A 72,089-nucleotide genomic window follows, 5' to 3' on the forward strand; every position below is an offset into this window, starting at 1 on the left:
GGCGTTTGGCGGCTCAAACCTTAGGCCACTCCAACGATTCAGAGTTCCCACTTATTTGGCGCGCACGAATTTCTTTACTTTTCCGAATTTCCCGGGTCACTATTTACAAATTTCCAAGTCTGTATATAATGTAAAAAAAAAAAAAGAAAAAACACGTTCTTGCCGACCAAGAAGCCCTTCGTTTATTATACATGTGCACGAAAATAGCGTGCATTTAGTTATCCAGACGTTCTGCGAGTAAGCTGAATTCCCTGCCTTTTCCAGATCTTTCAAGTTTGTGATAACCCTGCTTAGGTTATGATCACATTAATTTTACCTGGAGAGAAAAAACCTAAGTAGCAATTACAATCCAATACTTACAAATGGGGTAAAACTTGATGAAAAGGGGTTAACTTTGTTCAACTGATATGCGCAGCAACCAGTTTTCTGTTTAAACATGGTGCTTCGCAATATATCGCAATGAAATAAAACTAAACTTTATTTCTAGGATTGTAATGGAGGAGGTTTTGTTGACCTTTAAATACACAAGATTATTAAGACAATACTAACGGAGAACTTGTGCAGGCGAATTCCAGCGGAATGAAAAAATGAACTGTTGGACTTTTACGTCTAACGCTTATAACCGTAAGGCTAAAGGAGACGATGATTATGAGAAATGAATGAAATGGTAGAACGAAGAATGTGGAACGGGAGAAGCCCGAGAAAACCCTCGAGCACGGTGTTTGTCCACCACAAAGTCCACACGGCGTGAGCTGGGATCGAACCAGGGAACCCAAACAACGGAGGTGAACGCTCTATCACTCAGCCACCGCGCCCCCACCAGCGGAATGAAGATAGCCGATGAAAGCATTTCAAGAATTTAGTTTATTTAGACAAGATAATATGTTTAATTTGAAGATTGAGGTGCATATATTTTCTATAAGCCTACTCCCCTCCTCCCGTGCTGGGAACGGACACTTCGGCTAGTCAATTCTTAATTTTAACTTGCGTTGTCGAAAGATATAAGGTTACTTTCGTAATTCAACATTTACACTATTGTTAACAAAACTTACCAAATATTTGATAAATTTACACAAGCAAATACATGAGCATAATAAGAAGAATTTTAAGAAAAATGAAACTCACCGTAAGCTACCTGATGATTTAGGGTTGATGCAACCGTATGGCTTAAAAATTGGGCTGCTGTGCTGACTTTCATAGCCTTAAACCCAGCGGGATCTAAGTGCTTCGCACTCAGCTTATGCAGCGATATAAACATCAATTACGTCGAATCAACCTCATGGCTCTTTCGTATGTGTTCCCAACTCCCAATTTTCACCATAAGTTTTTCCCCAATTTTTACAGGCACACGAAAGTCATGACGATACATCATGTTCCTTGTACATTTGAGGAGATGGGGAGGGTCATACAAGGTGAATATCTTCTGCTGTTCACCATCACCTGAAGAAAACAAGAACCATGTGTCTTCTTTTGTTGAACCTAGAAGCTTCAACGCCTTCACATTATTGGCCCCCATATCGCACACAGTGACAGCAACGTGAATACCAGCACTCATGCACGCAGCCAGTGCATCCTTCACGATCTGAGTCAGAACTTCGGAATCTACTACACCATGTGAAGTAGGAAGCAATCGGCTGTCTTCATCCAGTTCTCAGCCCCTTAATCATGAATACAAGAGCATGAATGGCTATACGGTTTGTACGACCTAAGCCACCCAAGTCATCATATCCGATGATTCTATCTGAAGATGAATCATATTGAATATGTTGTCTAATGGACATTTTGTCAAACATTAGAATACACATTCGATCTAATTCACTCTTCTCTTTAAGAGGATGAGAAAGTGCATTGAAAACAAACTTGTTAATACCGGGATGGAAGGGGAAGGAGTTCAGTAGTTTAGTTAGAGTTCTTCTACGTGGAAGGGCAAACATGGAACTTAGGATGGTATAGCATTTGGGTAATCTTTTATACTAGGAAAGGACTAACAATTTTCATCAAAAGTCCATCTTCGACTCTTTGCCCGCAACTTAGAACAACGAAAGTGTCCTACTAGAAAAGTTGCAGAAGTCAAGGACATCGATTATGCAAGAGTTTGCACCACCTCCAGTGATCCATTATCTGCATCCTGCAACTCTTCCAAAATTGATGTCCTTTTCCTGTACTTCTTTTTCATATGAGATAAAGATCTCTTACTTTTTCTAATAATTTCGTAGAGCTTTTTTTGTTTTGGAGTTAAATGAGACTTCCTTGTCCAACCAATAGTAACCAAAATTGATTTTCTTTTACTAGCAGGCATGTATGAATAGGGTGGTCCTTATTTCTCAAGTTGTGTATATCTGAGACCGCACCCCTTAATATTTTTCCTTTTAATGAGAAAAGTGTTATCTGTAAATTTGAGTTCGTTATGACAACGATAAATGGTGCCGCAAAGACATTTTAATCTTTATAGGAATAAGATTAGAAAACAGTAGTTTCCTATGTTGCTCAATAGGTGGCAATACATTCACAGATTTAGATTATTCTATTTAATCCTATTTCTTAAGTAATTTGGAGTAGACTTATGAACAAAATTAAATTGGAAATAATAAATAAATGTCAAACAATTATTTTTTATGACCGTTTACAACTAAATCGTTCTCCCCTTTGTTCTTAATTACAACTGTTATTGCAAATAAAATAATTTGAGACTACTTGTAACATGTATTTGAATTCTTCTGTTTTGCGTTTATGATCTTTTGATATGATTGTTATTTTTAGCAAATTGATGTTTCATTGTGGGTCTTGTATCATCATATGTGATTAAATGAACAAAGTGAACATTATGTTCGGTGTCTAGTGAAATCAGTTATTGTAGTGGTATTTACCTCGTTGGTAATGTGAGTGAACAGATATTGGGTTGTAAGATACTGTCCAACAGACAAGTACTTGGTACATTCTTTTATAAGATACGAATGTGAAATTACCTTTAAGAGAGAATGCTCGGTTAGTAATTCGTGAAACAGAAGTGTTTTGGTCTAAAGCAAGAATACCGTTCAAGGATATTCACCACAGCACAGAAAATACAATTCCAATGGAAGGAGTACCTAGGTAGATTCTGATGAGATAGTAACAGGATCTTCGAGAAGAGGAAAAGTACGTTTAATTACTCCATGACTCGTTGCGGCTTTTGATCACTATAAATTGATTGATAGAGCTCCATGTGCATATTAATCGCAACAGCAGAGGCATTGGGACATAACTTCTTCTAATACTGGACGTATCAATGGGGATTGTATTCTTCTTGAACAAAAATTGGAAAAAGATCTTTTATACCTTCTGTGTAGGCATCACATTTTTGAATTGATATTAAAGTGTGTATTTGAAGAATGTGTTTCAGTTTCTTCCGGTCCAGACGTGACAATTTTTAAAAGTTTCCAGAAAGAGTGGCCGAGATTTCAACCCAACAATTTTGTTACATGAATTTCTAATCGAAGTGTTAATTCAGTTCTTTGCAATATGAAGAAAGATAAGCTAGTTTTTACTGTTCAAAATTTGGAAATGCAGAGAAGATTACAGAGAACTTTTGGAGCTTACAGTAATTTTTCTAAGAAGTAAGCCTCCTGGATGTATTTCTTTCCATTTCCCTGGAGCTGTACATCAGGCAAGGTGGATGGGAAAAACCTTATGATGTTTAAAAATATTTCTTTAGTAATCAGTTTAAATTAAATGAGCGGGAAGAAGGACTGCGTCAAATGTGCACTTTTCCTGTTCTAAAAAGCTTGGTTTACTTGGTTTTCTTGTCCCAGTGCATCTCGTTCACCACATCAAGATTTACAATTTTTGAAGAGCCTTCAAACGTACAAACTCATAAACTCTGATGTCTCGAGAGTGGCTTTATTGAAGTTTTCCTAACATCTTTGGTACCTCTCAGAGAAGTGTGAGCACATTCATTTTTTGACGAGAATGTCAATAATGAACAAAAAAAATAGCAGAAAAATTTTAAAATAGTGACAGTTCATATGAAACGATGAAGCGATTTGAACTGCGCGCTAATGAATAGATGATATTGAAGAAAAAGAAATTGCTGATTTTGTGATAGGAAACACCAAGAAGTTCTTCGAAAGGTTTCGGATTTCTACAGGTTTTCTAGATCTTGATCCGGTTTGTTGGTCGACAAATGAATGATGAATTTCTTTTCGGGAAAAAAGTAGTTGACAAGCTGCATGTTACAAATCACACTGCGGAAAGAGCGTAAAGTTAATGGAAAATCACAATGAAGTTCTAACTAAAAATGAAGAAGAGAAACAATTCCTTTTGTAAGTGGTGAAAGACTATAGAAACTTGTTTCCAGGATGTGAAAAATCTACCTTGCGTAAAAACTAAATTATCATTAAGTCGATCTACAATTCAAATATATATATTTTTTTCCATTTTTATTTTTGGAATATCAGCCATTATCAATTAATTTTTTACTTGTATTTATTAGCTGATTGATTTCTCTCATGTAAATTTTACTAACGAAGCAAGTGACATGAGAAACAGATCTAAATATCTTTTCCACAGTGGTTCATAACACTGTGCATTACCATCCGTAAGTACTATATATATGGACGATGATCATGATGCTTGTAGCTTGTTGCCTGATAACCAACCGACTGTATTTGAAACTCAGTCAATTCTGAATTACAGAGGAAAGCTTTATATTGTCCTATTTACATTTGTGATAATTATTATACGTTTATTGACAAATAGTAAATCAAGTGCCATTGAAATTCAAATGGATTTCTTTTTACAGAAAACAACTGCTTTGCGGCACGGGTTAACGTTGCTGGATTTTTGTGAAATTTTGTGTATGATGTTTCTATTACCAAAGGAAAAGAAATAGGGGGTGCGGCGGAAGAAATTCGAAAATTTATTTTTTCCCATATACCTAAGGACCACCCTAATGTATGAAGCATTACAATAGTTAACAAAGGTTTTGTTACATAAAGGGAAATACCTGTTCTTAAAGGAACTTTTTGCACTGAATTCGAATATGCACTCGGTTTTTCTCCATCACGTACGGTTTTCCCGTAACAGAGGGATTTTCGAGAAAATCCCTAAATAATTTCCCTTTTCGTTTATTTTACACCCCAAGATCTTGTCCCCTTGCATATAATAACATAGAAATTATACCTAAGTATACTTTGATTCATATTTAACAAATCCTCCAAGTTTCGTAATAATCGCTTTATTCTTTCTAGAGAAATAAATATGTTTGTATGTATACTGTGTGTACTGTTTATTGCACCTTATAGTAATGCTTTCAGATCTCTTAAGTTGAGGTAAAACGTTTTGCTTTATTACCACAAACACATATACAAAATATAATACAATATAATTAACAAGTGTGACAATTTACAATAAACAATAATACAAATGTACCAAAAGGTCATGAAAAGACAATCAAAACTATCACAATATATGAAACTTCCATTGGGTTACAAAAACGTACACTACTTCCTTCTTTTGTAAGAAATGTTGCATTCTCTAACAAGACCCCAACAATAGTCCCCCATCATTGAAGGATCCCATCGTCCCTGGTACCTTCTCTCCATTGCCATTATATCTTGGTGGAATCTTTCCCCCTGTTCGTCGCTGAGAGCACCTAGGTTAGCAGGAAAGAAGCTGAGGTGGGAGTGCAAAGAGTGGATTTTTAAAGACATTCTACAACCCAACTCTTTGTATTTCTGTATCATGTCCTGTAAGATTTCTGTGTAACTCTCAGCTTTGTGTTTGCCCAGAAAGTTGCGCACAACACACTTAAATGCTGTCCAGGCAGCTAGCTCAGCACTGTTTAACTTGCTGTCAAAGCTATCATCAAGCATTAATTTCCTAATTTGGGGACCAATAAACACTCCCGCTGAAATCTTAGCATCACTCAGGTTAGGGAACTTATCTCGCAAATACTTGAAACCTTCACCAGATGTGTCCATGGCTTTGACAAAGTTTTTCATAAGTCCTAACTTGATATGAAGTGGCGGTAGTAATATCTTATTAGGATCTACCAAAGGAGCGTATTTGACGTTGCATTCTCCAGGTACGTAATTCACTCTAGGTTCCCATTCCTTCACTTCATAATGTTTGTCATCAGCTCGGCTATCCAATAAACATAAAAAATATTGGTACTTCGTGTAACCGCACTGCAGTCCTAATAAAATACCAACTACCTTGAGATCACAACACATTTGCCAACAATGGCCCTTGTAATTTATAAGATTTAGCAAAGTTGACATGGTGTCATAGGATTCCTTAATCTTCACTGAGTGCGCAAGTGGTATAGAAGGTTTTTTATTTCCATTATGTAAAAGGACAGCTTTAAGGCTGACCTTTGACGCGTCGATAAATAACCTCCATTCTTCTGGAACGTAAGGAATTCCTAGCTCCGCCATCAACCCTTTTATATCCGTACATACGCACACATTATCTTGCATTGAGTCTGTATTCCATTCTATCTTTCTTTTGCATTCTGTTACATTTGATAAAAAATATTGATAACCATTTCATGAACAAAACGAAAAAACTTGGAGAATTGTATATATATATATATATATATATATATATATATATATATATATATATATATGTATGTATGTATGTATGTATTAAGATATACATATACTGTACGTTTAAAAAAATATATACGTTGGAAGTACATTCTATTTTTATACACGTTTCTAATTTACAGAGAGCAATACAAGTGTGTTGTTGACTATTGTAAATATTCATTTTTATGTCTGTGTTTGTAGTAATAAAGCAAATCGTTTTTACCCCAACTCAGGAGATCTGAAAGCATTACTATTAGGTGCAATAAACAGTGCACACAGTATACATACAAATATATTTATTTCTCTAGAAAGAACAAAGCGATTTTTACGAAACTTTTAGAGTTTATTAAATATAAATCAAGGTATACTTAGGTATAATTTCTATGTTACTATATGTAAGGGGACAGGAGCTAGGGGAATAAAATATCTGAAAAAGGGAAATTTTTGAGGGAATTTCCCGAAAATCCCTCTGTTACGGGAAAACTGTACGTGATGGAGAGAAACCGAGTTCATATTCGAATTCAGCGCAGAAGTTAACACTTGACGTTCTTCATAACGCTCATCTAAAGTCGAAGGCAAAAGTTGAAAATTGGCATCTGAAGAAGTGGTAGGATCAGAAGGAAAAAGTTCAATGGAACATTTGGGTCGTTGCTGGGCAGAGAACTCTTGGACTGTGAGGTAACATGAGCACTAGACTGGAGTAAGGAAGGAACACAGTAGTTGTGATCAAGGAAAACAACAGAAAAGTCTGCTTCAGAAGAACAACTTGACTGCTTTTCTACTTCCTCACTTGATGGATGGCTGTACTCACTGGAGCATGCAGAGCTGGTCGGTTCTGCAACATAATCACTTCGGCATACAGTATCTACCATCGGTAGAACACTACTAATGAGACAGTGCCTACTTGGAAACTTAAACTGAGTGTAATCGAAGTGATTTGCATGCATGTATGCGTTTTTGACAGCCTTTCCTATCCAGCGAGGATTCTTCGCTGCCTCTATCCATTTTTGACACCTGTCAAAATAAAGAGACAACAAAATATGGTAAGTGGTTAAAACGTCACGGTAAATGGTACAAAAGATGAACAAATTTAAAATGACTAACCAAATTTTGCTAATTGTCCTGTGAATACGACTAATCTTATCTAACCGAGTTCATCTTTATCAGTAGAGTATCAGTGAAGCATGGGACATCGAGTGGTACCGACCAGGTGTCCGTGAGAAATTTCCCTAATCTAGGAAATTTCGTAGGCAAATTTTGCAAAATGGGAAAAAGGGCACTTTTACATTAAAACATGAAAATCCATGCAACTTGTCACTAAAACTAATTGACAAATATAAATGGTTTAACTTTTCTTTATTCTACTTAAGTAAAACAATACAATAACAATGGTGTGCGTGCTCAAAGTAGGATAATTTCAATCCATTTTGGCTAGACTTGATGTGTTTGTTGTAGAAGAAAGTGAAGGGAAAAAATAAAGCAAAAGCAAATTAAATAAAACAATGTTGCTAAATTTGAAACAGTAGAAGCTGTCTTTTTTGATCTCGCCCAAACGTGCTCTTTCTCTCTGTGTAAGAACACAAAATGAATATTTCGAGAATGAACATTTAATGCTTTATTTCTATTGAAACACAACATTTACGAGTTTGGTGTGTGTCGTAGGACTGTGGTAGTGGAAGTGAATAATCCTGTGACGTAAATGGTTGATGATGTAAAAGATACCTATAAAGATATGCCTATATTAAACACCAGAGCATAATGTGGAGTATGTTTAGTACAAGGAGTCCAGAAGCACGTAAAAAATACAAAATTTACAGTAGAAATGAATGATGCAAAGACGTAACCAAACCTAACCTAACATAAACTAACCTAAGCTAACCTAATATTAGTAGAAATAAGCGAAATTTTATCATTTTTCGGAAAATTATAAGGAACCCCTACACTAATTTAACATAAGCTAAACTAAACTAAACTATCCTAACCTAAACTAACCTATCCTACCGTAAACTAACCGAATGTGAACAGAAATTACCAAAATTGTAACATTTTTTTAGAGAAAAGAGCTGGACCCATTTTGCTAAACATAGGCTCATAATACAAATTAAAATTAAAGCATTTAATTGGGGAAGGGGACAGCAATACAAACTTCGATATCTTTGTGAATTTCATTTGTTTTATTAAGTGTATTAAGCGTGTACCAGTAAATCGATGTTACTTAAAAGGAGACGAATGTTGGTTCCAGTGCATCTTAGAACAATTGGAAACGGGAAAAAAGCCTCGCAATGCCACAAGAGATAAGAAAGAATATAGAACTGCCACAAAAACATTATAGAAAGAAATTTTATGAAATATAGTTCATAATAGTGGTTGGATTATGAAAGTTTCAAAGCTTGACTTTAGCCAGTGGAGGATAATAGTGAAAACTATAGATGGCTTTCATGTAGCATGAAGTTACGTTACAGAATAAAGCGAATTAGGAAACATTCTCAAGGCAGAAAAGCATGTGTAAAATCTTAAAGCAATGTAAAATTCACTTTCTATGATCTTTTCCTTTCTTGAAAACGAATAAGAAGAAACTCATAAGACAAGAGAAAAGAACCAGAAATTTTCTTATGGGCATTTATGAGAGAGCATGATATTCCTTGTGTACAATCGCATTAGTATGTAAATTGTGTAAAATGAATGTTTGAAATGAGACCATCGAAACAGAAGACTTAATTATTTCTATTTTTGCATTTGAATTTCTCATTACCCTTTCACAAATCAACAGCGGAGATCGGAAGAAAATTAGGAAAGTATTTTCGTTTTATTTTTAAGTGCATTACAAATTGTCTGGTATAAACTTGTTGAAGCATAATTATCATTTTTTTACTGTTTTGGTTGGCACTTCCTTTAATATAGTTAAATTAATCATATCCCATGAATTTTATCACAGGAACTGCTAAATCAACAAACTAGGGAAATTTCGATTAGAAACGGGAAACTTCTATGTCAAGCGAAGGAAATTTTCTCAAGGAAATCTACGAACACTGGCCAGCAGTATTCAGTATTAGTGATGGGTAAATTCCCAGGAAGATATTATTCCGGAATATTCCCGGGAAGATTCCCAAAATGGGAATTTTTCCGGGAATTTATGTACAATCACCAAGAAAATAGCATTCTATTACTATATTATGATTCCAAAGTTAAATTCGTTTCTTTTTATCACAGTATATTATTATAGTTGTCTCCAGAGGATTCTTTAAAATGTATATTCTGAACGGTATTTTTATTTTATAATTATTTTATTATATTTAAAGAGTACACATAAATGTATATTTAATTATAATATGTTCTATGAATGTAAATATGTGGAAAAATGGCATAGTAAGTTCACATATTTTTACTCCGCTAAACAGTTTAAATTTATAAGTAAGTGGATTCTGTAAACTTCTCTCTACTACTGATATTATAAACACATACCGCCCTATGCAGAGTCGCTTTGACGAATGATTAGCGTCATATTAAAAACCTGACTACTGCAGGAAACATTTAATCGAACTCTAGTATGGGACTAATCGCGTCAGAACAACTCTGCATAAGGTCCATTAAATTTTTAATTGTTATAAACAAATTAGATTGGGTAATTGTCAGAAGATACATGTCTCACCAAATTATCAACATTTGCGCATAAATATTTATGTTCACAATATTTGCAAGATACTTACTTATCTTTATAATGAGAGCTCCTTCGTGGCTAAGCGGTTAGATACGCGTCTATGGTGTGGGTTCGATTCCCGGCGGGAGCTCATGCGGTTCGGATTCCACGTTAATCAGTAGGTCCACGTCTCATATAGCTTCGCTGCTGACCGGGACGTTAAACTCAAAATCAACTCAATTCAACTTATCTTTATAATTTAGCACGTAACATTGCCACACACGAACTTTCTTCCTACCTATTTCTCGAAATTTCATGCGTTAATTCGCATATAAGAGAAGTCTATTACTAATCTATTACTAACGATGGTTCGAGGTGTATTAATTGTACTTCATATCTATTTCTACATAATTCCTACATTACTTTACAAACTGGTTCATTTTCATCATTTGCAAATTAGTGCTTTGCTACTTTTTAATGCAAATGGAAATGGAACTAATAAACCATATGTTCAGTTATATAAAGTACCGTCAACGAGTTTTATTTTTTTTTAACCTCCAAATTATTTAAAACCTAGAAGTAAATCATAATAAATGAAAATAAAGTAGTTAGTCAGACGATCCTGATTATTTGGAAGATAAAATAAAGAAATGGAAATAAATTCCTTCTCGGGAATTTATATGCCAGGGAAAAAAACAGGAATATTCCCATTTTTTTATTTTCCTTACCACTGTGGAATATTCCCACTGCCCATCAGTAGTCAATATGCGCGAACTATACATGAACACCAACGCAACTAACTATCGTTCCAAATTGGAACTTCCAATGGAATTTTCATCAATCTTTTCTTCTTTACTCTGCAAGTTTTCGCTATCAAGATTTTGCTTTCCCTATTTCCAATATTATTATCATGTGCGAGTTTAATAATTCCCAGAAGTTTATGAGCGGAATTTCTGATAAGCCTACGAAATTGAAATACATGAATTGCGTTGGTTTCTCTTAAATTTTCAAAATATAAACCTACTGGGAGAACTATACAGTTTTGGTTTTTATTATGTTTATTATATAAGCATAAGCATGAAGCGCTGTCTTGTTTGACATTTTAATATTTCATTATACTTTTATTGTAGATTATATTTTTTCTTTTCATTTGGCTCATGCATTTTGACAAACATGTTCAAAACCTTCATCTAGGCATTTTCTTAATTCCCTTTCTACCAATTTTCAGATTAAACCTTCCTCTATTTGCACTTGCTCTTTTACAAACCTCCAAGTACAAGGTAATGACCTACAACAGAAAATAGTTCTGAGATTAATTGTAGACTGACGTGCTAAGAGCCAAAATGAAAATGTTGAGGAAAACGACATATTTTACTTTAGTGGTGGTGCCGCATAGGCCCACGCAGTTTCTTTTGGGGATTATTTCAACTACTTCGGCGGTGAAAAGGAGATATTCCGATTTTAGCTGAGTAGTATTAGACAAATAGCTTACAATTTGACATTAATCCGAAAATTTTCCATTTCTGGTACTTTTCAATAATTGTTTACGGTGAATGGTTGGTGCATGCTTCGCGAACATGCAGTTTCATTTAGTTGCATATACTTCTCAATTTGCTTTTATTGTAATGATATATATATGTACGTTAATATATCACTTACATGTTCAGTGCATATAAATATCTTGACTGAATATTCTTCCATTTTCGTGTAATATAATTCTACCAGTAAATTTTCCAATGTTTGCATGCATATTTTTAATTTATATAATGGCTTCTGTTATATTATTCGTACGTTCTACTATAATTCTGGGTTAAGTTTAGAGTTACCCCTCCGCTTTTTATAAAAATCAGGAAAATTTACAGGAGAAATGAAGTAAGAAATGATAATTTGAAGTTTTTATTTGATGTTTAGGAATGTAAGTTCGGCAGGAAAGTTATGTTTAATACGAGAAAAGATAAGTGGAAGTTAGTACTATTTACCAGCTGCGGAAGGTTTCAGCAGCATGGTAGTTGTAAAATATGGCGAAGAGGCGTAACGGATGAGGAAAAATAATGAAGAACACCTCTTAAATTTTTGTGAAGCACACAGAGTACTGAAGTTAAGTGAAATGTAACAATTTTTAATACTTTAAGCACTGTTTTTTGTATGTTGCAAAGTCCAAGGGCACCTTCAGACTGGAGGGGCAACTCTAAACTTATGCCATAATTTTTGCTAATTTTTTTTTCTATAATGTAAATAATATTCTTTACAAGGAAAAAGCCAATTATAGAATCGGCATTATCAGGTGTGGATGCCAATTACGGAAGTTGGATGTACAATTTCTGTTAACAATAGTAAACTACGTCTGTTAATTTATAAATTATGGCTAGAATAACAACAAGTTATGGTATTTCTCAACAGTTTCAAAAGTAGGCCGAAAGTTTGATAATGTAATGCCAGTCTCCATAATGTGAAATATATATATATATATATATATATATATATATATATATATATATATATATATATATATATTGTTTGTGTCATTGTGCAGTGAAGTGTCACTAAGGTGGAATTGTACATCATGCAGACCTCAATCAGTAGGAATTGAAGCGCAATAGAACTTTGGGACACTTGGAATGCCATCAGATGTGTCTCGCTTTATTCTGAAATAATCTCGTACTACCTTTAAAACATATTCTTACACTGATTCTATATTTCCGCTAGGTATATTTCTATAAGAAATTTTGTAAGAGAGTAAAAAAAAAAGAAAGAAAAAACACCAGGAAAGTATAGTAGACAAAATACAAGCGATTAGCACAGTAAAACTATAATTCTCGTCTGATATGGCAAAAGTTGATATGTCCATTTCTGTACTCTTTCAGAAAACGCGTTTCAGTATTTTCGTGCCCTCTAAAAAATCGATTTTTTCATGCACTTTTGTAAAATACCTTCAGTTACTTCCTTTAAATGTCGTCTGTTACGGCGCATCTTAATTAGAGTCGTAGGTTGCTATAATCGTTTCAAAATGGCGGTTAAAGGACATATCAAGTTGTGTCATATTACGATTGTTCACAACGTAAAGCTGATTTGGGTGCTAATCAAAAAGCACTTAGTTTCAAATGCTATAATATAATGAATTAAATACAACTTAATATAATTAAATATAAATCAATATATGCAAATAAGTTATGAACAAGGAGGAATAGTTTTTTTTTTTTTCGAACAAGTGAGTAATGCATACGTGCATGAATGCTCAACTGCACTGTAAAAAATTACTGTCACATCTTGAACGAATTCCTTCAAATTTGATTGCCACACGATCATCCTAAAGTTCACGGTATTTCCGTAATATTCATAGTAATACATGCACGAAAGGCCGTATTTAAGTCCTATTACCGTAAATATTACGGCAATGCCATAAATTTTAGCGTGATTGGTTGACAACCTGATTTAACGTAATCGGTCAGTAAGTGTGACCATAATTTTTTACAGTGACTATAATATTGTAGTATTTTTATGTCTAACAATGAAACACCAAAATATGTTTAAGTAAAGAAAAGAAAATTCAGCGAAAAAGCCAATGAACGCTGAACACGTGATCAGACATGTTGAGTATGCAAACTTAGGCCGTGTCCAAAAGTGCATAGTGCACACTTCGAGGATGCACACTCGAAGTCTACAAATGAAGTACACACTAAATAGTGTACACTTCGTCAAACTAGCTTTTGAACTGCACTTGATTCCATCGCCTCATCGTGGTGGAACATGTAACATTGATAACAAAAGAAGGGAGAATTTCGCGTACTAGAAAAAAAAATAAACATGCTTTTTTTAAATAGATGAATGACTCTCAAGTTATATTAAAGATAAATATATCGTACAGATTGACAATATGGGGTAACCATAAAATGACTTAAGAGTTTCTTTCATGTATGCCAACAACTTCAGCTTTGCCGTAGCTGCAAATATTTGTCATTTCAGATCTTTCACGCGCAGATTAACAAGAGCGGAGCGTAAATGCAATATTATATCTCTATCTATCTATCTATCTATATATATATATATATATATATATATATATATGTGTGTGTGTGTGTGTGTGTGTGTGTTTGTTGAGTTTGGGTTTAACGTCCCGTTCAGCAGCGAGGCTATATGAGACGTGGACCTACTGATTAACGTGGAATCCGAACCACATGAGCTCCCACCGGGAATCGAACCCGGATCTCCCACGCCAAAGGCGCGTACGCTAACCGCTTAGCCACGGAGGAGCTCATGTGTGTGTTTGTGTTGTCTTATGTGCACAATAAACTCGTAACAGCAAAAAACCCACTAAACTATTGGCGGTTCTATTTATTAATCCCCCGGAAAAACAGTAGCACTGGTGGTTAAGGAGCTAACAACACTGTTGCGAAGTAGCTTAGGAATTTTATTGCAAGCGAAAGTAGGCAACTTGCAAGAGCGTTAGGACATAGAAGGTACTGCGGGGAGCGCTATTTACAATTATATGGCTTAAATCTACTTTGGGAGAGAGTTTATATTGGGTATAAATGCTTTATGTACATAAATGACACTATAGTTGTCCTAGTTCTACTGTATTGCTTCAGTTACAGGCATACTGATTGGACTATTTCTACCGTATAGCGCTAGTAATGAACTTCCTTAGATGTTACTCTTTCTTTGTGAATCTATAGATTTTACTCGTAAATCTTCGAAATAGTGTCTCCATATTCTTAATCTACACCAAAGGTTAATACTTGCAAGGATGACAAGGAAAGAAGTGCTGGAGTTGAACAACATGGGACCTAAATTTACAGGAAAAAACTATTGTCACTATGAAATACCAATTTATAAGGATCTCATATACTCAAGGTGGATAACCCTAATTAAAGTAATATGGTAAAAATAACAAAACATTCAAGATTACTATCTTATCTTATATGCCCGCTTAAATGCAGTCCTGTACATTGTATGCACTTCAACATTTGCTTGCACTTCACTACGCTTTCGGTGCCCTAAATCTCTCTATTGTCATACACCGCTGCCTTTCCTACATGTTTCCCACTGCGAAAATGATTGCGCAGTTACGAAACTAATCCCTTCGTCCAAGTATAACCATTAAAAATAAACTCTCATTATTCAACTATTTATTTGTTCATAATCGTTTCATAGTGGGTACAGTAATGGGATTATATGAATTGCGAGGAAGGCAAGTATTTACTTTGGCAATTACACTCAATGAATCGTTCAACGAACCAATTCGTAACGAAGACAGAAAACAACGTATCCTGCTGTTCTCTAACCCGCCTTCACTCGCTGACACTCGCTCGGCAATACTATGTGAATTAAATATTAAACTTTCGTACAGAAAGGAACCAACCTAGCTACTAACCTATATATATGGGCTAACAAGCAAGTTATTTGTCTTTTACGTGCAACTAGCTGCATTAACGATAGTCTAATTATCTCAATTAAGCTATATAAACAATGTAATATTTAAACGCACATCTCTTTAAAGCATTATTAAAGAAACTGTTTGGTATCTTTCCCTTTGCATGCTGAGTACAAAGTAAATAGGTTTGTTATTTGTGTAACTTTTTTATATTTCACTTGTAATATCACTAATTTGCATATTTATCAAGTAAATTATTATTAGATCACCTCATAAATAAATTCACCTCAACAAAAATATTAATAATATGCCTTTAAAATTTTATTAGGTTATTTTACTAGAAATCGCCATGTTAAGTACACAAGTATACTAACGTAGTGTACATCCTCACACACTACGCACTATGCACTCGCAGACTTGTGAACTTGGGCCTTTTGACGCACACTAGGTGACGTCAGTTCCGGAAATAAGCGTACTTCAAATGTGCACTTGTATCTTTTGGACACGGCCTCAGTGTGCTTCCTCCTCGGATGTAGAATTGTCATCAAAAACAAGAAGAGCGTGTGTGTCCGTGCGTAACTATTTCTAGAAACTGTGTAGCAAGCATCCATGAAAGGTAATAAGTCCAAAAGATCGGACTTCTTGCGCGGATTTATTGGCAGGGATTCACTATAGCATGCTGAAAGCTCAGGGAAAGTTGGTGGGCGATCACGTCGATTTTTGCGAAAGTCAAGAACACGAAATGGCGTACCTTCGACTGATATGTCCTTAAATTTGGTAACACCAAACTCTTGTGTACTGCATCCACCTGATCGCAAGCCAATTATTGGGGTTAACTTAAGTATCTTTCCCACGACGCACTGAAACGCCTGACATCAAGGACTTCGGATCAAGAAAATCACGGGCAATTATTTCCTTAATGATGAATTTATTTATTTATTTCATTTTCCGCCGTAAAAACTTAGCGTTTATGGCTTCATCAAGAGGTACAGTTACCATTACAATTAATAATAATAATAATTACACGAGAAACGCTACAATTAATAATACAATTATTTAAAAAATAATATATAATAATACAATATATATAATAATAATACAAAATATATATGTAAGAATAAAACAAACTAAAAGTGTATTTTTAGAGAAAATATAAATTGTACCTTATTTTATATATTTCAAAATTCAAATAAATTTTAATATTTACATTACAAAGAGAAATCACACTGAAGATATTCATCTAAACGATAGAAACGATGTTTAAGTAACAGTAACTTGAGGTGTCTTTTAAACTGCAAGTTTGGCATTCGTTTGACACGATCTGGTAATTTATTATAAAGTTTTATTCCTATGTGGTGTAACGAATTTTGAGTTCTTGTTAGACGGAAATTTTGAATATGAATGATTGGTTGTTCTTGTGTTGTATTGGTGTAGGTCCGAATTGAGTTGGAAGTTTCTTTTATTCATATGTATGAAAGATGTTGTTTCGAGAATGTATATACACGGCAATGGTAATATTTTAAGTTTCTGAAACAGTGGTCTACTTGGTGTATGAAATGGAACATAACATTTTCGTAACATTTTCTTCTGCATTGTAAATACTTTCTTCGCATAACAGGTATTACCCCAGAAAATGATTCCATATGATAGAATTGACTGGAACAATCCGAAATAAATTGTCTTCAATGTTTCTGTAGTTAGAATCTTACTAATTTTTCGTATAAGATATATTTTCGCGCTTAGTTTCCTCAACAAATCATTCACGTGATCATACCATGTTAACTTAGAGTCTAATTTTAACCCTAAAAATTTTCAAGTGTCGTGTACCTGCATGAGTTCCCCGTCTATACGTATTTGATGTATATTTAGAGAGTTCAGTTTTCCTTCATTGAAACTCATTATAATTATTTTCGCTGTATTTAAGTTTAGTTGGTCTGCTTTTATCCATTCTGCAATTTTATCTGTCGTGTTCTTAAATATGAATTCCTTGGAGCAAATGTTATTTGGAATTTCAATTAAAATGTTTGTATTATCCGCAAAAAGTGCACTTTTGTTTGGAACTACATAATCGGGAAGATCGTTAATGTATATAAGGAAAAGTATAGGACCTAATATTGATCCTTGTTGAACTCCGTGCCTAATGTGTCTTACCTCTGACTTGGTTGGACCTATTTCTACATATTGCATGCGGTTAGGATTGGAACCATAAATTAGCATGACCTCTAATACCATAACTATGCAATTTATTCAATAAAATTTTGTGATTAACAAGGTCAAAGGCTTTTGTGAGATCCAGAAAAATTTCATATATTTTATTTCTTCTCTCTCTCGCTTTCTTTCCACGAACAGTATGAATCAATAAGTGCCATTCCTGAATGTAGACTTCTTAGTCTTTTCTATTTTAGTATGATCCGTATCACATTCAAGATGAGAATGTCCTGGCACCGTAAATTTTTGGTTGAGAGCAGATAACGTTTGTTTCTTTTGAAACAAATACATAATCATGCAAGTCATATTTATGTCCCGTTTTTGTCCCTCACAGGAATCAGCATAGAGAGTAGCTGAACTAATGTTGTCACCTATTTCTTCCATGAAGAACTTAAAAATGCAAGATGATTTCCACTGATCATTGCCGTGCAATACCTTCATGTAACATAAACCACCAGCACTAATCACTTGGTCGGTCATGAACTATAAGATTGTATGTCCACAACTGTCGCTTATAGAATACAATAGTTGTTGACATGTACGGCGTTGGGAGACATTCCTGTAAATCGACACAGTACGCACCAAAGTTGTTACTTGCTTTGCTTTTCTCTTTGTCCTTTGACTTGCTGCTGTACGCATTTTGAGCACTTTATTCGTGTACCTAAAGCTCATTTTCACGACCATTTCTCTGATCCGAACCCGCATTACACAACAAACACTGTAACTTGTCACATGTTTTGCATGTATGAGCACGAGGCTTTATGAAACTTATGTTCATACTTTTGAATAAATTTTTATAGACGGTGTACGATGTAAGCTGCATTTTCTCACTAGCACACTTTTCCACATAAAGTTCATACATTTCACTAATATTCAAGGAGCTTGGTAAATATTGTTTTGAGCTTCGTTTTCGAGTATAGTGGCTTTCGTATAGGGTAAAATATTGAATGTGATCTTTGATGTAATTCAGGACAGTGTCACCAAATTTATTCCCAAGCACGTGATGACCTCCACGATCAGGCTGAATAATTCCGGATTCATTTGCTCGTTTCTTCTTGCTTACTATAATATCAACTTTCCCTCTTGTAATCCCCAGTGTTGTAATAAAACAAGCTTTACAGACGTAAGTTCTCCTAGTGGTATCAGCAAGAACATACTTGACGGAAATTTCCCATTCCTTCGGGATACCTGGTTTCCCACGTCCCTTTTTCTCTTGTTTTCTGATTGACAGCTCTAAATGATCAGTTATATATTTATCCTGAAGTTTTTGTTCTTCATAGACCAGAAGGTCTTAAATATCAATTCTCTATTTTCAGTAGATTGCGTACAGTTATTACGACAGCATTTACTTATATCAACAAAACTTTTCTTTGGACGTTTCACTCCCTTTCTATTGGAATATTCTTGTCCAAAATCTTTGAGTTTGGAAATGCACTTGGACTTGCAAAGTCATTGTCATTCAGGTTTTTTTTTTTTCAGTTGCATACACCGGTCGTTCGCCATGCTCCTCAAATCCCCGTCTCCCTACTGTGGCTATCTGTAGATACTTCATTCCTCTCAAGAATCTACTCAGGATCATCTACGTCAGAAGAATGCAGTTCAAGGGCTTGCCTAGTACTCGTTTCATCCATATTAACTATCATCTTTCGTCAGACTTCCCTTTACTTAATGTACTTTCTTCTTGTGAAAAACAGTTACATTACGGCCAGTTTATTAATACATGACAAGGAAATCTTCCGTGGAACCTGATAGTTAACTACTGTATATTACAACACATAAACCAATATTCGAACAGCAAAGCAACGCTCACACCCAAATTACTTCCTTAGTTATCCTTTGTCTTCGGCAGAGAGGAACTCAAGTTCGTTCAAATTACATTTATTATAATACTAACATAATTATTCAGTACCATCTATTGACAACAACTTAGCAATAATCACGATGACCAGAATTGTCATGTCCTCTAACAATTAATTTCCTCAGGTGGCAAAACATGATATGTCAAACATATGAAGTTCTTCCAACTCAGTATTGTCTACATTTTGACTTATCAAGTTTTGACAACAGAGAGCTGAAGCAGTCTTTCACCACACCTGCATCAACCGTTGCCATATCGTAGATCTGCACAAAAGCAATACTTTACGCCATATACCTCATAAACGGAAAAAATGAACATATCAATTTTTGCCATACAAATCTAGAATTCCTCTCATTTAAAACGGGTTAATAAAATTTTATATAGAGTCTTTGATGGCTAGTCTTTGTTAATGATCGATAACATGGCAGTTTGCATTACTTGGGTTTACTATGCGGTTTCTTTAGATTGGGTCTATCACCTTCATAAGAAACATTACTAAATTTAACCTTTGTAAAGCAAAGGAGCTTATTCACTATTTCTCCAACTTTTTGCTTTACTATTCTGCTTCCTACATTAGACATCAACTAAAAATTCAGAGTTCCTAAAAGGAAAAATAAACAAATAAATCTCACGCCAAGTGGACTTTGTAGAGAACAAACACCGTGTGCGTGATTGGAGGTTTCCCGTTTCTTTCCACTTTATTCATCATCACCGTCTCTTTTAATCTATCCGGTTTAACCATGGGACGTAAAACTGAAAGATTTCATTTCACTTCATAAATATAAAAGATTTGTATATTTTAAAATAAAGATCCGTTTGTTATGTTTGTTTTAAATGTTGAAAATTATTTAAACCTTCTCTTTCTCTGGCGTAGAATTTCTTTTTCTGATTTTAATGCGTCCAAAATACTTCTTCTCTATTTTCTTAATATACGTTTCAATCAATGTAATTAAACTTTTGTTTTATTATTATCCTAAGACGAAATATACTAACTGTCGATAATAGTCGATATTAATTGTATTTTTTTTCGAACAAAACAAAATGTAAGAGTGAAAACTCAAATGATTATAATTATTAAAACAATGATGATAAATTTATACAGTAGAAAATTCATACGGGGAATAAAATTTGTGAAAAATAGTAAAGAATTATAGGAAAGAAAAATAGTAAAATTAGTAAAGAATAGATTTAAATAGTCTTTCTTTAAAGGTGTGGTTTTATTAGAATGAAATAAGTATTGGATTCAATAATCTCGCAGGAGCAAATCATCTGTGTCAACCATCATGTCCCTCACGGAAAACAAATTTTAATGTAGATTATTTTCACCTGTTGTTACCCGAATATACTTTTGAGTTAGAATTGTTTCGTGTGACTAGTTTCGTGCGATGGCATATATCTGTATTTAATTTTTAAGGTTTTATACATTATAGAGTTAATTTATATTCACCCTTTTTTCATCTTATTAAGTACAACGTTTTCACCTTTGATTCCAATACATATGATGGGTTATGTAGTAGATAAACATGAGAATGTCTTAAAAACAAGAGAGAATTACGATTATATTTTATCAGTATTTATATGTCTGATGTTACGATAGTTGGTAGTCATGCAACTTTGGCTTTCCCCTATTTCATATACCAAAGTTCACGGAGACCCTTATTCCTTGGAAAAAAAATATAACAAATCCTATTTTTAACTTATCGTTCTAGCGGTTTCATTTAAGTTCCAAAAGGCGTCGCTTTGAGCTTAGTATTCAATTTCGATTTTTATAAGTTTCTCCAGGTGACATCTGCCCATGCTTATCATATATTATTACGGATATTAGATTATCTGCCGTCGACAGAAGAAAATTAAAGTAAAGACTACCACAAAGTTCAGCCGCACTTGCTGTCACTCCCCAACATACTTATTCAAGAGCTAATGAGAATTTTACACCCCTATGTCATTCTATATGAAGGAAGCACAATTGTGTAATGTAGAAATCACCAAATTTTATTTCTACGTAGCTATATAATATAAATATTCTTAAATGGTGTGAACACTAATTTAAATGTACTAAAATACAAACAAGTTAAATATTTTCATACCTTAAAGTATAAACTTAAACTAACATATTATATTATGTAATTATATCATTTTGAAAGAAAATGTGAAATTTGATTTTATAATTTTATTTCACAACACCAACACTTCACTCTTTAGATAACAACTTTGAATATGTATACTTTTGAATATGCATTGGATTTGAGTATGATTGGAAGACTAATGAAATATATTTCTAGGCCTAAAAATTACTTATCCTCAATCATTCGCAGAAGACGCGGTTTGCGATTTATATTCACCGTTCTATTAGTGCTGATTATTTCTTCTCCACGAATAATATTTAGGTGAGCATTCTGGGTATCTTCGCATTTTAGTTGAAGTATTGTCTTTTTCGGAAAGAGACAACATTTTATGTACCATTTTGCGTTATAATATTTATGTCTGTCGCTGAGCATTCTGGGTTTCTTGGTATTTTAGTCCAAATGTTGTCTTTTTCGCAAAGAGACAACTTTTTAATGTACCACTTTGCGTTATAATATTTATGTCTGTCGCTTTTATTCTTTTCGCGATCAAAAGAGCTAAGTCATTTGGAAATGAAGCCTTTCGTAGTATACTTACTTCCAGAATACAATAATTAACAACAGCTAATTTTTGTACATTGTTTTTATTTCTGTGCCTAATTGATGGACATAGATTTCATAAGATATAATGCACTGACTGTTCGTCACATCGGCGCTAGAAGTCCGCAGACATTACTTCTTAAGCCTGTCCTCTTGTGCTCCAATCTAAAGGATATTCCCGACGTTTCTAACAATACGAAATGAATAACTATCTCATTGATGTAATTGTTAAATTTAGCTATAATTTCACTTGTTGAGAGGCGTTGTTAAGGTTCCTTTTTTCTTTACAACTCAACAAGAAGAACTGAAAGAGACCAAGACAATCTTGGACAAACTGCTCTCACTTTGAAACGTACATATATATACATATATACATATATGTACATTTGAAAAGATGAAATTTCTCAGAATTTTTTGATACGAGGGTTACTTGAAATCTTAAGTTTCCATTAATATCTTATGGGGCTGCCAGAGTGTCATAACGATAGCAAGTTTACTTTTATATAATCCCGAATTATTTCTTAATATTAAGTATTATGTGGCCCTTAGAGTACTCAGTAGCACAAATTACAGTACATTTATTGTATACAATTACTCTTTTAAGTTTTTTTTTTTGTTTTTCTTTTTTTATCTTATATATTCGGCCTTGATAGGTCATTTTCACACTGAATCTTGTCGTTAGTAAACAAACTGTTAAAAGTGTATTACCTACAATACAAAAGATTGGTAGGTTTATATCAGAGCGATTTAGCAACGGTATTATTGACCTCCGTTGTTATGCCACTAAGTTTGTTGATATTGGGATATCACGCTACTGCAAATAAAATACCACTGAAAATAAACAGTTATTATAACAGTAAATCATAAATCATTTATCATCTATGCGATAACAGCTTAGAATACTGAAAAAGGAACGGGGTTCATTCTGAAACATTTTCTAAGAAGTTTCCAGTAAAGTTACCATTGAGGGCGTCGCCTGTGGTGTCCGTACAATTTGAAACCAGGAACATGCAATCCCAATTGTGGCATTAAATCCAACTTCAACTACTGTTAAGCACCCTTTTAGTTGCTCTCTTGGTTTCGGTGGGTACATAAAGTCTTGAGTTGACAATCTTCCCTGTAACGTTTGTGGGTGTAGAATAGACTACCAAAAACATTTCTATGAAAGGGGGCCAAATAGGAGATGCCAAATCCAATAAATCCTTCATTATCATTGACCGTAATAGTACGACTCAAGCAATAAGGCAACATGACCCCTCTGATAAAGAATAGTCGCTTGCGAACTTTTAGGAATTCATTGTTATCGTAATCTATCAGTGAATTATTGGTACAAGGAGCCACCAGAAGCAAGTAAATACGTTAAATTATACCGCCATATGGTCCTTTCAATTTTGTTATGCAGAGCAGAAAACAGGAATCTCTTTTTTTTCCTTCATTTACTTCGCTTCCAAATGTATAACTTTTGCAAGAATAACCTATGTTAGTGTGCATCAAAATCTTTTAGATAACTAATATAAAGTGAATCCAATAGTGTTTCAAAGAGAGAACTGATTATGATTTACTTAGCCCACAGTTACTTTAAATCTTTTTGATAATGGCATATTTTTAAATATAAATTTTGCTCCCTTAAAGCATTATCGATACATGAGCTCTCAATAATCTATTATTCTAAGTTCCTAAGGGTATTTTTGAACAGTTTTGTAGGGTTCCACTTATTTTTTTGTTTGCTTCGTTAAAAATGTTATTTACTAATGAATAATATAAAAATCTGTTTTCAATGCTTTCAGAATCATTGCTATCTCTTAATGCTATATCTCAAACTCCGACTGTTGATTAAAACAAGTTTCCAATAAGCATGGACCTTAGTTGTTCCAGCATTGCTTCAATTAAAGTTGAAGCAAAAACAGAAAATGTGACTGTTGAAAACTACAAGTATCAACTATGTAATAGCAATTCCAACGAATTGGAAGTGAAGGATCCTCTTTCAACATATTTGGAATCTAAGGAACATGGAAAATATGGAGTGGAGGAAGATAATAATATTAAACTGTCCGAGAACATAAATGAAAATGACTGTCGGGAATTACATAGTGACTCTTTGGATCCCAGGTATTGTGTTTACATTCATTTCTTCAGAGTTATCCTAAACGTAAATATTTGAATGTTATCTTTTTTAAAAAACTATTTATTTCTTTACTTGCCTAATACTTGACTGTTCATATAGATAATGTTATTGTTGGAGGATTATTCATATTTCGTTTATAACAGGTGAAATTTAGTTGGGTATTACTTAAGAAAATATTAAACGCAATATAGTTACATTATACAGGACGGTGGCAAGTGGTCATTAGAAGATATGCAACTTTAGAGTAAGGCGAGAAAAACTATATACAGTTATATAGAGGCTTCTGTAACGACATGATTCGGTCCGAAATATCATATTTAATGTTTGAAAGCCTGCTTGGTTAATTTAAATGTTAATGTAACACGTCCATTCTGAAACAGCGTATTTCATTACCGCGATTGAAATGGCTAAGATATTGCAATAATATTGCAATCAATTTACAAATACTCTAGTAATCTATAAATATACGGATGATTTTAAACTTTATCACTTATTATAGTTTAGCTCTTATAGTAATGAACCCCCGTGTATAGAAAGAAGAGTATTAATCCGAAATGGTTTCTTCGACCCTGCAAAAATTTTGCAGTGTTCTTGTTTTCTTTTAATAAAGTTGACCTATCTATTCACGCTCTTATGTTTTAGTAGGGGCGAAAACACTATAGGTGTTCTAGCCTTGTAAGTAGAGAGGTGTGTTTAGGACTGTATTCGAATTTCTAGACGATGATTGTAGCTTACCTCTCAAATTTACCAAAACTAATTATGTTGTTTTACCTTGTACCATTCACTTTTACTCTAATTTCGCGTCAACTATAGTCTTCACGACATCCTTTCGGCTTTAAATTCGCAAGGGAATTTTGTAGATGTACACTTTAATGATAACGGAAGTGGATTTTTTTTTGCTAGATGTGTAATATGTGTGGACATACGAGCTATATCCTAGATTTGGAACATAACTGTAGTGCGCTGAGCTTTGTTTGCCCCCCGAATAACATTCTTCGGTGGTTAGTTTCGGGTGAAATTATTAGATATTTAACTGAAACATGAGCATCATTGAGTAATATATTTCCCCAGCAACAAATATTCTGTTTTCGACATTGATGTGTTAGTTACCCGTTACGTCCCGTCCTTTGTGACTATTTCAACTTAACAGCTTATTGCCTATCTAAAATTTCAAATAATTTTTTTGATAAAGCGGACACTTTCAAATATCTGGGATCAATATTAATAGACGAAAACCATATTCACGAAGAAATTAAATGTGGACTTAAAGCAGGGTATTTGTATTATTATTCAATTCAAAATCTCTTATCGTCGCGAATTCTGTCGATGAATTTGAAGTTTAAAATACATATAAAACGATATTCGTGCTTGCTCTGTATGGTTGCAATACTTGTTCGCTTACACTGAGCGAAGAACGGAGACTGAAAATATTTGAGAACAAGATCCTGAGACAAATATTCGCGAAAGGAGAACGGGAATGGGGAACTTCATAACGCGGAACTACATAGTTTATACGATTTACCGAACACATTTAGGATCATCAAATTTAGGACGCTCAGGTGAGAAAATCATATAGCCAGAATGGGAAAAGTAAAAACGCTTTCAAAGTCTTAGCTGTAAGACTAATCGTAAAACGGTCACCTGGAACACCTAGGCTCAGATGTGAGGAAAATATTAAGATCTATCTCCAGAAATAGGAATACAAAATAGGAACTGGATCCAGTTGGATAAAGATAGAAGTCAGGGGAGCTTTTTTGAACGCGGTATTGAATCTCTGGGTTCCATAGGCCATAGACTTAACTAGTTACTTAGTTATGGCCCATTTTTATTTTGATCTATCTCCGTTTATCTTTAAATTCGTGGGGTGACTTGTGTTGGTCCAGGATTACCTATATTCTGTCAGGACTGTCTTGGTTTTTTTCACCAATGGTGACAGCTATGAACGTCATCTGTATGTTACACGTCTCGAAATACTTTAACAACGAATGGATTGACAAAAACTCTGTCTTGTTTAGCAATTACATCACATACTTTGTTATTTTGAGTTGTAACATTTTGCTTAGGGCTATGTTGTGACATCGTCAGATGGTTAGATACATTTACGCCATAGACAAATTCGGCCTTTTTTCGGTCTGTTTCTTGTTGTCATGTTATTTCTTACAGATAGCAGTCTTATAGAGCAATATTATTACTTAAAATGCATATGGGTCATATAATAAAGTCTGTTATTTCTTATGTCCCTCTAATAGTGTCAAACTCTTTGTATTAAGTTTTACCACATTAATTGATTTTCATCCGTTGAAAATAATTAGACCTTCAATGGATTGCTAAACCAGATGTATCAAGCATTTGATAACTTACAGCGGATCATTAGAATGTCAACACCCCGAAGTGGAACAATCAGAAGCCAATAGCTCACCAACTCTGTTTTAAATGCTTCCAATTCGATCATCCAATTAGCACACAATCGATGATAATGCCAAAAATTGGTAGTAATTCTGCGATGTAAATAAACAACGAAGATGCTGAAAGCCAAAAAATATTAACTATTGCGCTAAGTACCACAGGACAGAGTACCTTATTGCCATTTAAAGCCTGCTCTCAACATAACTTCTAAACTAGAATAAATAAAGATTAAAACTAACAATTCTAGAAAAAATATAGAACAAAATATTATATTGACAACCTAGAACATCGGGAGGGTCTTTTGAACCACAGAAAAATTAGAAATTATGTGGACAACAAACTCAGGCACTAGTATGATAACTGGGATTATCTGGCACAAACAAATTTTTCTCGGTCATGTAGCAGCTGTTTTCAATTCCTATTTGGCTCAAGTCTGTCCACCTAAACAGCGAAGTGCTGCTTCCTCGGCATTTAAAGAAATACGAGGATATTTTTTCAGTTAAGAATGTCGAATATGATTTTCAGCATCCTGAATTTCATGAGTAGATTTCTTAGGCTATGACTTCCTATGAAACTTGTCTACTTTGTGGAAGCTCATCTGCTTTGGAAGTAAATCGGGTGTAGAGGTACACGCTATAAATATATGTACCAGTCACACATATGCTAACTACCAGACCAATCACTGTACTTCAGCTATTTCTTTACAAACGGTTAGTAGAACCAAAACTGCACTGGAACAAAGCATATCTGGAAAAAAGTTTTAGTTTTACAGTTTCAGTTTGTTGCGTTTAGTCGAAAAATAAAAATATGTAGAATGTTTTTTTAATAAAATCTCCGTTTTAAAATGGCAATAGGTTCGTGAAATACTCGTAACCGGGTGACCTTGGCAATACCTCTGGTGGAAGTGCGCGAGCTTTCCGCTGTGTGTCACTAGTTGTCGTTGCAGCCAGCTGCTTGCTGCTCAGCCAGCGGACGGCGTATTTTCACCTAGGTACTGAAGGAGTAGAGTTCGAAACATGATAATGGGAATTGTGAAATGGAGGTGATGCTTTTTAAATTACGAAGACAGGAAACTATTGGATTATGGCTGTAAGGAGACTGAAGCAGAAATCTGACAACTAAATTGCTCTGGAAGAAAACAGGTTTGGAGACAAGAAAAAAAATTAAGAAGTGAAAGAAAATGAATAAAATAGCTTATGGTATGTATGTATGGTGACAACCACGCGATGATGATGATGGGCTCTACCACCACAACTCCTAACCCTTAACAATAATGAAGATTTTCCTGCAGGAAAAAACAGAATAAAACAAACACAACAAGAATTCCAACAAGATATACAACAATAAATGTTATTACAATTCTCAATTAACTTAAGTATTTTTTAAAGGTATCTTAATTATTATTATTATTACCCTGAGCATTAGGAGGAACATTAAAGATTTTACAAAAGGATACATGGCGTTTCAACCTAATATTATACATGGATTTTCTACACTTCTTAACCACACAGTGTTCTGTGTAGGATTACTCAAAACTTAAAAAGGACCATCCCAAGGAGGAGCAATTTTTGGGTTAAAGTGTTTTTCCACTGACAATTTCAACATTCTTTTAACTAAGACCAAATCTCCTACATGTATATTAACAGGAATATGTTTCTGAGAGTAAATTTTTTTCGAGGAATTCTGAATATTATTACAGATAATGGCAAATTTCTTATCTTTATTTAGGTCATCGTCCAAAATTTCTAGATCTTATAACCATTTAATATCAAGAGGATGATAAAATTTTCTTCCCATATAAATCTCACTAGGTGAATAACCAGTAACCTCATTCATGCTAATGTTGATAGTAGCTCGTGCAGATGTGCGTTTTTGGTTAACATTTCTGCCCATTTCCTTTGTGACTTATCAACGTATGCACGAATTAAATTCTTCACCGACCTTATGGTTCTTTCCGTCTTATTCGCTGACGGGTTATAAGGAGATAATCTTACATCCTGAATACCATAAGTGTACAAAAATTGAGAAAAGTACTCTGATACGAAGTACGAAGCGCCGTCCTGTAAAACAGAACCTAGAAATCCGTATCTCAGACAAAGATCTAATAATTTATTACAAATAGTCTTAGAATTTAATTGTCTCAAAGGTTCTAAAAACACAAATCTACTGAAAGAATCTGTTACAATCAAAATAAACTCATATCCTGAACTGTTGGGAAGACACCCAGCTACGTCAATGGGCCAAATGTAATTCGGATGTTTATCATTTCCAGTATAATAATTTCCCTTAGGTTTCTTAGTTTTATCTTTACATTTCTGACATATCTCACAAATATTCACATAGTTCTTGAGATCTAAATACATTGTTGACCATGTAAAGCGAGAAGCAACCTTTTGTATTGTTTTCTTAATTCCCATATGACCTCCGGGTACTAAAGAATTATGAGCATATTCTAGTATGCTTTTTACTAAAGAAGAAGGTACGACAGCTCTAGAACCTTGACCAGATTTACCTTTTGTTTGTTTTATTAAGATGTTATTTTGTAACTTATAACCTCTTACGTCCTGTTTACTTTCGAGCTTGGCTATAATCTCTTGTAGCTCTGGGTCTTTCCTTTGATGTTCTTTCAAGGATATACTGAGATCAGGATACTTCCAAAAAATTACAAAAGACACTTTTACCATGATCTTTGACAACTTCAGCAGTATCAGCGTCTTTCGTATAAAATTCTAAATGATTGCCAACACGGCTCAGAAAATCAGCTATACAGTTTACCTTAGTGCGGACATGGACTATTCTAAATCTAAAACGAGCAAGTTTCTCCAGAAGAGTTCCATACCATCGTTGTTTCTTATGATATGTAAGAATCCAAGAGAGGCTTTTACTATCGCCGTATACAACAAATGCATTGAATAAATAATATTCAAATCGTTCTAAACAAAGAGTGAGGGCTTTATGTTCCAACACATAGACATTTTTACTCCAATCTGTAGGGGGAATTGCTTTAGAGAACATAGCAACAGGTCTCAAATTACCATGTTCATCATATTGACTCAAAACTCCTGAATAATGACGCAAACTACTATCCGAATGGACAATAAAGCTTGAGTTCATATCAGGAAGTTTCAAAATTACATGAGTACAAAATTCATCCTTCAATCTTTGAAGTGCAATATCATGATCTTTTGTCCACTTAAATATTCGTTTAGGAGATCGTAATTCGTGTAGTGGGGCTATCAATTCCGAATAGTTTCTTACAAATTTAGAGTAAAATGCAAAAAATGAGCATATTTTATTAACTCCCTTACGATTTTTAGGCTTCGGAATATCCTGAATTCCCTTAATTCTGTCAGAGTCAATACACATAGTTCCCTTTTCAAAACGAAACCCTAAGTACTTTATAGATTGTTCAAACAAAAATGTTTTCTTAGGGGAAATAGTTATACCCCATTTTCTTAAACGGCAGCGAACATCCTCTAACAATTTTTTATGTTCTTCGACATTAGAGCTAAACAGGAGAATATCATCATAGAATATTTGCAAATTCTTTCCAATTGACCCATCAAGTACCTTATTCTCTAAATTACTTAATACAAATGGACTATTTAAAAACCCCATCGGACAAACCTTAAATTGATAAATTTTATTTTTTTGTGACAAAGGCAGTATAAGGACGACTGTATTTAGTCAATGTCAACTGGAAAAATGAGGATCGAAGATCTAATTTACTAAATATAGAGTGATTAGAAATACTTGATATAATAGGAGATGGAAACTTATTACAAATCACACGTTTGTTCATTTCTCCATACGCTACGACCAAAGGTTTACTATTATCGGAGTTTTTTTATAAGAAAGCAGGGGGAAGTAAACGGTGAAAAGTCTACCCTCTCTACTATATCTTCTTTCTCAAGTTCAATATATTGTTCCAATTCCTTTTGTTTAAAGGTAGGGAGATGATAAGGTTGTTGTCTAATTGGTGTATTATCTGTTACTTCTATTTTATATCCAAAGTCCTTAACTCTACCAATTTTATCAGAGATCACATCTTGATAATTATCCAAAATTTTATCCACATACTTCTGTAAACTAGGATCTATTTGTAAAAGTTCAGGCGAAGCCTTATAATTACCTTGCAAATTTTCCCCAGTTATTCCCTCGCGATGAAGAACAGAATGATCATAAAACTCCAACTCTGGGGCTGGCTCTTTTGGAACAGCTCCATGTGACGTGGATGCAGTAGCTTCCGGTAATCCATGCTGTTGAAAACTCAAAGAAGTACTAGGAGAAGATGATGTTTCCAGTGAACCTAAGTTGCATGTTGGTTGCCTTCCACGATCCTCTCCTTTAGAAGTATAAAGGGAAGAGCGCACAGTTTCGGCCGACAACTGGGAGGCATCTTGTATATGTACGCTAAGTCTTCGATTTTTTACTCTACATACGTTATTTGGTAAGTCTATAGCAGCACTGTACTTTGAATGAAAGCAGTTACCCAAAAGAATATCAAAGTCTTGCGACTCGATGATATAAAACAGTTCACAAAACTGCTGACGTCCCATGCGGAAGTAAATACGAACTCTCTGTTTTACGAGTATCCGAGTATTCCCACAACCCGTAGTTTGTAAGTTCACTTTCTCACTTTTTAGACGACACATACTACTTAAACGTTCAAAATAGCGCTTACTGATAAAATTCTTACTACTACCAGTATCGATTACACAAGAAACAGCTTCGCCTTTTATATTAATTAACACCGAAATCAAATTCATTAACCTTTTATCAGGCGTATGAGATATACTTTATTCAGTAGATTCCCCAAATTCATTTATTTTCACATTAAACAGTGGTTGAGATTGAACACCCCGTACTCTATTGAATTTATCTAAATCTGAATGAAGACGTTTAAATTTTTGTGTATTATTACCTAAAGATCTATTTACTTTTGTAGCCTGACAGTTCTCCCTCATTTGCATTCCACTAATTAAGTCTTCTTCATAGCCTGACTGATGAACACTGGGTTGATTAATGTAACATTTTTGTTTCGGTACCTGAACCACTGAGCTACGCATGCCACGTGCCTTCACCATATTAGGTGATTTTTGTGTTGTGACCTTATTTTATTTTTCACCTAAGGTTCGTTTACTTAACTTATAATAATCCCTTTTAATCGGAGCAAGGCACCATACCTAGCAGCTAAAGTTAACAAGTTTTCAAAAGTGGTAGGAAATCCGTGCTCAACTAAAATTAATGCGTTCGAGGAATAACCATATTTACAATTAGACTGCAAATAGTATGTTCATCAAAATTCATATCCAAAACCTTAATTATAGATAATTTAGAATCAATAAAGTCATAGAGTGTTTCCTCTTCACTCATAGTAGTGTAAAAATATAACTTCATATATTGAGTTCTAGCAATAGTAGATATGAAACGCAACATTATTCGCCTACAAACAGTCTCCCATGAGAGGGAACTTGCAATTAGAGATTGTACCATCTCCTGAATTTCCCCTTTGGTTCGAGAAAGACAAGCGATTAGCACCAAATTCAATGGGAAATCCCGTCCGCTGAGAAAACTATCTAAACGAAGCAAAAACTTGAAGGTCAAATCTGTATTTGCTTCATCAATTACCGGTAAACTATTAATTTCCTCCATTAAGACTTTATACAAGCTATCCGACACATGCCTTGAAAAATTGAATTGAAATTAACGGGTTAGTGGAGGTACCATTTCGGTCCGACCACCCCCTCTCATATTTGACGCTCCCCTTTCCGTATTAGGAGAAGCACAATCATAATTAGGAATTTGTCTTCCGCTCAGGTCATTTTCAAATAAAGGATTTTCATATTGATACCACAAAAACTCATCGCCACTAGACCTAGATTGATCATTATCGTGTACAAAACCAGCCCTCATATCATTAAACTGTTCCATATTACAGTTAAATACAAAACCATATAGCGGGGAGAGAGGAATTACAACTATACATATAAACAGTACAAAATAAATTGGGAATTTTATATCTAATATTTTCCTATAATATACTTCCATCAAGTTTCCTCCCACATTAGCATGCGACTTCCATAACTATCAGTTTTACATATTTAGCAACCTGCCATAAACAACGCAAGAGGTACGAACACATTAACGTCTATATACAAACAGTACCAATTGCAATAAACAAAATGCCAATAAAGCATTAAGCAGGAAATCCTTCCGCACAACTCTGCTATACAGAAACTTTCAGAGAAATAAAGCTTATTCATGAAAAACCCTTCAATTATTTTGTCACTAGTCTTTTCACCTAGATACTTTATTTAAATTATATATGTGTTGCGTAATGAAATACACATATATAATTCCATGTATCCGTCAATTCTCAGTTCTAGCCGTTCTACCCACTAGGAATGTAAATAGCATTAAATTCCTTTAGTGCAAAATAATTCCCGAAAATAAAACAACCAGTACTGACAATTAGCATCCACACATCGAGTGAGCGCAATAGTTACCATAGAAGGGTTGAATAGGTTTGTATCTATTCCAAATCACTGCAAATCCCAATTTCAACTAACAAACTTTATTTTGTGTAATTCAGTAACAAATAACATGTACGAAATTTAATAACGAAAGTCATCCTTTGAAGTAAATCAATTCTCAAATATAACATCCAATGTGAAAAGTAACACACATTAACCTTTTTTTCAAGGATTTGTTTAACACTCGAATATTTAGATATAAAATTCCCACTTTAAACGCAATAAAGTATTCTTATCGAAACTTTAAATAATATAGAAATTATCTACCCAATATTAACGACCAAGGTTAGCTACTGTAATTTAAATTTATACTTAAAAGCAAACAACATCAAAAGGGTTTCATTCAGATAGTCCAACCAAGGCATTTAATGGTTACGTAAGATGACCAATTCAAAGTTTCTTTTCTTTATTTCTTTTTTTTTTCTCATACGAGACAATAAGAAAAGTGAAATGGAAGTAACTTAATTCTAATATAGCAAATTACCATACATACCAAAAGCTATTTCATTCATTTTCTTTCACTTCTTATTTTTTTTTTTTTCTTTTCTCCAAACCTGTTTTCTTCCAGAGCAATTTAGTTGTCAGATTTCTGCTTCAGTCTCCTTACAGCCATAGTCCAATGGTTTCCTGTCTTCGTAATTTAAAAAGCATCACCTCCATTTCACAATTCCCATTATCATGTTTCGTACTCTACTCCTTCAGTACCTAGGTGAAAATACGCCGTCCGCTGGCTGAGCAGCAAGCAGCTGGCTGCAACGACAACTAGTGACACAAGCGGAAAGCTCGCGCAATTCCACTGGAGGTATTGCCAAGTTCACCCGGTTACGAGTATCTCACGAACCTATTGCCATTTTAAAACAGAGATTTTATTAACAAACATTTTACATATTTTTATTTTTCGACTGAACGCAACAAGTTCATCAAGACCAAGATATGTACCAAGTTTTATCTCCTTTGAGAATTTAGACCGCCGAATTTGGCATTAGTACATCTGTTAACTCGAGCACTGAGCAAGATATTGCAAATTAATCTCAAAATTAACCATTAGAAGGCAAATCTAAGATACTTATTTGTAGGAAGTTTCAAACTCATACGTTAACTTTGAGCTCTATTCGTTCGTTAATAGAATAACAACCTAACATATCTCAGAACATGTTTCTAAATTTGGAATCGTGGCACTTAGCAAAAACTTAAACTGATCAAAATAGCAAAATGTATCAAGTTTCAAAACTGTACGACTATTTTGATTCACCAATAATTTGGCACTGGAAGAGAAAACCGCTCTGCAAAATGTATCGAGAAAAGTAGCCGCGAAATGTCTTTTCGTAGAGGGAGGTATCTCATCAAGATATATATGTATGTATATAGGGTAAGTCAATGCTCCCTTACCACTCCTTACAAAATGGAAGCAGTATTATGTGGTGCATGTCAGGTGAACGGCCGCGACCTCGCTGTTCAATATTTTTAATCTCGCTCAAAAAGTGTAAATGGGAAGGAGGTTATGTGATACGTGAAACAGAGCTAGAATATTAGAGAAATTCAGTGTTGTCAGTAAATTTAACACAACTACTTACTATACAATCACATTCAAATCAGGTATCTTCCTACAAAATATATTTAATCTGCTGTTCGTGTTGCGCTATGCATGTTTGCAGACGTGCCTTCTAAGCTGCATGAACACAGAGCAATGTCTCAGTATAATTTATAAATATGCATCCTCTGTTGCTCCATATGATCCAGATCACAAATCGTTCTTCCATAAGCGATTGCCTGTGGCTGACTGGCAATTGGCCACAGGTCAAAGTCCAATAGTTATAAATCAAGTGATCAGGCAGGCCATTCCACTGGTCGATGTCTACAGTCCGTCAACTAGGAAATTGTTCATCGAGATACTGACGAACCTGCAGTCCATAACAATGTGGTGACCCATAATGTTGGTAAAATAAAGAAAAGTTGTTATTTGGACCGACTCTGAGGGAAGATAGAGGTATTCCAACATATCCACGTACAGTTAAGGTGCGAGGGCTAACAAATGGGCCAATAGTACATCTTCGCCAGAGCCGTTCCCACACCATAATTTTTCTGCACCACTCATTTTACACGGATCAGTCCACTTGGATGTCTGGTTACCAGTAACGTAGAATTTGTTTGTTTACTTCTCTTATAACATAAAATTTCCTTTATCAGTGTGTAAAAGTATTGCAGAATTTTGGGTCCTGCTGTAATTGTTCTTCTGCCCATTCTCAAAATTGCACTCTTTGATCTGGCTTACCTCAGAAATATGTTGTTGCAGCTGCAGCTGGTAATGATGCCTCTTATACGTCTTCAACATTCTCCAAATGGAGGCATGGCTCACGTAGCTCTCCAGTAATAATCGGCGAGTACTGCGCTTGAAGATTTAACAAGCGATATGCGCCTTCTTCGGTGTCAGTTCTAGGCTTACCTCATCGTTGCCTCTCCTCTACTTTGTTTTTTCGAATTATGTCAGTAACGATGCCAAGTGCGAAATTTTACATGTTTCGTTCTTTCATTGAAAACACGAGCACTTCTAACATCCCAATCCTTATCAATTTTGTTCCGGTTCGGCTTTGTCTAATTGCATGGTTTATCTTCTGGTAATAAGAAATAAGTTTGAGTTGAACGTGATTGTAACTATATAGTTACTACAGTTATGTATTTACCTAGTTTGGAAACCCTATGACAGCCTTATCCTGCTCCTTATATTTCTCAAAATTCCCTGTTCACACACACACACAAAAATTGTTGTACACTGTGTCGATCATGTCATAATTCCCTAAAAGCGATAATGAAGAAATAGGCCATTGTGATTTATTTTCTTAAGTATTATCATGTTTGATTGGTTTACTGAAATTTTCTATTAAAATCTATGATTCCTTCATGAATTCAGATATTCGAGATTTCTAGTTTGAGAAAGTTCGTTTATGATATTGAATAACGTATATTATTGTTTCATAAGTAGACTTCAGTTAGATATTAGAAGATAACTGTCAACATTTCGTTTGTTCTATTTCAGCTAAAACTTGATAAGATGTACATTAATTAATTTTGGCAAACGTATCTATCTGTATCGATTTATAGGCCTAATGGTAGTATGTACACGAAATACTATTTGGAATATATTTAGCTTACATAGTTGTACATTTAAAACCTGATTATTGAAGACCTGATTCACGTGACTTTTTATTTATGCATAGTCAATGCGCCAAATTTTATACTGAAAATATTTGTCCTCCAAAAACTTGATATTCATACCTTAGTTAATTTGGGAAAGTTCGCTTTCGTTATCAATTGCTGTGCTTCAACCTTTTTCAATTCTCATTTAATATATATTTAATGCATCAATTTGACTAATGTCAAACACATCCGAAATTTGGTCAGTAGAAATTTTCTAATTTGGATAACTGTTCTCTTTATCAAATGATGATTTTAAATGTAGTACATATTTTAAAATGTGATTGGTATGAACACAATTTGTCATTATTGCACACACTCAGATCATGTTGCACAGATGAAACCTGATAGAAATACCTTCTTCATATGAGAGTTTATTTTCCTCACTATACTATGAAAACAAGGTGCCTATATTTAAACTTCGACTTAATTATTGCCAGCTTTTGCTCATAAAAATGGAGTTCGATTTTTTCAAATCTTACAAAGTATACTCTTTAGTTCACACTTTTCCTTCCGGCATTAACTGTGACATCTGTACTCAGGATTTGTTCAACAGAAAAGCAGTTTATTTTTTACCCTATGAGGAAAGGTCAAATTGTAAGCTTACAGATACGTTTTTTTATTATTTTGACCGCTTTTGCTTCCTGTATCAGACATAAAGATCAAAATGTGGTACATGTACTGAAGGTTTTTTCCATATTAATTCAATTTATATTCATTTTTCATTAACTTTTTTGTACTGCAAAGGAATTCGGTATTATCGAAAACCAGTGGAATTATATTCCTTATTTGAAATTGTATTTCATGTGTTATACATTAAGATTAAAACGTTGTGTTGTAAAAATTTGTTATATACACACAATTTCTTAGGTTTAACAGACTGCAGAAGAATGTCATGCGCTTCATATGTAATAGAAATACATTACTTAGTTATTGCTAGTGTTTCCTCTATATTAAAATTACGCTACGGGAAAGCGGAAAACGGAAAATTTGAGAAAACGGTAGACGGAAAATTTTCGGGAAAAACGGAAGAGGGAAAACAGAAAAGTTTCCGGAAACAAGTAAACTGTTTTTCTGAAAACGGTAGTAATGGTCATCGTTTTTCAGAAAATCGGTATTTGGTAAGATTTTCCAGAAAAAAGAAATACACTTTAGATATTTTCGGAAAAAGCAAAATGGAAAAACATTAAAGTTTCAGATAGTCGAAAAATAGACTTTTCGGATAATCTGAGTACGAAGGATTTACGAAAAATTGGAAAACGGAAAATTTTCTGGAAAATCGGAAAATGGAAAGTCATTTATAGTCTGAAAATTCCTTGCAAAACAGAAAAACAGCAAAAATATTTTTTAAAACTGATTTAGAAAATAACTATTCATAAAGTATGTAACTTTGATAATTATTTTTTAAAAAATGTCATTCCATTTCCTTGTACTTAAATACAATACGGATATTTTTATACTACCAATACCCGTAAAGAATGAATACCTACTGAAGCCAGTTTAACGAATATTGATTTTAAACACACAGTTTGTAGTATTCAGCAAAGGTTACGAGATGCCAGCATATTTTAATGGAGATGATTTTCCATCATACCAGAACATCTGCTGGAAACCAGCAAGATACTTTGGATTTTTTCCCAACAAAAACTAATATCTGTTGCTATTCCAATAATTTCGAGCAAGAAAACCATCAACTTTCATTCAAACCAGCGAGTTCCAGTAAGATATTTTGCTGCTTCCAGCAAAAATTTCAACCTGGGAAGTACAGTTTATCAAAGTTATCTTTAACTCGTTTGTAACTGGATGTAGTTAAAACTTCCATCAAGCAGACATAGTGATCTTCAGTGACATGTTCCGTTGCACAATGGTATGTTCAATACACACGTTTCTCTTAACGTTTAGGAACTGTAGTTGGAACATCAAATTTTAGCCTTATTGATTGTTTTGAAGTTATCTAACTCGGGTGAATTGTTAAGTATATTAAGTTTTTGTAAGTTGGACAATTTTCGGATTTAAGAAAAAGATTTAAGAATCATATATAACCAGTTGTCACTGAAATGTAATAAACTATATCTATGGCCTATGCAACCCTGAGTTTCAATGCCGCGCTCACAAACGCTCTCTGATGATTTCTGACCTTAGCCAAATGGATCCATTTTCTCCTTTATATTTCTGTTTATGCAAGATCCATCCTAATATTGTCCTCACGTCTGCGCCTAGGTCTTCCTAACGGCCGTTCTCCGATTTTATCTCCAGTTAAAACTTTCAAATCGTTCCTACTTTTTCCCATTTTGGGTACATGATCTACTCACCTGAGCCTCCTAGATTTGTTATAATCTGGGCTTCCGTTACCACGTCATATCGCGTCTTCAGGTTGCGGATCAAGGAAGACGCCAATAAATAAATAAGTTAACTCCAAATATATTCAATAAAGAAGCATGGACAGACGATAACGGTCAATTTCCAGCCTAGGGGTTTGGCGTGAGGATAATAGCCTCATCCTAAACAAGAGGCACTTATTCAGAAACATTCACTATAGTAATATAAAATAATTAGACGCTTCAGCAAGGATTTTTTTAAAACAAGACACTCACACATTTCGGCGATTTCTTTCAAGCCAGAAATAAAAGTAACTAAAACATGAATTAAAGAGTATTTATCACAACAATGTCTTACAGAAGAGACAAGTAAATGGAAGAATCATCTCTTCGAAAAGTATTCGCCCCATTATACTCACCTTACTCCGACAATGCGTTGGTGCATGATAAATAGAAAACCATTATTTTTGTGTCCTTCAACACCATTCTCCAAACATATTGAAACAATCCGGACGAAATGTTGGCTATAAAGAAGATGCATTCGTGTCTCCGACATTAAAAAATTAGTGAGCTAAAATAATTAACTTACTTATTTTGCATGTTGAAGTGAATAGATTGTTACAATCTTTAAAACAGAATCAACTAATTCTGAATATATCTTATTTTTAATCATTATTCTTAATATAATAATGCAATTTTTCAACAATACAGGCATCTGTATGTGTACAATTTCTAATTGTTTTAACCCGTGCATTTGCGTCTACGTTAAATGCATATGACGTAATTTTAAATTTAATATGTAACAATTTTACATATATGATTAAAATATCCATATTTCTTGCACATTTTGAGTATTATTTCATTAAACTTAGTTATCTTCCCTCTTTGATAACCAAATTATTGTCTTCCATTAAAATTGTACCTATCTTTACGACTAAAGTTATCAATATAAGTTACAAAAGTACTGATGTTTTATTCTGATATCTAACAATTAATTGTAAATATTGTTCCTTCTCTTTTAATTTTTCTTATTACTTGGTTACATTTTCTCTGATTTGTTTATTTTCTAATCCTAAATCTTTCTAAATCATTTCATGTAATTAGTTTACCTTGTGACCATGAATTTTAGCCCTACTAATATCATTCTCTTTTGTATACGAACGCAGACATAACATTTACTTGTTTTCCTTGACTCAATATTGTTTCGTGTTTTTGTTTATTAATTGTTACCGCTAAGTTCGACTGGGTGATTTGTTCTACCTAAATGTTCTTATTATAACGTATTTCATGATTTTCTAAAACTTTCATCTTCTTATAGGTTCTATAGTTTCTCTTCTTATTGCTTTATTTTTCCTGTAAATATTTCTATTCAGCGTTTTCTGTATTTTTTTCCTTTCATTACTTTACTCATAAAATGGACTGCGCACGTAAAGCCGCTTCAATCGTTTGCTCACTACTTAGTACATTATATTGTTGTTTCGTTTTCGTGGTCCAATTTCATTTGGTTTCCCACATTCTTTTTTGACATTGAAATATTAACTTCAGTTTTCTAATGCGAATAAAAAACTATAATCGAGATTTTCATCCCAGATTTTCCTTTTGATAAGTTAATTTCCAGAATACATCAAAACAATGTAAATAATTTGTTCTATAATCAGTATCATTCAAAATCAAACATCATATATTCATATTCGTGTTACATAATTTAACATGTTACTCAAAAATGAATTCTATACTAATGAGTGCAATCATTGAATTTAGTTTTGCTCCTTTCGTGAAAAATGAATCACCTTTTTCTCTGTCATTTTCTCTGAAATTCAACTCTTAGATCACCATATTTTTTTCATTTCGCTGGCTTTCAATCGAATCACGATTAAATTTAGTATACGCATAGTGAATGGAAAAGAAAGTGTGAGCTCTTCGTCTATTTCTCATAAGATTAGTATTGTTACTTTGCGCGCCATGCAGCAGAGGGCAGCGTTGTAGTTTGAGCGGTATCTTGTACGTGCTGGAAGTCCGCCGGAAAAGTGTTTTGTTGTGCTTGTTTATTTATGACTATGTCTGGTGATTTTCTGTGACAAGTATTTTTAGTGAAGTGTTTTAATGTAATTAGAGTGTGTTGTGCATACTGTTGGCTCGGCCGTAAAAATGAAAATGCCTTCGTGTTTCGCTCCCGGGTGCAGATCTGGCTACGACAAGTCTGCTGGTAAGCACTTTTTTAGACCGCCAAAAGACCCACTGGTTTTTTTCTAAATGAGAGAGAGCTATACCTAGAAAAGACAGAACCTTATTACACAATAGCTTTGTGTGTGACACACATTTTTCAGAGGAACTTCTGGTGAAAGTTGATACTTTCGTGGTAAATGGTGAAAAACTTAAGATCCCTAGGCAGAGATGGAAATTAAAGAGGTGCAATTCCACATTTATTTCCTAATATTCCAAAATATTTCACAAAATCAAATCGTTCCCGTAAATCTCCAACCAAACGGACTAAAAGCAATCCTAAATCTAAAATCCAAAGCTCAGATTCTCATGCAGACTCGAAGAGTTATTGGTTTTGAGAGGAAGCTTACTGAAATGAAATCTAGCACAAAAATGTCTGACAGCTTTAGTTTTCTCAGTAAAAAGCAGAAAATGGTCATTGACACAATTCTTTAAAAATGTCAGTTACAATCACGAAAAGGAATGAGATACAATTAGGACTTTCTTTTAAATAGCCTACTCTTACAGATTGAATCTTCCAAGGGATACATACATTGTAAAAATCACGATCTTCTGCCACTTCCATCAGAGATGCACTTAAGAAAACTAGTTAAAGGTCTCAAATGCCCTTATGGTGTTAATAACCATCCTGTAAATGCAATTTCCCAATTTTTAACACAAAAAAATGACGTGGACGTACTGGTGTTCTAATATTTGATAAGGTAAAACTCAGAGAAGTAGTTCAATTTAACTCAAATTCGTTGAAAGTTGATGGTTTTGCAGATATGGGAGATTTCACACCTGATCAGTGTAAAAATCAATCGGCAAATAATGCTTTGGTGTTTATGTATGTTCCTTTACTGTATGATTGGGTACAACCTTCGCAATTTACGCAAGCCGCAACGCCACACCTGGGGAAATTTTAACTAAAATTTTGATACAAATTATAATTCAATTAGAGCAAAAGGGCGCCAGGGTCATAGCTTTTACATCAGATGGCAGCCAATCCAACAAAAAAGTATGGAAGTGCCTGGGAATAAATGGAGTACGAAAAAAAAAATTCGAAACTCGGTACTTCACCCAACGGACCCAAGTAGGCGTCTGAAGGCATTTTCAGACGCCGTGCATATAGTAAAATGTATAAGAAATAATTTTTCACGCCTGGAATGAAGTTTCTCACAAGGATAGTATAGTCAGCTACCAATTTTATCGAAGGTTATATGAAGTCTACGCGTCCTGTAAATTTCATGGCATGAGAGTTTGTCCAAATCTTACCCAGACCCATATAAACCCAAATTGTTTCCAGAAAATGAACGTAAAGCTCGCCTTTCAACTCATTGGTAAATCAGTTGCTGACGGAATGAAATTCTTCAAAGACTTACACTTCGAAGGGTTTGAAGACAGTGAGAGAACCGAAAATTTTACCAGAGATTTCATTTCCCTAATAGATCCTTTAAATTCATCGACATCTTTAACGGCACTATACAAAGATTCGGACAGACATGAGACACTGAAGAACTGGAAAACCATCCTCAACAATTATGACAGCAGTTTTTTAGCTGAAAGATCTTTGCAGTCTTTAAGAGTTACTGTGCAGAGTACTTTGGAAGTGGCAGAATATCTATGGAGTATTGGTCTCAAGTACATATTGACAGTAAAGTTCAATCAAGACCCTTTGGAAATACATTTTGGTATCCTACGCTCTTTGAGTTGTGATGAACACCCATCTACAATAGACTTTCTCCATTTACACATGTTGCAATCAGTATATGTGCCCTCCAACATTGCCTTGTCCGGAGGAAATTGTGAATACAAATCAGTCTCCACTAACATCACTCATCAATCAAATGCGCTCATTAGCAAGGGCATCTGCGACACACAACAAAAATCTTAAAGAAAGGGTACAAAATAAAATTAAGGACAATTGTCATTGGTGAACCATTCATACCAGAGTGGGAAAAGAATATGCCCGATATGAATGAGAAATACGTAGCCAAAGAGTGTTTGACATATCACTTGGGTGGATATATCGTGCGTAATACTGAGAAGACAAGTTGTGAATCATGCTCCTCATATACTTCTTGGGACTTCCTCAGATTATTCGCTGATTTCAAATTTACCGTCAATTAAAGACCACGGTTCCATCAGGGACAAAGTTTATCTAGCCTATCCATCTAAAGCTGTGCACAGAGTCTATCTCAAGTGGAAAAAGTTGTTACCATTATGCTCGTCGTGGTTCGGACTAACTTTTAGTCTCATATCTTATTTTTTCTCCTTTCTATTTCCCAGCTATTCTACGGCGACCACGGTTCATGCCCATGCCTGCATCTTCGTCATGCTGGGGCTGGGAACGCAACAGACGTAGATGCAGACAACGTAAGAGATATTTACTACACTACGAGTGTGATGAAATCATGCATTGGATTTAATACAAGTGATAAACTCAAGACTTAGATAGTGAATATATAATGTCACTCAATAAACACAGATACTACATGCACATTGATCAAGAAAATAAATGAATTAACAACCTTTTACTTAATATCGACGAAGTAGGTGGCTTGGCATATGAACTAAACAACTCACGTTATTCTTCGGCTAGCCAATAATGCTGTTCCATCGATGTCCTAAGTCGAATCCCGAACGCAACTTCCTTGAACGATGCTCCAAGCTGGCGCTACAAATATAATCTCTAGTCCATGGTCAGAGACGAAATCATGCTCGAGGGTTTCGCTTATTATGATGTTTATTGTAATGAACAATGAACTAACTCGACTTAGTCTTCACATTGAAAACTTTTCGCAGGTGAAACTGTTATGCGCTCACATTAAAAAAAAAAACACTTTGCGAATAAACTATTTGTCACATACTGAACTAATTAAGTGCTTATATCCATACCATAGAGGGATAACTGATACACTTGGCAGCAAGATGCGCGCAATATACAATTTCTGGCAACACGGACGCTGCTCTCGAGTAGGTCCTGGCTGCCCCGCCTAGCGGGCAGCAACGAGAGGTGATCCTCACAAGGGGTGTCGAAACACTGAAGCTCTTCTTAGTTAGCTTTTTCGTATGAGTCCTTCGGGGCTGGAGTCCCCCGGTTAAGACGTATAGTGCTGAATTCAAGCTCTTTGGCTGAAGAGATGCGGATGCTTCGAATGAACTAACCAGCAATAGACGATGACAACATGTAGGTGTTATTGCAACTGTCCCGTTTTTCCGGACTCGAGAAAGCGTTCACAAAGGCAGTCGTTGTTCCCACATTGTATATCTATATATAGTCATGAAATCGGACTGCGGCTCACCAACACAAACAAAAGGACATACCAAAGCGATGAGGCAAGAGTTTCTAGAATCTTGAAGAATATACGAGGCTTGGTTAATAAAGTTCGAAATTAAGTATTTTTCCCAATGTCCTCTTTTTAAATCCAACAATGAGCTTTAGATCGGTGGTAAAGTTATTGGGGAAAAGTTATCAAGTAATGAGAAAAGCTTTTGGAGTGAATTGTTTTTTGACAGCTTAAGAGTGTGTGAGTGAAATCAATTTGGATCCTGAAATTGGGTGTTGTAAGGAACACATACTGGATATTGTACCAAAACTAATTGTGCATTACATGAAATGTCGATTTTTTTTCCGCACAAAGGAAATCAGAAAAGAGATGTTATCCTCCAAGACAGTGAAGTCATCCCGAAAAATCGCAAAACATGCTGACTACTAAGTTAATTACTGTTGGTGAGTATATTTCATTTTATGCTACAGTAATTTAAATAGTACATTAATAATATTGTATTCAATAATTTTTATATTTATGTTAAACGGTATTGTAGTCATTGATAAAAATTTTGATAATTTCGTTTTTATTCGGAAAGAAGCGAGAAGGAAAACGGTCGACGTCTCAAAGAACACGGGTAATGAATTTAGCACACTAAACTTTATGAATTACTTTTCCAGGATAAATTAATAAACTTTTTGTTTAAGAAACGGTAGCAGAAAAATGTAACATGATGCGATTTGTTTCGTAAGATTCCTGCAATCCAGCTGTTACAAACGTAAACGGGATAACAAAACTAATTCTCACTAATAGTTTTGTCCGTCACAACTGCTCGCACTGCCATCTATGCGAAAGAACACACGTACTACCTAGAGTGATCTCACTTTCTCTTCTATTCGCTATAGTATATACTTTAAAACCACGGAATGTTTTATTGTGTCTCAAACAACAATGTACCGAGGCTATTTATAGGAAGAATTTAATTATATAAATTCGTGTAAGTGCTACTGGGCAAGTCCGTTCAAGATACAATAGATTTGAAAATAATTTTAAACATCAAACAAGACATAAGATGACTAAACCGCTAATTTTAACTACTTTAATGTTTTATTGTCGCTACTTGGAATGTTACAGCACAGAATAAATATACTTCTGATTGTTTATCTGGATCTTAGGGTAACCTATACTGATGCGATATGTATAATGTAAAAGTAATTATAAACTAAATACAAGGTGACCAGAATTTTCACTTGCGAAAACGGGACGCATACGAATCGGCTACGGGGGGGGGGGGAGATATCTGACTTGGGACTCAGCAGTGTTCTCAATTTACAAAATACACAAGTAAGAGTGATAACATATCATTTCTAACTTTACGTGTACCACACAACAAATAATGGTTCCCGATTGCAAGTTCTACCCACCAATTCTTTTAACTAGTTGAACACTCAGAATTCCCACTCAATTCCCACTTGAAATCACGAACACTCAATTCCCATTTAAAAATTCAGAAGTTCTAGACACGGCTGAACCTTGGCAACGAGTGTTGCTACGAAAGAGAGTAGAATTTGCATTGACGATTTATATTTTGAATAATAATTACGGGACAACTGGGTCATTTTTAATTAAAAACGGGACATTTAGCCGTCCCTTTCGAGAATCAGAAAAAAACGGGACAACGGTTGGGAAAAAGGGACTTCCCGGCTAAAACGGGACGTCTGGTCACCTTGACTAAATATTGTATGGAATGTTGGTGTTGTCAACGTCAGTAACCTACGGTCGTATCTCTATCCATTTAGTCGAACTTTCTGACCACCAACACTTTAAGACCATTTGGTACATAAATACTATTAGTTGACACAACATATTTTAACTACCTTATTTTGAGCTGAGACATTAATCCGTTTGAAAGTGTACCAGAAAATTCATATAACGTTATGCTCACTCAACAAATTTCCAGGCAATCACAAAGTAATGAAAATTAATGAATTGCACATTTAAACAATTCTGTAGTAAATAATAAATTACGGCATAACGCGCGAATATCTTCGCTGAGTTTGCACCATCACCTAGATTAATGACTCCTATGGCCAGTACTTCCGAACATTAACGATTACAGAACATTACAAAATGATTTGAACTATTTCAAATCCTTATTATCATTGCTTTCATTATTGTTATTTAGTGTAAGTAATTTGAATTTTAGAAATAACAATTTTAATGTCCAAGTTTTAGCGGTAAAAATTGTAACACAAATTTATTTGTTTTTTTTTACTAAGTTTTACGCCATTTGGCTGAAGCTGAACAACAACAATATTCAAAACACAAATATAAAAAGAAAAACAAACAAATACAAACAAAAGAAATTTCACCCGTAAATTTAGAATATCCTCTTCAGTTGACTTCTACAGTTTCTTCAGGAATAAAATTGTTGAAACATTTTGAAACTGTGTTACAATCTTGCGCTAGTCTGTAACACAAGGAGCGCTTAACAGTTGATAACCTGAGAGTCTCGTTAGTTAGTAAGTTTTGAGAGGGAGTTTGCCGCGATTAATCTCCGATAATAAGAATTCAAAATCAACTTTACCATTGATGATCTTATGCAAGTAAAATATATTAGCTTCGCGGCGTCGTTTGTCAGGGGTTCATTAGTTCCTGTGTCGAGTGATTAGATAACTCAGCAATTTGAAATCTAACTGCTGCAAGAGAGAAGTTTAAAACCGAGTTAATGCGAGATATTTTAGTAGGAATAGCCATGTTCCATACAGGTGAACGATATTCAGTGATCAGGGAAATAAAAGCCTTATGAAATATCGTGTGGGCAAGAAGACTTGTACTTCTGAAAGTCTAAAAATTGTTTCATGGCTTTGGATGAGTTCCATATAATGTGATCCGCAAAGAAAAGTTTTTCATCAACGGCAACACCTAGATCTTTTTGCGAATAAAACGTTTAATGGGTTTGACCTTAATACCTAATATAAAACGTTAATTGATCTTTATATCTGACAAAGTACATTCTTTAGAAAGGGTAGAATAGTTATAGGTGTTTAAGTTCAGGTTACAGTTGAAACTAGTTAAGTAACATATCTATGTCAGTTTGCAGTGAATTATTTTGATTCACATGTCATTGAGTATTGCCACAAAATGAAAATGGCCTGAAGACAAGTTTGGTGATCTCGGTGGACAACGTAACATTTTGAGCAGCTCACTCAGTCCAACAGGAAAAGAGTAGGCTAACTTATAATTGCGATGAAAGTAGGAAGAGCTGAAGGCCTCGTAAATGGTAGGAGTAGGTGTCGTAAGGCACCTAGTTACCTTGCGTAGAACTCTTTCTCTAGTTACAGTTTCTTGTATCGTACACGTTACAAAATAAAATGGTAAAATACATTATATACATATCCAGAATTTTTTCGGTTCAATGATGCTTTCAATCTCACACATATGAGCATTTTGTCTGTTCACTCTTCCCGTTAAACAGAAAGTCAAATTATTGAATGTGAGTTTGTTCAAAAACTTATCATTGCATGACTCTTTGATTAAATCACAATATTTTATGCGGGATGTGTGAATATTAAGTGTGAAATGTAATAACTGCCATTATAGGAATATATCTCTGAATGCTTACTACGTGCCGAACAGTCGTTAGTAATATTTGAAGATCTCGATTTGCTCTTTCTGTAAACTTTGAGGACTGCGTTGAAAAAATCTATTCTTATACCTGCCTGAAACGGGTTACCTACCATACAATTTTCCCTTCTAAGTGCATCCCGTTTTCAATTATCCATACCACATAAGAACTGAGTTATTTGATAATGGACGTATTGAGTTTTGCATCTCCCACGCCAGAAGATGATTGATGTTTTAACGGAATTCTAGAGATGGATGTTTTAAGAAATTAACGTTGAATACTCATAGAACACTGACTAACAGAAATTCTAAGAAGTTTGTTGTCTCTTCTGGACCACAGGATACTAACTTACAAATTGTAATACAGTGACTGACATAATGATTTTCGAACCAGTAAGACCAAACAAAACTAGAATATTGAATAACATAGGCTGTATATACTTTGACGTAAGTAGAGATGCAAGGGCTCGGAAAAAAACCGGCTTTTTTGGAAAAAAACCCGGTTTTTTCTGCTTCGCTTTTTTCTTGGGAAATTTTGGGCTTTTTTGAAAATTCTGCTTTAAATTGATAAACCAGATTTTGTTTCGCTTCTCTACAACACAAAAAGTCATTTAATTAGTGGTTGATGCCGATAATAATATAAAACCTCGAAAATAAACCATGAATTTCGAAAAGATATTTCAAACAGTTTTACTTCTCAACATATTTACATTATGAATTCCAAAGGATTAACCAATGTATATAATAAGATTTTTTTTAACCTCCTACATACAAAAGTAAGCAGGGTTGGCAAGAGCCATGGTTGTTTTTGAAAATGCCAAAATCCCGTTTTTTGAGGGGAGTTTAAACTAGGCTTTTTTGGTTTAAACCAGGTTTTTTTTGGGTTTAGATATTTTGCTTTATGTATTTATATTACATATTGACAGAAATAAGTTTGTTTCGCCTTGGTGTTATTATGCAACAACAAGGGGATTATGCTGGAAGAAGTCACATAAGCTTAAAGAAGTCCGGTCAGTAAATTTCTTAAATTTAGAAACTCCCGCCATAGCCATCGGGAAAATCCAGTCATTACTCTAAATGTAAAACAATAACGGTAAAAATCCTGTTATTGCTTTCCATGTAAAATTTAAAGGTCAATGTATCATAATCAGTACGCTAAAACTGAGGTATTAAATTACAAACTTAGTGCGCACATATTATTGAAAGTACAATCCAAGCTAATGTTGGAAGGTACGTAGGCAATCGATAAATTTTGTCAATTTATCTCAGTATATTTAAGGAACCTTGGCTTTTTTATAAAACAACAGGCATTCAGGCATGCAGAAATATACAATTTAGTTTCGTTTTGTATGTTCAGGCTTAACATCCTTACGTAATACCGAGGTTATCAAGGAGAAGACTTTCGCTTAAAGTGACATCCGAATTATTTGTATAAATTAGTATTCAAGGTTGTATCCGGAAAATTATTGCTAAATCGTTGCACAGCTACAGTATAACAGAAATGTGGAAGTACGGTTAGACGGATATATTGAAAAACGTACGCTTTGACAGATATATAGAAAAACGTAAGTTTAACTTCTGCGTTAGAAGCTAGAGTACTAAGCTCTTAGAAATGAAACAGACGACAAACTGAAATGATATCGAGAAAAAAAAATATCGATAACTCAAAAGTTAAAATAAAGTTAAATAGCCTCTAAAATTGCCCTCAAATACTACATTCTTCATGTTAGCTTTAATTCGTAAAACATGTGCTCCATCCATCTTGATGGTGAATTTTAGAGCGAAATATGGCATTTAGGTCATGGAATTCTTATCTAAGTATAGAATATACTATAAGAAAGCTATTTAGATAGAAAAATCACGAAAATGAAAAAAAGCCAAAATTTCCAAAATTCTCGTTTTTTTCCCAAAAAACCGGCTTTTTATGTGAAAAAAACATCGATTCAAAAAAGCCGGCTTTTTTGCATCTCTAGATATAAGTACATATCTCAAAGTATATACAGCCTATGTTATTCAATTCAGTGTATATATTTCAGTTAGATTTAACAATTTGTGAAATTAGAGAAAGGAGATACATCCTTTTCGTTGTTTCCGTGATACAAATATTTGGGAAATCTCGTTAAGTCTATTTTGAATTTTTCCATATCCCGTGTTATAGCTGCGTACTTTACCAATGCGTTGCAAAAGTGACAATGTATAAGACACTCTCTTGTCCTTTGCCATACAGTTTTCTTTTAGTTTAAAAAACTATTTTCTCAATAATTTTCTTCTACTGTTTTAGTTATTTAAGATGCAAGAAATTGCAACATTTAGAAACATTAAATACGGTAATACACATTTCTTAGTTACATCTTTTACAGGCTACAAAACTTCACTCTTTCGAATGATGGAAGCACATATTCCTCACGAGTGGCAACCCCTTCTCAGTCAGGTGAAACATTTTATACTTGTGAAGCGTGTCACGGGCAATTTACTCCAAAATCAAACTTGATAAAACATATATTATCACATGCAAGAGAAGAATCCCATAAGTGTAAAGAGTGTGGAATGGAATTTATGAAGAAATCATTTTTGGCACGACACATGGTTACACACAAATCGGAGAAACCTCATTCCTGTGACAAGTGTAATAAGAAATTTAAGACGAAACTAGAGTTAAAAAGCCACACGTTAATTCATACAGATGAGAAACCTTATGTATGTGAAAACTGTGGAAAGAGTTTTAAAAGAGTATCAAATTTGAGAAGCCATATGTTAAGACATAAAGGTGTCAAACCGCATACATGTCAGGTTTGTGGAAAGCAATTTGTCGAAAAAACAAATTTGGCAACTCACATGGTTACACATACAGGTGAAAAACCACATGCGTGTGAACTCTGTGACAAGAGATTTGGTAGGAGAAGCCATTTAAAAACTCACATTTTAAGACATACTGGTGACAAATCTTATTCTTGTGACGAATGTGGGAAGAGTTTTTTTGAAAAAGGCAATTTAAGGAAACACGTGTTTACACATTTACTAGAGAAACCTTATACATGCGAGCTGTGTGGAAGAAGCTTCAGTGTTCTATCAGTTTTATCTAGACACATTTTCTTACATTCACTTGAGAGAATGTACATTTGTGAAGATTGTGGGAAAACATTTACAAGTAAATCAACTTTAAGACACCATATGCTAACGCATTCACAGGAAAATCTCTTTACTTGCCTAGAGTGTGGCAATGGATTTATTCGTAAATATGACTTGGTAAAACACATGGTTATACACACAGGTGTGAAACGTCATGCATGTCAGCAGTGTGAGAAGGGGTTTCATAGTAAATTGGATTTGAGGGTTCACATGTTAACACATACTGGAGAGAAACCTCACACTTGTCTTGAATGCGGAAAGAAGTTCAGAGTAAAATCTCAGTTATCCAGACATATGTTTACGCACACAGTTGAGAAGCCCCATACCTGTCAGAATTGTGGAAAAGGATATAATGATAAAGGAAATCTGAAACTTCACATCCTTTCCCATACAAATGAGAAACGTTATACCTGTGATACGTGCGGAAAGAAATTTTTTGATAAATCGAAAATACGAGATCACATGCTAAGACACACAGGCGAAAGATCGTACATATGCCATGAGTGTGGGAAGGGATTTGCTGCAAAATCGGATATTTCAAAACATGTACTAATACACTCGCATAGGAAATCTAATATATGTGAAAAGTGTGGAAAGGAATTTACTTTTTATGGGAATTTGAGAATGCACATGTTAACGCATAACAGACATGGAAACAGTGAACCGTGTGGAGAAAGTAATTTGGATTATCCAGAAATTAAATGTCGCAATAAATATTTAAACAAATGTTAACATTTCATAAGTCCCAAATTGGCGGACTATGTTCAACAATAAAGTAAATTTAAGGATTTAGATATAGATAAAAGCCTCGAACGTAAATAATATTACTTAGCTATAATGCCCTTTTAGATCTTGTTTTATTATGTGAAACGGGCGGGAAACACGTGCAAGTGCAATAAGGAATTTATAGTTTAAGATAATTCAAGAAATATTTTACAAGAAGATTTGAGTGGGACCATGTTTAGCAAGGCACATTACGTTAATACTTTCAGTAAAGCGTCATAAGTGTGAGTATTGTGGGATGGTATTCAGTGAGATAAGAGCATGAGAAGACACCGTGTATATGCAGAACATTTTTACATTTACTGAGTTTGTTGTAAAATTTGCTTCCCACATATTAGTGACTGTTTCTTTCCGTTTGTTCGAGGTTTCTTACAATAAAAAAATTCCTGTTCCCTACAGGTGTGTTTCCATTAGATACCCTGAGATCAAAAGCACAAACAAAAACCGTACTATTTATTACTTTTTACAAGAATATCACGTCGTTTATCACTCTTCTGTGGTTAAGAGATTTTGTGCCAAAATTTTCATTAAGCGAAGTACTATTATCATATCTGGAAAATATGCCTCGTCTCTTGTATAAAACAACCGCAGAAATTTATTTTGAACTCTTCATGTAGGGATTGCATATAATAGACGCGTATTCTTATTTCGATGTAACAAACGGAAAACATAGTTTCAGTAAAGCAGTGAACTTACTATATATCCTTCTCATAATCAAGATAAATCCTCGGTTCCTGTTTACGTCATTTACAATTTTATTTGTATGATGCTGAAATGATAATTTCCGATCATATATTACGCCCAGTTCTTTGACACTTTGTTCCCCCTTTATTTGTTTGCCATCTATCTTATATTGAAATTTAAAAACATTCCGCTTCTTACTGAAGGACACAGTTTAGCATTTATCTGGATTTATGTTTAACAAATTCCGTTTGCACCCTCATTTACTCTATCTATTTCTTTTTTCAAACACGGTCCTGTGCTTTTATAATTCTCTTATATAATTTTAGATCATCTGCAGAGTAATTTATATGATATTTTAATAGAAACAGAAAGGTCATTACTTAATATTACGAAAAGTAAAGCTCCTAAATTAGATCCTTGTGAAACTCTAGAAAATTGAATGTATTTAAATGATATACAGGATTTTTAAACCACATACTGTTTTATGTCCATCAACTGTGACTTCATAAGAGCAATTAACTCATCAGAAAAGTTGACAACTATAAGTATATTCACTATCAAAGTGTGATTTACCTTATCAAACGCTTTGGCCATTGCTTTAATGTAATTTTTCAATGCGCCTATAAATTATGATTTCAAACATCTTTGCAAACGAGCTTAAAATAAAACCGACCTATAATTCTAAATTTTCTAACCGTCATTGTCCTTAGGAATAGGGCAAACTTATGTATGTTTCCATTTTACTGGAAACGTGCTGGTTTGAAATATTAGGTTACATACCATGTGTGGAGGTAAAAAAAAAAAAATCTTTCTTCAAAATCTTTTATTATATATGATGGTATATCGTCGGTACCTATCGAACATTTTCATTTTAGTTTCCTCATTGCCATTCGAATTTCGTGTACTACTATTACCGCTATTTGTAAGCTCTCAATTTTATTAATGCATTTCTGTTTCAACTAGCAATGGTGCTCCATCTGTATACATTGATATAAAATAACTTGCAAATGCGTTTATAGTATCTCCATCACATGTTAATTCTTTACCCTCATAATAGATTACCATTTAAATACCTTGTTTTACTATTAATAAAGTTCCAGAACACAGATGAATCATATTGGATTAAATATTTCGCTCCCTTACTAAATTACTGTATGCGACTTTTTTGGTCGTTTTCCGGAGTTTATTCGAGTTTATTAACCTAGATTTGATTTTCTGAGTCTTATCGCTTTGCGGTGACGAGCTTTGATTTTATTTTTTATTTATAATGTCTAGTGGGAAACAGCTATGAGAGTTGCTCGTGTTGTTTCTTTTTCGGATGCATTTCTCAAAGGCAATATATTAGGTGGAATAAAACTTTTCGACGGTGCCATCAACTTCAGAATAGTCACTCAGTACCTTCCACTCATACCTTTCCCAATCCATGGTATAGTTGATTCTAGTTTGCCTTACTGAAATTATAATCCATTTCTTTACTTTGACTTATTATCTTTACGTTGTTGTTATATTTTAATTAATAGGGCAGGGTGTTGTTTATCCTCTCGAAGTATGCGGGCTTCTCTCTCAACCACTACATTATCGAAATTTGCTAGTACCAAATCTAGTGTTCCACCTAAAGTACTCTTTACACCATTGAATGATTTCAAGTCGTATAATGACATGAAGTTATTTACGCTTGCATACTGTCCCGGGGCCCTCATGAAATCAAAACCCGTACATTTAATGTGTGGTAAATTAAAGTCACAAAGTACAAGAAGAGTGTAGCCTGGTTGACACTACGACTCAAAGTACTGAAATAATTTATCATATTTACAAATTGACAGAATTATCGGAAAATACACAACGTATACATACATTCTACCCTCTCTTTACTTACTTTCACCAAAAGGCAGTGTACAGCGTTACTTAGGTCATCACTACATATCGAGCACACTTTATACTTATTTTTTAATACTGCAAGCATTACCCCTCGTCCTAATATTGCCGAGTTTTCTGTCACTAAAATCAGTTAATATCTTGCATCAAAGAGTTCCGTCAAAGATACCTTCGAGCAGCAACGTTTCTGTTGATTGCCAAGAAATTGTAGATTGTTGAGAGTACACTACAATAGAAGGATTCTATCACTCCTCACATTTTGATAATGCGCACTCAGAATACTTCGGAATACACTTAGTTGTCTGAAATATAATCTGTGCTTTCTTCTGTTCCTTATCTGTCTTGAAATCAGTCTCTTCTCACTTCCACTGGTTCCCTCTGAGCGTGGCACCTATCGCGTTTCTCATTTCTCTTCTAGTGACCCGGTTGTTGGTCATTTCGTTGACGTGACTCACAGACACTGTATCCAACTCGCTCACAGTTTGCCTTGTTAGTGACGCTACAGCTATTGTAGGGAAAACGCCATCTACGCACTTCAACAGAGTGTTATTTACGTCCTCCAATGTGAATTATTCGTTATTGATGCAAAGTTTGTCAAATCGTAAGAATTAACGTTTACCATCAGATCTAGCAATATTTCGTATATTCGCAGAAAAGTCTTGGTAGATTACCGTCGGTGTACCTTTAGCTTTGAACTCGTTCTCCAAGACATTATCTATCACTGTAAGAGTTATTCCTACTACTACCCTATCCTATCCTTTCCTAAGGGATGTACACATTCGATATCATTGTCCGAAAGTTCAATTTGAAGCTGATCTCACACAAATTTCCGCACCACTCTTTTACAATTTGCCCATGCTTCATTTGTCTTCTCTTTGAAATTACCAAAAAAAAAAAGAAAGAAAAAGAGTTATTTCTTCGAGAGTAGTTCTTAAGTTTATCAATTGTCATGTTACGTAGTGTACTCAATTGCGGTTATATAGTATTTCCTCCTTCAGTCTTTTATTTTCTTCCCTCAACTCCTGTAGTTCAGAAAACACGTTATTTAACCTGTTTTTTTTATTCCTTGTAGTCATCATGGTGTAATCTTCTTTTCGATTTTATCTATTTTTTAATCACCGTCCAAGATCGCCCTGGATTCATCTCCACACCTTTAATCATTAGTGATACAGCAATGATAGCACCGATGAAGAACACTTTCACTGCACGGCTGTTTTTGCGTAGTAAATTGCAACGCTTATCACTTATTGTGACACTTAAGTTGTGTACTTTCTAACCAACCCTTGCATTCACAAGAGGAATTCTTTGAAGTAGCGCTTAACCAGTCGAAATTCGCAGAAGAGCGAAACCATGGATTTTTTCTACCCAGAAGGTGCTCTCTTCTTAAGATATTTTAGCACCTTTCGTCGACCCGTATTTCGGAAGGTATTTGCTCGTTTCCTCATTAACACCTACGCAGTTTGCTGCCTAAAGTATTAATATGTTCAAATATTAGTTATTGATTGATATTTAATGAGCTATCCAGTGTCTATGTATCAGTCATTTAATTAATAGAAATATAATTTCCTTAATGGTGTTTAACTGACTAAAATGTTTAATAATAATGTGTAGTTGTATAGGAACTATATCCTAACAACATTTGTATCAATCCGCTCTCTTTGTCTGCAGAAAATCGTTGAGGCAAAAGAGGCGGGCAGTGCATCTTAAGGACTTAAAGTAATCAACAAGTCTTCTGCACTCACAAGCCACAAGTTAAGATATAATTTATATATCTGTGTACTCCCAAACTATGGATATGTGATAAACTATCCTGAATGTGATAGGGGGGGGGCAGTGCATCTGAAGGACTCATATTGAACAGAAAGAGAGTAGGACTCATTACTAAACTACGCATCAGTAATCAAAATGACAAAGTTTGTGCTTATATTTTATAAAGTAGTGATAGAAACTGTGTTACCATTTGAAAGTATCGTTTGACATGTAAAAGCCAGAATCATTAATAATTATTTCTTCGACCTTTTTTCTAACCCGTATGGTGAAAAAAGAACAAAAAGGCGGCAAGAGTGGAGTGAGTGAGACACCGATGTTGAGATGATTTTACTCATTGTCTGACAGAATAACCCCTTTTATATGTCATGCAGTGATCATTATAGCAGCACGGAGAAAAATTTTGGAACTTTTCACTATGGAACGATAGATGGATTATTTTTGCACTCTCGCATTATCGGTTTCGTTTCGTTTTTACTCACGTGACGCGATTAACGCGACCGTAGCTCGTTCATAGACGAGCCAGCAAGTGAAACACCCACATAATATATAGTTATTGTGTAAAATCTAAATGTTATTTGTGAATGTGAAATATTAATAATGAATCGATATCTTCCTTTTTTTTTTTTTTTTTGTCAAGATCAATGTAAAATCAATTCTTTAACTTACATGCGTAGTACATTTAATAAGTGTCGTAAGTGCTCTGTTATTTATTTATTATTGGAATGTGTTTGTAATATGCTGCGAATGAAAACAGTACATGTACGGATTTGAAGTACTTGTGACGATTACATGTTGACTTGCAGGCTATGACGATAATGAAATACGGTACAACACCACGCTTATCTCTTAGACAACCATTGCGTGTTCAGATTATTTTTATTATTTTTCGGTAGATTTTCCCCTTTTGGCTGCGTTAGACATGTGTATTACCCGAACCAATGCTATTTGGGACGATTTGTTATTGATACTTGAAGTTCAGTCGCAACCGCTCCGGGTGATCTCGCCAGCGATGGTGGGTATCTGGAGAAAAACACTAGTCTATTTAAATAACTTGACATCTAACCCGAACTCTTATAAATTGCTGTTCCTTCACAGGAACTTAAGCCAAAAGCCACAGTGAATACAGCCAACACCATTATAAATGGCTTAACACGAACAGGGACATATCTTAATCGAACCCCGATACCATTATATTATTCAGATCACGCTGCACTGTACGAATCCTCTAACGTTGCCTCGTTATGAAAAGGAACCTAAAAACAAATCAATGAAAAATGCCAGAAAGTTTTGTTTGTTTGGTAAAGGTTTGTTGGAATATTATGTTTATCACACGATTTCGCACTCACGTTTGCGATTACTAGAGTATCCATCGATGTGAAACCTCATCTAATAATACACATGTTAATCAATATATGTGAGAAGATATGTCCCCCTGTCTTCAATTAATTTTGAGAATCATTGTGTGAAAAATATACATACGCTATTCTACTTTCCAAGTTATGACCTATATGTTGATACAGTGATAATAATAATAAGTATACATTTTAATCATTGTAGAAAAGTGTTATCACCGAACTAGAAATAAAGAAAATAATACTGATAAAGAACCTGCGAGAGCAAACAATTAAGAAATCATAGAAGCCCTACCAGAACAGGTGTACATTCCAATAAACTTGTCAACTATTGCAGGAAAAGACCATGTTATTACCAAGCAAAACCATATTCATCAACTCGTTTTTTCCTTAGGTTCTCAAAGTGCTATTTAAAAGGCAGACTAACACTTTAATATAGAAATTATTAAACTCAAAAAGTGAGGAAAAATAAGCTAGATCCTATCTTACAGTTAGAAATTGCTATCGAATACTCTATTTATCTAACTCATCGGAGCGTTAATATTCTATTAAACCGAACACGTATTCAGGAGACTGTTATTGTTCTTCGAGTTATCAGAATACGAGATTTTAAAGCTTATAATTTTGAAGTAATTTATGTTGTTAGCGCATTATCATTATATGTTGTAGTACGAAGACTTCAACTTTCTGTTTTCCTTACATAAAATAAGAATTTACAACAAAAATATATTTTATTTCTTGCAATAAATTAAAAGTTAACTTATAAACACTAAATCAGATATTTTCGAAATTCTTAGTAGTATTCTGAGGTGTTAGATATATAGTTCCTATAGATCATTCTGACCAAGAAGTGGTTGGCATTTTGTCCTTAAGCTTTTGCTACGGTGTACGGCAACAAATAGTACACCGTAACATACAGCTTTGCAGTTACGGTGTATCAATGTCCTTAGTTATTTCTGCATAATCAACTTGAAAATTTCGATTCGCTTTCCAACTTGACTTGTGTTTATTTTCCTTTTTATGACTCCTTTGCAAGTAATTACCATCTCGCTTTTACATTACACAACCTCTACTGCCACAAACTGCAGCGAATATCGAACCTAACTTCTCTGTTATAGATATGTTAAAGAAAGGAAAAAATCACATGATTTTTATCTTTGAAGTTTAAGCCTAACCATAACAAACACTTGTGATAAATCAAAGGAAAGTAAAAATTTTACCGTGGATTACGTAAAGTAAAAAAATTGTTTTCTTCTAAAGCTCACATCATAATTTTAGAGAAAAATATTAAACAAAGAATTAAAAGAACATCTGTATGTATCTGAACTCGATACAAAAAATGATAGTTATGAAAAATCACTCTTCGAGATACGGGAATGCAAGTTAGTGACGGACTTATATAGGTAATTTATTATTAAACATTGTCTTCCAAGTCTTCGAACGACACTGCAGTTGCCCTCCTCTCAACTTTCTCTCAGTAAAAACACCTTACTAAAAGATTAAGATCTTCTAACATTCATACAAAAAAAAATGGAAAGATTTTTAAGAGGCAGAAAAAAGTAACCCTTTAGATATTCTAATATTTGATTAAATAGAATTCAGGGAAATGATAGGAATTGATTCTTGTTTTCTTATGGTTAAGGAATAAGATATTGCTAATTAATAAGATATTGTATCAGGAGATATGATTTGCAGCTATGCGTATCACGCTTTTCATGTTTGTGCTTCTTTTATGTAATTTTATTCAACTTGTAACGGTGTACGAAAGCAGGAATGATATAGATATTCCTGAAAAATTTATCATTCAAATTCTCCGTATATGAAGTTATGAAGAATGGCTAGAAACTAATTATAAGAAAATATATTGCAAGATAATATAAACTGTATGAATATATATTTTTTAAATACATTATTATAGAACATAAATTATATAAATGTTTTGTACTGTGAATGAAAGTACGTACGTCAGTACATATTATTCGGTATATATAAACTACCTCGACATGTTTTATGTAATATGATATATTGGAGTACAAGTATTGTGTATATGATATTTGTTATTGCTTTTCAAATCGTATTATTAAATATATATTGACATGGTCTTACCAATGTATAAATGCATAATGCTTATCCAATTCAATACAAAATTAATTTTAAAAAATGTACATAAAAAAGAGACGGAATATAATAGTGGGGATGATATTGGATGGGAACCATTCAAATTAAGACTTGGAATAACCTTGGAATTAGTGTAAGGCGACTACTATACAAGAAAATTTGTATATATTCGTGAATTTGAGAGTCTGCTACCCACTGTGTTTCAGTGTTTATCTGGATACGCCCTGTTGCACCAGGATCCATCAACCAAGAGAATTGTTCACACATTTTACTTTTATTCGCTATGTTTCTATATTCACGTCGAAACTACCACTGTTTCGGAAAATTTACTGCTGGTCATAGTTCTGTCGAGTAATTTTACTGTTGGCCATAATTCTGGGCAATAATTTACCTTCCTGGAACCGCCCATATTAGTAGTTCTATATAACCAAAATAAACACCAATTGATTAAGGAAACAAAGAAATTGATTACCACCAATCTTTTCCACTTCTGGTTTACAATCACATTATATTTTCCGGAATTTCTTTTTATCCTATAGAGATAGTATATTGAAAGTATCCGCTTAAAATTAGTAAACTACAGTCCTTCAAATGCTTAAGGCGGCGGGCTGCCCTGCCTATAACCCAGTCAATATTTAGGGTAGTATCAATTAAAAAATTGACGCTGTATTAAAAATGATAATAGGAAACATGTAATGAATAGCCATTCTCAGTTTTCCGTGGAATCAATTATGGACAACAATGTAATAATATAAATAACGCTCTACTTCCGAGGCTTATTTCTGCTGCTTTTTTTTTTTATCCATCATCCCTACCTTCCTATAGTTTTATTTTTTTTATTCTTCTACTTTCAACTACCATGCAAGCACTGTATAGAAAACATTCTGTCAAACAAACTAGAGTAGATTAACAGGAATAGACAGTGTATTGTATTGTATTGTATTTATTTCGTCCTTTTTTCATACATTTAGCACTGTATTACAATACATATGAAGTGGACACGTCATTTATGTATAAATACAAAAGTAAAAGAAACAATAATAGTGAAAATTACACACACACTAGGTTAATAATTAAGCCTTATTTCTTTCATCTTATTACTCTGTACATTTTACATCTCATCATTATTAAAAATAAACTTAGCAATTATTACTTGCAGTGTATTTAGAAATCCTCCAACAAATACCTAATGCTAAAAGCGAGTAATGACATTGATTTACTGTACATTATGTAACATTTCTATTCACTTAGCAGTCCATGTATTCCTCTACCGACTAGAAGCAATGTTGTAATAAATATTTCTGGAGTTCTTTTTTGAATTTAGCAACAGAGTTCTGAGTTTTTATTTCTTTCGGAAGTTTATTGTAAAGCATGATACCCGCGTATTTACACCCTTTTTCATACAATACTGGTCTGTGTTCTACAATAGAAAAGTTTTGTTTGTTTCTTGTATCATAATCATGTTGCTGTTCTACTCGCGTAAGGACATCTTGTAGGTATCTCTTTACAAATATCAATAGATTTAAAATATACAAACAGGGTACTGGAAGTATATGAAGTTTTTTAAATATTGGTTTGCAGTGATCTTTTGTTTAGCAGTTGCCATCATTCTTATTATTCGTTTCTGTATCGTAAAAATTACTTTGGCCTTGTGTGTATTTCCCCAAAATATAATACCATATGTTAAATTCGATTGGAATAATCCAAAGTAAATTGTTTTTAAAGTAGACTCTCTTAAAACATGTTTAAGTACTTTAATTGCGAAATATATTTGGTTTAATTTTTTACTAAGTTTAGTTATTTGCACATTCCAGAGAGATTTTTATCTAAGAACTTAGTTGAGTTTACATATTCTATTTCGTTATTTTGAACTACAATGTTCCTAGGTTGTGCATGTTTGCTGCGCATGTGATGAAAATTGATTGCTTGTGTCTTTTCAATATTTAATTTAAGCTTATTTTCTTTAACCCAGTGAGATAGTTTACAAAGGATTTAGTTTGCACTACCTTCAACAACTTCATTTGTTTTACCTTTTACTATAATATTAGCGTCATCTGCATAAAGGGATGCTTCTGCTGGAGCAATATTACTTGATTACTCGGTATATCAAAAATAATAGCGTCCCTAATACGGATCCTTGTGGCAATCCACATGTTATTTCTTGTTTCTCTGATATGTAGTATGTAGCTTGGTTTGTATCCTTGTTATTGTATGTAATTTCCACTACTTGTTACCGATTTTTCAGATACGATTGAAACCATCTGGATGGAATGCCTCTTATTCCGTAATGTTGTAGCCTTGAGAGAAGATTTCTATGTGACACTAAGTCAAAAGCTTTCAAAAGATCCAGGAAAACACCTATACATTTCTCCTTACTATCTAAACTTTTATGTACACTTTCCACGAAGTTATATATTGCGGTTTCCGTTGATTTCCCTTGTAAGAAGCCAGTAGTGTTGTTTCGCTTTCGCTTCAAGCAAAAAAAAAAAAAAAACTTGATTTTTCGACTCCCTATGAAGTATACGGAACCTAATAATCGAACAGAGCTTTTGCTTACCCCACAAGCTTCTGCTCTTCACTCCTGCATTTTGTTTAGGTTGATCAGAGGACCCCCTGCTTTGGATTTAAAATTTAAAAAAATTGATTACACTAAAAATGATGATCCCCTTTGCTAGTGAAATAGCTTATTATTTCTAACGTCACTCATATTGCATATCCCACGAACGGACAATGATCACGAACAAAAAAATGAACGAACACAATAACAAGTACGTGAATAATACGGCCACCCAAAGGTAAAAGGAAGTATCTGCATTTTGCTTGTTTTGAAAACAACCGCAAAAAAAAGTGATTTTTGATAACTAAGTGTTGATTGACACCGAAAAGAAAGCAAAGTTTTTAACAGTAACGTTAATTATCAAAAATCATTTTTTTTTTCTGCTTCTTTTCACAACAAGCAAAATGTAGGTATTTCCTTTTACCTTTGGGCAGCCGAATAGTATATATTTTCATATTTTCCTTGACAGAACATTGTTCCAAACAATTACAGAAAAGTAATATCAACGCTGAAGTGATGAATAGACCAACAGAAGTAAAGAAGCATTTCTTTCAGTCGAATCTTAACGACTTCGTTGAAGTTTTTGATAAAGCTTTGGAGAACGCAGAAAGTTTGAGTCCTATATTAGTACGGCAGAGAAGGATCAGTAAAAAAAAAATGATATACCAAAATCCGATATTAGTCATGTGTTCAAGCGCACCGAAAAAATATTACTATAAAATAATAAATTGAAGCCTTCGACTTGGTTTTAAACACCATGATCAGAAGATTTGAGGGATATATTTTCTCTGTGCTGAAGGAAATTGAGCAGTTGCTTATGGAAAATCTATTTACATATCCACAGTTTTAATCGAAATATATTCCGAGAACATACAGTTTAATAACTTAAAAAGCACAGTTAAAGATGCTTTCCTCGCTTCACCGAAGCAAAAATGATTCTCTAAACATCATTCAAGGTGTTCAAGATCTGGTTGGCTTAATGAAATCTTAATCAAAAAATATAATTTGTTTTCGGAAGTTAATAAGCTAGCAATCCTTCATCTCACCGTTCCTATGATCACCGACAGCAGAAAGATCATTTTCTGTTCTACGAAGAATGAAATCTTATCTTCAGAGCATATTGATCCAAGATAGACTAAATCACTTGATGATTCTTCACGTCGAAAAAGATCTCCTCAAGGAATGTATGAAATAACTCATTAGCACTCCTGAAGAGCTCATATCAGTAAAGAAGAAAGCTATTATTGGAATTTCAGTGCAGACAACTAAGAACGACGATTGGTGAATGAATATTTTTTATCTTTAATATATTGCGATAATGGTTAATTCTAATTTGATAATGTCACTTTTTAAAAATAAGATTCTCTTTCCTCTAACCCAATAGAGTCTACAAGTTAAATCTCACACAGTGTGTATTGGAAAGTGGGAACGGATTACAACGTACGATGGACTTTGCTTCCTATTCGATGAACAAAGCTTTCCAAGACTTCTAAAACCAAAACTTTGTTTTTTTAGCACAATCCAGCCCGGGCAAAGTTTTTTTTCTTTCGACGCCACTGTTAATTGCCAACGTCAACGTTTTTACTCATCAGTGGCTTACCCTAATATCGGCAAAGCCACAGTTAATACTTGTGAAGAACTAATCAGTACTCCTATTTAAAATTCTTAGTATAACTGTCTAAATTATTCATCTCATTTAAAAGCACTACACTTTAGTATTTTACAATGACCCTATATTACTGGTATCACACGAAAAATGGTTTGGGGTTGGATTATGTGAAGAAATCAAGAAACCTTGAAATTTTAACATGAACTTTTTGTTAACCCGCGATCGGTCCCACCGTTCGAAAAAATCCAACATAATGCATTTTTAGCTATAACTTTTTCTTCTCTTTTTTTCACTAAACTTACTTTTTAAATACCTCCCCCACTCCTACATTGTTGTTTCGATGCAATCGATAGAGGTGGAGTAGCTAAACATGAATGGATTCCTTGTTTACAAATAGTCTCCCAGTTTGTTAGATTACTCCCACTTTTTATTGTTCTTCACCCGAGCTATATTCTCTTGTCACTCACTGAGATGGAAAATATAAAGTAAAATTAAGATACAAAAATGATAATAGCAGCCCGAACAGTCTCATTTTTTAGATATTAGCCTAAAAAGTACGTAAAATTTGAGATTATCCAAAAATGTGCATATAGTGCACTTCATAACTTCTTCCGAAAAGTGAAAAATATTGCCGAAGAATAAAACAGCAAGGCATTTCTGCAACATTTCAGAAAAAAAGGAAACGTGCGTGCTCAGAATTAGTATCTTGGAATAATAAAGATAAACTGATGTGTTAGAAAAAAATCTAATTACACGAGACCGATGGCTTTGCTCCATAAGGAGCGCCTGTTCGCCAATCAATATTCTTATACTCCTTGCTTTTTAAAACTATTCACTTAAACAAGATACAGTATTATTGTTGTCTAATTGACTTTCAAATGACAACTTCCAAACAACGCATTCCAGGGAATTTGTTTGATGACTTTACGTTTTTAACCATTAAACACAGTCCAAAACATTTTTGTTAAAAAAAAAGTTATTTGTATGAGTTCAATTAATTGAAAAGTGTATTATACCGTGAAAATCCTTACAAAGTGATGGATCATCTACAGATATTTCTGTGTCCATGAATTATTTAGAAATAGTACATTGTTACTTTCCTTGAGCAGTTCCTGTCTTTCTGTGGTGCGCAACTCATCTAACACGGGTCAGGAGTGACGCACCACTTACTTCACCCATGGAATGGCCCTGCCTGTTCGGAATACAATATTTCAAGACATATAAAACATTATCCACAAATGTAACTAATTCAATATTTGGCACCAACTCTTCCGAAAAATGATGCGTCAAGGCCTGTAAATTATTTCATTTGATTGCGACCTCGAAATCAAGTAGGTCCATTCTTGCTATATTAGATCTTTCTGCGGAACTCCTAGTCAGTCTGGCAGCCTTGGCCAATGCGCTAAGATTTTGCCGTTGTGAGAAAGTCAGAACACATGTGTAACTAATGTAAGATAAGGATTGTTTTGGTTTAAAATTTACAAATAAGTGAATACTAGTTAGAATTCAAAACACTTTGTGTCAAAACTGTTAGTTGTAAGTTTGCAATTACACGATTAAATAATTCGCGATGTACATTCAAACTTACTACGAAGAACTGGAGAATAGCAACACATAGCAAAGGAACTAATGATTTAAATTTAACTGGGACAGCAGCGATAACTGTGAAACCGAAACTATCGAATCACTTGTAGAGATATCTCTCAATTGTATTGGTATCTAAGGAACTCCTTATTTTAACAATCGTTTTGCATTTAGTCAAAATGCATGTGTTAGCTTTATAACAAAATGTCTGTATTCGCCGAAGTATTTTATTCCGAAAGTAACATTCGATTAAGTAATAAAATAGGGGGTAAATATTGAAACAACAAGGTGTGTTCGATATACTTCACTGCTTCAAATATTTACCCTTCAGAAATATATATATTGTCAAACTATTTTTAAACACTTGGAAAATTCATCCACGCAATTATATGTTCGACGAGTGAACATATTCGGGTCACTAATGATAGTCAGGACCAGAAATGTATGTTGTCACTCTATAGGAGAAGTGACTTGTTTGGTGTCAATCAATCTTTTTCGTCATTCCTGATGGATTGTTGCACACACTGTCCACATAGAACAACTAGATATGACTGAGCCACCGAAAGAATTCACGAATTGCACCTATAAAGACTGAGAAATATTGAATAAGGATAATCCTCAGTTGAGGAATGGTCTCTTGTAGCCTCCATGTGACTGTATTAACTTCACCCAGATTTATTGTAACTTCCACCTTTCTTGAATGGGAGTCCGGGTTCAAACACAAAACAACATGAAAATATTATCTAGTACATCTGTTTCGCAGATACATGCAGCGTGGACTATTTATCTTAAAAGTTTTTATGAATTTATACTACGAAATAAGAAATTTTGTACAATGTAAATATCAACAGTCGGTATTGTTTTCTTGGGAGAGCCACCACATTAACAATGGGTGATATCAATAAAACGGAGAAGTTACTCATTACGCCCAATTTTGAAGTAGTTACTCGCATTGGTATCAATAAAAAGAGAACTGAGCACTAGTCGTCTCGGCTGACCTCGGAGAAGCCCCGCCCTTTTGAAGTAACCACACCTCTATTTTCGAGCCGAGTAACTACTACGCGTTTGATATCAATAAAAATCAAAGACTCCTCTGTGATGCTAGTAACTTCTCCAAATTTGTGGAGCAAGCTAAATAGGTGACTCCGTGCGAAATATGGCAGAGTATATGATTGTTTTACTACGTAGAAAAATTTATAAACTGCACAGAAATGTTGGAAATGGAGATTACAAAAAGCATTATAAGTTTATGAAAGAAAATGTAGTGATTAGCACAACATTTTTAAAGGAGAATCAACCGAAATTCGGGGTGGTGGACTACGTAATGATGAAAAGGGTTTTCTTCAAGGGCGCCGATCCTGTGAGGGCCCGGGCCCCCCAAAGCTCATGTGGGCCCCTATTGTATTTATGAATATACAATATTTGGCATAATTAGAGTGCAATTTGTCTTAAAATCCTGATATATACACCTTCTGCATCTGAATGCCCTCTCCCCCCAAATTTACAGAGAAATCGGTGCCCTTGGTTTTCTTGCGTTACGTGAGCGATCCGGGATTCCAGGTCGGAATGTCAGGGGATTCTGGTGTGGCTCAAAGTACTATCTATGACTACCTGAAAATGGATTGTTTTCGGAAGTGTGCGTAATATACAAACAGCAAAGGCAGAGTGGCAAGAACAATATACATTTCCGGGTGCTATCGGAGCACTTGACTATATACAAGTGGCAATAAAGAAACCTAGTATTTTGGAGAGTAATACGTTAATAGGAAGAGCTGTTTCGTGGCTAAGCGGTTAGCGTACATGCCTTTGGCATAGGAGACCCGCGTTCAATTCCCGGCAGGAGCTCATGTGGTTTGGATTCCACGTTAATCAGTGGGTTCTGTCTCATATAGGCACGCTACTGAAAAGGACGTTAAACTAATAATCAACTCAACTCAACGTTGATAGAAAGGGTGTATACATAAGAATGTTTTTTGTTTATGTCAAGGCGAAAGGGGACACGTATGGTGTGGAAAATGCAATCAGATGGACGTGATTTATGACGTGGGTGGCTGGACTTTTTTTAAAAAAGAAAACAAAGGAGCCAAGTGTCTGATTTCGTTCTTAAAGCCAAACAATCTACAAAGACCTTGGACAACACGTGATATGAGCTTGTCGCGTTAATCTTGATATTGCTGGATTCCAATCAACATCCATCAGCTCAAATAGGTTCATTCCCATGGTTTCAGTATTACTTTCTTCTTTCCTTTTTTTTATTTTTACTTCTTTTTTATTTTTGTTTTATTCTCGCTCGAATATTAAAGATTCTCTTTTGAATTTGTGTCTCAGTCGTAAATGTATTTGATATTTCGTTGCATTTCACTGTAATTACCTTCAAAGTTTCGGCTTTCCTTCGTTTACTTTCTGGTAGCTGTGACTTTGAATGTACCATTGGAAACTCTTTTAAAATATCCACAAATGCACTTTGGTTGAAGCTATCGTTGCTACTTGCCCGTTTCATGGCTTTTAAGATACTACGCCATAGGTTAAAAACAACGAAATGACTGCGCGATGAATGGGAGAAATGAATAATCACTTCTTTTATTGATACGACTCAGTGCTACGTGCAGAGGAAGCGCGAGTAAACGTTCATAAATCTGGAGCAGACTAGACCTGAGTAGTGGCTTGTTTTATTGATACGAAATTGAGGGAGGAGATTACTCCAGGCGTAGTTACTCCGATTCTCGAGCAGGACTTCTCAGGAGTAGTTACTTATTTTTATTGATATCACCCAATGTTTCCAGCCGAACGTCTATTTTTCTCAAGTGACACTACATCAGATTATTATATATTAAAAGATAATTAGGAAATCGAGGCAAAATATTTTATCCATCGTACAGCATAAGTCCATGCAAGCAGCACTTAAGGGGACCATGAAATTTTTAAAAGTTGGATATAATGATATTGCAAGGATGTACGAGCAAAGATGAAGGAAAATGTTCAGATAAGGATAGACACATATCATCATTAAATGAGGAACACATAGGCAGGAAATATATGTCCGGTTACTACAAGGAAGTTACATCACATTCAACTAGATTAGTTTTGGAGTTTACTAAATGGATAATAAACGTTCTATTGTGATGAACAAAAAAGTACATTATAAAATTCGAATTATTCCTATAACGTCTCTGTCGACAAATGGTCTCCATTGCCCAAAACTTCAATAATAGGCCTAATACTGTCTTGCTACTATGTTGTAATCATCAATAAATCTTTTCTATAGATATGGTGTTATCAACATCTTAACAGTTGTGTTGTCGTTATTTGAATGAAAACCTACTTTTTTGTCAATTATTCGCGTATTTTTTTCTGAACGCTTTAGTACTAAACAAAAATAAGTTAATCACTTGTACTTTTCTTTCCATTGTTTCTTACATTTTCATTTCTTCAATACATAACATTCGTAATATTACCTGTGCTGATATGAACTTGGATCTGATCCCGGCTCAAGAGCAACAGCTATGAAGTCAGCTTAGAAAAACAGGAGCTGTTTTAAAAAAACGTTTGTGTTCCATGAAAAATGGCATTAGAAAGTTCTTCTATATTAAACGTTTTCCTAATCCTTCATTCCATTCTAACCCGGTATTGCTGATAGAATTATTTTTAAATTACATGTTTTAACATTAGGATTGATTAAATTCAAATGTATCATGGACGACTTTAACTTAATATACGATCGTTGTTTTAAATCATACATTATGTTAAAGCCCTGTGCTCACTTGTTCGACAGTACCACGACTAATCGACTTTCTGCAGTTGCGACTCAATCGAAGCGACTAGGCCGAATCAGATCGATGAATTATGTTCAATTATTTCAACCGACATTGAATGGTGCTTGTTCACTTGCTCTCTTCTGGTCGATTCAAAATCAACTGGCAATTCTAAAGATGCCCAAGCGGAAAGTAATTGGAACAATTTGTCGTGTTATAGCAGAAGAATTAAGGGACGAAATTAAAATAGCAGTGACAAAGAGAAAAGAAAATGGTGTTGGGTAAGGGAATAGATATTAAGAAGACAGTATTTAGAAACATCATATACTTTGATGAAAGAATTTTCAGTGGAGGATCCTTGTGAAGGTTTAAGAATTTGTCATGGTTTCACATTAACCAATAGCTCTAAACTTGTAAACATAAAATATACACGTTCCCTACATTACAGAGAAACACACCGCTGATTGAAATTGATGTTATATAGTCATCTTTGATATGGATTTACTCATTGCACCGGTAGTATAGCCCTACCACTTGTAAACATAAAATACTGCGTAACTACTGTAACAGAACGTGAAGAATGGGGGGTTGCGTAGCTCGAGAGGGCTAAAGCAACTGGGCGATGGTAGAGCAAATATAAAACAAATAAAAGAACGGTTTTAAATTAGAGAATGGTAGCTTAAGGTGCGTGAAGGTTAGATGGTAGAGCAAGGGAATAGCAACTAAGATTCAGTCTCACCCACACTAACAAGATGAGCAGGCCGGTGTCTGGTCATTCATTCATTCATTCATTCATTGTTTATTCATCCATGTCGTACATTATTGGTCAGAGACCAGTACATAGGACTTGTCAAATAATAATAAAACATTTTAATATAATTGATTTACATTATTTTACAAAACTATCACACAAGTACTCATTAATATGATAATACATTTTGTTACACAAAAAATTAAATAGTTCATTTTTGAAATTTCGTATGTTTTTGATATTCTTCAAATAACTTGGGAGCTTATTAAACACCTTAGCAGACATAGGAAGAACACTTCTTTTGGTGCACGCATAGTTTTGGTATGCTGTGAATATGTTATTCTTTTGTCGTGTGTTGTATGAATGTACATCGTCAACATGAAGAAAACTACTTTCATTTCTCTTTACATATATGATACTTTTGTATATGTACAGACAAGGCACAGTTAAAATTTTATTTGACTGAAAGACCCTTTTGCATGAGGACCTTGGTGATAGATTAAAAATAGATCTTATTGCCTTTTTATGTAGACGAAAAGTAGTAACACTGGAATAGGAGGCTCCCCAGAAAATTATTCCGTAATTTAACAATGATTGAAACTTACCTCCTTCTGAGGACGGTCTGAAGTTCTTCCGTAAGCCAAGTGGACCTTCGGTGAAGTAGTACTGCGGCTAAGTTACCATCGACTGGTCTCCTCTCAGCAAGTCGATCCGCCAAAAAGACCGTTTCCCAAATGACCGAGATCAAATGACCAAGATCAAGCTTTCTCAAGTCTATTTGTTCCGACTGTCTCTCTGACGTCATGCGGAAGAACAGATCGAAATTTCCACACAGTCATGGCCCCGTTCATTACCCCAGATAGACACAATTCGAGTGCACCTGCACTCCTATCGATGACACAGCGTGACTTCTCCAAAGTCCGTTCCGGGATGCAAACGTCGTCGAGAATTTCTTGTATCAAAGCAGGAAGGAAAGAGCTTTTTCCTGACGACACATACTTACTCTGTGGAGATGCTTCCTAGTTCTGTCACAGACCCTGGGTAAATGTTCGGAGCGTCCATTGATCGACAATAAGGCATGACTATGAGAGTCCAGTGGAAACAAACTTATTGAGAAAGCAGCTGATCAAACCAGAAGTACGGAAAATAGCAAACGCGGATGAGACTGTTAAAGGTTAAGGTTCTGAAAGTCGCTACCACTGTTTATTGTACAAGATACATACAAGGAGCAAACAGTTTTCAATTTTAATGACTGAAGCTGATTTCGGGCGACGTGGTCTGATGTTGACATCTGCCAGGCGACGAACTCCCAAGGGCGATGACTGCAGCACTTCCAAAGAATAGATGAAATCTCGGGAAGGCTGGTGGACAGGCCTTCATATCCCGTTACACTACATTTTGCAAAAACTCTCCGCCAGTGGAAATCAATATCCTATCAGTCTTCTTTCATTTATAGGCTACTCAACTCATTTTAACCACAAATTTACCATTTTTATAACGTTCTATTGTAAATTTCGACTATTAGTCCAGTCAAGATAAGCATTGACCTTGATCAAATTGCAATAGAAATAAAACATACGCCAAAATAATGCTGAGCACATTCTAAGCAAACCTGAAAAAGTCCTAGCAAACCTACTCGCAAGAAGTCATCCTCTCTTTCAGTTTGCATGGGCCTACCTTTTTTCTTCCGTTCGTATGACTGCACTATATACAATGTATTAAAAATATCATTAAATAATGAAAAATGATATCCAAAATTTTTTACTAGGATGATCATTAGAAAGTAGAAACCGTCCAGTTCCAGTTTAGGTATATATATACTTAGAATCATAATATATTCATTTCTTTGAATGGTATTTTTACTATTGCAAAAGGGAAGATTTGCATTACTTGGCGCACATTTACATTAGAAAGACTTATCTGTTATCTGTACAAATTGAGCGTAGTGCAATAAAAACTAACAGTAAGTAGGAAGAGCACTAACCAACTTGTGCTAGGTAGCTATTAAACGCGACAATGAAACCTAAACTACTCAGAGTAGGAGCAGTGAAAACTTTGCTTTAAAAAAAAAAAATATTTTTAACAGGTCATATCATAACACTTCCATATTACTAATGGAGAGTCGTCATTGGCTTATTTAG

General features: G+C 34.4%; 1 protein-coding gene across 4 annotated transcripts; it reads left to right on the forward strand.

Annotated features, from left to right (window-relative positions):
* Positions 1–11,519: 11,519 nt before the first annotated feature.
* On the forward strand, positions 11,520–52,261 carry LOC145671383 (uncharacterized). 4 transcript variants are annotated; one of them, XM_081740464.1, is made up of 3 exons: positions 11,520–11,732; positions 24,094–24,415; positions 50,330–52,261. In XM_081740464.1, exons 2-3 carry the CDS (start codon positions 24,162–24,164, stop codon positions 51,843–51,845), a joined length of 1,770 nt encoding a protein of 589 aa, XP_081596590.1. In that variant the 5' UTR covers positions 11,520–11,732; positions 24,094–24,161; the 3' UTR covers positions 51,846–52,261. The 4 variants fall into 4 exon arrangements, with proteins under 4 accessions (XP_081596590.1, XP_081596592.1, XP_081596591.1 ...); XM_081740466.1 differs by lacking the exon at positions 11,520–11,732 and adding an exon at positions 11,750–12,315; XM_081740465.1 differs by lacking the exon at positions 11,520–11,732 and adding an exon at positions 16,715–22,030.
* The last annotated feature ends 19,828 nt before the right edge of the window (positions 52,262–72,089 follow it).

The sequence above is a fragment of the Thermobia domestica genome, chromosome 15, assembly GCF_964235325.1.
Source record: "Thermobia domestica chromosome 15, izTheDome1.hap1.1, whole genome shotgun sequence".
Taxonomy (NCBI): Eukaryota; Metazoa; Arthropoda; class Insecta; order Zygentoma; family Lepismatidae; genus Thermobia; species Thermobia domestica.

Bases quoted from the DNA above. Each gene is read 5' to 3' on its own strand.
- LOC145671383 (XM_081740464.1), top strand. From the start codon at position 24,162: ATGGACCTTAGTTGTTCCAGCATTGCTTCAATTAAAGTTGAAGCAAAA. The intron at 24,416-50,329 runs GTATTGTGTTTA...CACATTTCTTAG, and splicing joins AGTGACTCTTTGGATCCCAG to TTACATCTTTTACAGGCTAC.